Below are 72089 nucleotides of genomic sequence, written 5' to 3' on the forward strand. Positions count from 1 at the left end.
CATTCACAATGTCTGCAATTGCTGGCGCGGGTGGTACACCTAGAGGTGCTTCCATGGCGTAACTCTCCTGTGCAGCAATGAGGATAGTCCTCAAGTTACGGACCCAATCTGTGTAGTTGCTACCATCATCTTTCAACTTAGCTTTCTCTAGGAACGCATTAAATTTCAAGGGAACGGTAGCACGGGCCATTGATCTACAACAACGTAGACATGCAAAATATTATCAGGTACTAAGTTCATGAAAACTTAAAGTTCAATTAATCATATTACTTAAGAACTCCCACTTAGATAGACATCCCTCTAGTCATCTAAATGATCATGTGATCCATATCAGCTAAACCATGTCCGATCATCATGTGAGATGGAGTAGTTTTCAATGGTGAACATCACTATGTTGATCATATCTATTATATGATTCACGTTTGACCTTTCAGTCTCAGTATTCTGAGGCCATATCTTCATATGCTAGGCTCGTCAAGTTTAACCCGAGTATTCTGCATGTGCAAAACTGGCTTGCATCCGTTGTATGTGAACGTAGAGCTTATCACACCCGATCATCACGTGGTGTCTCGGCACGACAAACTGTAGCAACGGTGCATACTCAGGGAGAACACTTATACCTTGAAATTTAGTGAGGGATAATCTTATAATGCTACCGCCGTACTAAGAAAAATAAGATGCATAAAGGATAAACATCACATGCAATCAAAATATGTGACATGATATGGCCATCATCATCTTGTACCTTTGATCTCCATCTCCAAAGCACCGTCATGATGTCCATTCTCACCGGCTTGACACCTTGATCTCCATCGTAGCATGGTTGTCATCTTGCCAACTATTGCTTCTACGACAATCGCTACCGCTTAGTGATAAAGTAAAGCAATTACATGGCGAACACATTTCATACAATAAAGAGACATAGGCTCCTGCTAGTTGCCGATAACTTTTACAAAACATGATCATCTCATACAACAATTTATATCTCATCACGTCTTAACCATATCACATCACAACATGCCCTGCAAAAACAAGTTAGATGTCCTCTACTTTGTTGTTGCAAGTTTTACGTGGCTGCTATGGGCTTCTAGCAAGAACCATTCTTACCTACGCATCAAAACCACAATGATTTTTCATCAAGTGTGTTTTTCTAACCTTCAACAAGGACCGGTCGTAGTCAAACTAGATTCAACTAAAGTTGGAGAAACAGACACCCGCTAGCCACCTGTGTGCGAAGCATGTCGGTAGAACCAGTCTCATGAACGCAGTCATGTAATGTTAGTCTGGGTCGCTTCATCCAACAATATCGCCGAATCAAAGTAAGACGTTGGTGGTAAGGAGTGTGATTATTATCACCCACAACTCTTTGTGTTCTACTCGTGCATATAACATCTACGCATAGACCTGGCTTGGATGCCACTGTTGGGGAATGCGGTATTTAAAAAAATTACCTACGATCATGCAAGATCTATCTAGGAGATGCATAGCAACAAGACAGGAGAGTGTGTCCACGTACCCTCATAGACCGAAGGCGGAAGCGTTTAGTAACATGGATGATATAGTCGAACGTCTTCGCGATCCAACCGATCCAAGTACCGAATGTACGGCACCTCCGTGTTCAGCACACGTTCAGCACGATGACGTCCCTCGAGCTCTTGATCCAGTTGAGGACGAGGGAGAGTTCTGCCAGCACGACGGCGTGGCTTCACCTAAGCACTACGACGATATGACCAAGGTGTGTAACTGTGGAGGGGGCACCGCACACGGCTGAAAGAAGACTTGGTGTACCTTTGTGGTGCCCCCCTCGCACGTATATAAGGAGGGGGGGGGAAGAGGAGGCTGGCCCAAGGGGGGCGCGCCATGGGGGGTCCTACTCGGACTCTCGGTCCAAGTAGGATTCGGCCCCCCTTTCCTATTCCAACTAGGAGAAGGAGGGAAGGAGGAAGAGGGGAGAAGGAAAGAGGGGGGCACCCCCTCTTAGTCCAATTCGGACCAGCCCTTGGGGGGGCACGCGGCCATCCCTTGAGGCCCTTCTGTCCTTTCCACTAAAGCCCATTAAGGCCCATTACTTCCCCGGGGGGTTCCGGTAACCTCCCGGTACTCTGGAAAATACCCGAAACACTTCGGAACCATTCCGATCTCCGAATATAACCTTCCAATATATCGATCTTTAACTCTCGACCACTTCGAGACTCCTCGTCATGTCCGTGATCTCATCCGGGACTCCGAACAAACTTCGGTCATCAAATCACATAACTCATAATACAAATCATCATCGATTGTTAAGCGTGCAGACCCTACAGGTTCGAGAACTATGTAGACATGACCGAGACACATCTCCGGTCAATAGCCAATAGCGGAACCTGGATGCTCATATTGGCTTCTACATATTGTATGAAGATCTTTATCGGTCAAACCGCATAACAACATACGTTGTTCCCTTTGTCATCGTTATGGTACTTGCCCGAGATTCAATCGTCGGTATCATCATACCTAGATCAATCTCATTACCGGCAAGTCTTTCTACTCATTCTGTAATGCATCATCCCGCAACTAACTCATTAGTCACATTGCTTGCAAGGCTTATAGTGATGTGCATTACCGAGAGGGCCCGGAGATACCTCTCCGATGCATGGAGTGACAAATCCTAATCTCAATCTATGCCAACTCAACAAACACGATCGGAGACACCTGTAGAGCATCTTTATTATCACCCAGTTACACGGTGACATTTGATAGTGTCGGATGTGGGGTTCCGGCAAACCCTTAAGGTTCGAACACTGGGGTGTGCGTGAAGTATTTCCCTCCCACCGATCTATGCCCTACCTCAATAAGATCTCGTGGACGAACTCGACGAAATCGCAACACAGAAAGACATGAGGTTTATACTGGTTCGGGCCACCGTTGTGGTGTAATACCCTACTCCAGTGTGGTGGTGGTGGATTGCCTCTGGGGCTGATGATGAACAGTACAAGGGAAGAACAACCTCCTGAGGTTGAGGTGTTCTTGTGAGTAGGTTCTCGATCGGGTTGGATCAAGCTAAGATGAGATGCCTGAGGCTCTGTTTTCCCTCTGTCTCTCTCTCTACCGTGGTGGCTAGCTCTACTTATATAGGCCCTGGTCCTCTTCCAAAATATCGAGCGGGAAGGGAGCCAACAACAGCGGGAAAATTTGAAGGGGGTGGCTAGTACAAGCTATCCTGACAAAAGTGGTCTACGCATGCGAAAGGCTCTGGTGGTGACGCCGTCTTGGGCTCCATGATGACCTCCATCTTGCCGTCCTCCTGGTCTTGGTCTCGTTGCACTAATATAGCAACCTTTGCCTGATGCCTCGGTACTCTTCGCCTGCGCTGGCCTCCTTAGCACCAAAGAGGAAACAAGGACGCTGCGCGCGCTGGCGCCCGCCTGGTGTCGTGCGTCATGGCTCACGTCACGAGGGCCTCGTGAGGTTTGCCCCGCCTTGATATCTCCGCTCCTCGTGAGCCTGCCTGGCTAGGCTACTCCAGAGGAGGTCTTGCGTCGTCCGCCTCGCGAGGGTCTTGGATGCCTTGTTGATGAAGATGGGTCGTACGGCCTGATGGCTTAGCCACGCCATGGGCCGCAGGCAGGCAAGTCTGGGGACCCCCGTTCCCAGAACGCTGATAGATAGCACACAAGGTGTTCCTCCAGTATTCGAGAGTTGCGTAATCTCATAGTCAGAGGAACATGTATAAGTCATGAGAAAGCAATAGCAATAAAACTAAACGATCATTATGCTAAGCTAATGGATGGTTCTTGTCCATCACATCATTCTCTAATGATGTGATCCCGTTCATCAAATGACAACACATCTCTATGGCTAGGAAACTTAACCATCTTTGATTAACGAGCTAGTCAAGTAAACGCATACTAGGGACACTCAGTTTTGTCTATGTATTCACACATGTACTAAGCTTCCGGTTAATACAATTCTAGCATGAATAATAAACAATTATCATGATATAAAGAAATATAAATAACAACTTTATTATTGCCTCTAGGGCATATTTCCTTCAGTGTCCCACTTGCACTAGAGTCAATAATCTATTTCACATTGCCATGTGATTAACACACATAGTTCACATCGCCATGTGACTAAAACCCAAAGAGTTTACTAGAGTCAATAAACTAGTTCACATCGCCATGTGATTAACACCCATAGTTCACATCACCATGTGACAAACTCACAAAGAGTTTACTAGAGTCAATAATCTAGTTCACATCATGTTGGTGTAACAAATCCTGGGTCTATTGCCCAGACTGTGCACAGGCACGGGAACAAGATTGAAGCACCAAACCAAGTCAGAGTACAAGGGACCAAGAGATTAGAAGGGCCAACATGCAGAGCAAGAGGACTAGAGTCAAGCCAGAGAAACAAGATACCACCAGGAGAAGGGCCTCCCTTGCCGGGCAGGCGAGCCCGGCAAGGGGCGAGGCCACCCCCCAGAAGAAGTCACCAAAGACATCACATCAGGGCTTGCCGGGACTCACGAGGGCAAACACACCTCACCAACTACTCTGCCACGACCCACGTCATCAATCCATGTGGTGTCAAGCCGCAAAGTTACTAAGTGGCAACCATTCGCCACATGGCAGCTTTTCTCTACAGTAGATGCCTACATACGATACCCGTCCAGCGACGTGTCAAGCAAGTAGGTGTGAAGCTGGCAAGACAACCCGACAAGGCTTGCCGGGCAACCAATGATGTGACATTACGTGGTGCATTTAATGCACCCTGTCAACCTGCAGAGTTAGGTATGATAGCACTGTTTGCTATCTTATCAGTGCATAATGACTACTTTGCCATTGTAGTAACCCCTTAATCTATAAAAGGAGGCCCATGGCAACCATAGAAAGGACTAGAAGGTTGGACAACTCACACCCACGCGCGCGTAGCCACTACCGCCCTCTGCCGGGCAAGTGTGCTACGCTCCACCACCATTCTTCCACCATCAATCCACCAAAGAAAGAGTAGGGTTTTACGCCTCACGGCGGCCCGAACCTGGGTAAAATTGCATGTGTGATCTCTACCATGCCGCCCCACGCTCGTTTGCTCTTTGTGCAACGTGACGTCCCCCTGCCGAACCAGCAAGGGGCCCTCCGGTCCCATACATGGTCGTGGTTTCCCACGACATCTTTGGCACGCGAGGTAGGGGGATTGCTTGCGCGAACCTGAAGGCATGTGCAGCGCGTCATCTTCATCACCGTCTTCACCTTCAACGTCGCCATCGACCATGGCGCCCAAGAAGAAAGCCGGTGCTTCGGCTCATCCGTCCACCTCGAAGGCTCCACCGCACGCGGCCTCTAATGCTACGGGGGATGCGGATTCACGCGAGGACGTGGACGCCGCTGCAGATGTGATCGGAGCAGGCGGCACCATCACCACTTCCCCTGCGGCCGACACAGGAGCAGGAGGCATCGGAGGAGAACACCACCAGCAGCGCCTCGACGGCCACACTCCACAAGGTATGGGTGAAGGGGTAACTCCATCTACGCCCCTTCCTCCTACCGAAGGGCACAAATGCAGCAACGGTGCTCGGAACGGGGCGAATCTTCGCCCTCCGACCGCCCCCATCGCGTGTGCGACTGCAGCGCGTGCGCCTCCCCCAGGACGGGTCGACCAAGCCGCTACGCCCTCGAGCGCCTTCACCACACCACCCTTCCATCCAGGTGGCCGCTCTGCAACGCCAGGGGCACGGTGCTACCGCCGCTGGCACCGTCAGGAGCCAAGCGATAGTGCGGTCTACTTCATAATCACCCATGCCAAGCACAACAACAACGGCCATGGTGCGGGCTCAGCTGATGTTGAGGTTTCTGCCCGTAGCTGAGCATATGGACGAATGGGGTGCCACCAGCCAAAGTCTGCTCGGTTTCGCCAAGGCTGAGGGGCCACAGCGAGCTAGCTCGCCAAGGCCTCCCCAAGCGACAATGATGGCTCGTGCTGCTTGCCGTATGGAAGGGGCCACCCCCACGGTGCAGTCCCCACCATGGCAGCCAGCGCGAGCACAAGAGAATCATGACCCAGACAACCTCTCGATGGCATCCTCTAACCCTCGAGCACGTCCAGGCTGACGGCGAGCCCCAGAGGATGGGCGAGTGGGAGACGCATGCATCACCATCGAGCGGTGCCGTGACGACCACTGCCGGATCGACGAGCGCGATGGTCCCGACGTCGACGAGCCCGTGCTCGGTTTTGGTGGGTGCCTACCCCTCGAGGTTTGGTGCACTGCCTTCACTCGTGAGCTGCGGCAAGTCCGCTGGCCGTCCGTTCGCATGTTCAAACCAGAGATAGCCGAGAAGTATGATGGGAGACTGAACCCGACTGAGTTTCTGAGAATCTACACCATTGTTGTTCAGGCTGCCGGGGGAAGAGATGAGAAGGTGTTTGCCAACTACTTCCCTTTGGCCCTCAAGTCCAACGTGAGGTCTTGGCTGATGCACCTGCCGGAGAACTTCATCTCATCATGGGCCGACCTGTGCCACGAGTTCATTGGCGCCTTCACCGGCGGTCATCAAGAACCAGGTCGACCTAGCAATTTGCATCTTCTCCAACAGAAGGAAGGAGAAACACTCCATAAGTATTTACAGAGATTTAGCAAAGTCCATAGGAACACCCCAAATATCCATCCAGCAGCTGCGATAGCTACCTTCCAGTCCAATGTGCGTAACCGCCAGATTCATTCCAAGATGAATGTGCGGTTGCCCAAGACTATGAAGGAGCTATACACATTGGTGGATAAGTGTGCTGAGATAGAGGAGGGAAGGAAGTTACCCGGATAGGAAGATTGCACCAATGTTGACTCAGAGGATGATGATGTATCAACCAGTTAGAAGAAGAGCAAGAAGCGCAGTAAGAAGCGGAAGGATAAGGCGGTGATTACTGTTGAAGGATCAGGTACACTTAGTATCGGCAAGAAGGCCAAAGATGAGGCCCCCTGTAAGGAAGCTGCCGTGTGCGCTGACTGTCGGGAGGCTGCGGCTGCCGAGAAAGCCAGGAAAGGTGATGGGCCGTATTGCAAGATTCATCGGACCAAAGGCTACGACCTTCAAGAGTGCTATCAGGTTGAGCAGCTTGTCAAGAGACAGAGAGCAGAGTATGAGAATCGTGACAAGGAAAAGGGTCAGAATGCCACTCATGGTAAGGGACGAGGCGGTGAAGTAAATCGCCCCGGCAAACCCTTCCGAAACCAAGGAAAGCCCGCAAGAGGTCGAGAGAAGGAAACATGTGATGATGAGAGTGATGGAGGGGATGAAGAGGAAACCAGTGAGCAGGAGTTTCAGAAGGCCAGTGACGCCCTGTGCATTGAGGGGGGTGCATCTTTGCACACCTCTTACCGTCAACTCAAGCGATGGCCACGGGAAGTCAATGCCGTGGAACCAGCGCCAGAGGCCCGGAAGCCGCTCAAATGGTCACACGCGCCCATCATCTTTGACGAAGAGAATCATCCTAACCGAACTACTACAGTAGGGTGTTTGCCATTGTTGGTATCTCCAACAATTCGCGACCTCAAGGTCACAAAGATGTTGGTAGATGGCGGGGCCGGGTTGAATCTGGTTTCCCCGGCAGTTATCAGCAAACTTCAGATAGCAAAGGAAGAGCTGAAGGTTACTGATAGTGTCCTGACTAGGGGGTACTCACCACGTCGTCTCCTGATCTATTATATTGGGACGAGGTCCCCCATGGCCGTATACTCATGGACCAGTTCGAACGGCTACCGCATACAAGGAAGATTCCACAAGACTTGGCGATCAAGACAAGGACTTCTCCCCACCGGCGTATTCGGCTAGGACTCTTGTTATCCTAGGCCTCCGGTGCATTATATAAACTGAGGCCAGGCTAGTCGATAGATATACAATATATACATACAATCATATCATAGGCTAGCTTCTAGGTTTTAGCCTCTCTGATCTCATGGTAGATCTACTCTTGTACTACCCATATCATCAATATCAATCAAGCAGGACGTAGGGTTTTACCTCCATCAAGAAGGCCCGAACCTGGGTAAAACATTGTGTCCCTTGCCTCCTGTTACCATCGATCCTAGACGCACAGTTTGGGACCCTGAAAGTGCAACTATCCCTAGGTGGTTTTGGTAATTCATAACAACATATAGCTCATTGAGCTAATACTATTCCAAGATGATTATTTCAGGAAAGCTCAATGATTGGCATGGCATGGATGTGAAAGTGGAACCCTCAAAATGCTAAGGACAAAGGATTGGCTCAAGCTCAAAAGCTCAAGACTCTTCTTTTTATATTTTAGTGATCCAAGATCACATTGAGTCTTTAGGAAAAGCCAATACTATTAAGGAGGGATGAGGTGTTGCTTAATGAGCCTCTTGCTTCATGTGCTTAGTGATATGCTCCAAAACCCTCAACTACTTTCCCATATCCACATATGACCTAAACCCTAAGCCAAACTCGGTCCTACCGATTCTTCCTATCCGGCGCCACCGAGTTTCACTTGTCATTAGCCACTGCCAAACCCTAGCAATTCGGTTCTACCGATAAGGATCTCGGTCTCACCGAGATGGGGTTGCAAACTCTCTGTTTCCCTTTCGTAACTTTTCGGTCCCACCGAAAGAGCGAATCGGTCCCACCGAGATTGCAATGTAAACTCAGTGTTTCCCCTTTGTAACTTTTCGGTCTCACCGAGTTCCACTCGGTCTCACCGAAAGAGCAAATCGGTCCCACCGAGTTTGCCTGACCAACTCTCTGGTTAGCTAATTACCAAATTCGGTCTCACCGAGTTTGTGTAATCGGTCTCACCGAGATTACGTTATGCCCAAACCCTAACCGAATCGGTCCTACAGAGTTGCATGTCAGTCCCACCGAAATTCCTAATGGTCACTAGGTTTACTATTTCGGTCAAACCGAGTTTTCTGATTCGGTCCCACCGAGATTGGTAAATTGTATGTAACGGTTGGATTTTGTGTGGAGGCTATATATACCCCTCCACCTCTTTCTCACTTAGCGAGAGAGCCATCAAAACACACACACCATTCCAACTCATATGTTCTGAGAGAGAACCACCTACTCATGTGTTGAGACCAAGACATTCCATTCCTATCATATGAATCTTGATCTCTAGCCTTCCCAAGTTGCTTTCCACTCAAACCCTCTTTCCACCAAATCCAAATCCTATGAGAGAGAGTTGAGTGTTGGGGAGACTATCATTTGAAGCACAAGAGCAAGGAGTTCATTACCTACACACCATTTGTTACTTCTTGGAGAGTGGTGTCTCCTAGATTGGCTAGGTGTCACTTGGGAGCCTCCGACAAGATTGTGGAGTTGAACCAAGGAGTTTGTAAGGGCAAGGAGGATCGCCTACTTCGTGAAGATCTACCACTAGTGAGGCAAGTCCTGTGTGGGCGATGGCCATGGTGGGATAGACAAGGTTGCTTCTTCGTGGACCCTTTGTGGGTGGTTGCTTCTTCGTGGACCCTTCGTGGGTGGAGCCCTGTGTGGACTCGCGCAACCGTTGCCCTTGGGTGGAGCCCTGTGTGGACTCGCGCAACCGTTACCCTTCGTGGGTTGAAGTCTCCATCAACGTGGATGTAGGATAGCACCACCTATCCGAACCACGGGAAAAACATCCGTGTCTCCAATAGCGTTTGAATTCTCCAAACCCTTCCCTTTACATTCTCGCAAGTTGCATGCTTTACTTTCCGCTGCCTATAAACTCTTTGCATGCTTTCTTGAATTATGTGATGATTGCTTGACTTGTCCTAAATTAGCTAAAATCTGCCAAGAACTAAAATTGGGAAAAGGTTAAGTTTTATTTGGTCAAGTAGTCTAATCACCCCCCTCTAGACATACTTTCGATCCTACAAGTGGTATCAGAGCTTTGGTCTCCATTTGCTTGATCTCCATAGCTTTTGGTGGTCATAGCCTTGGTTTCACAACCTAGGAGAGTATGGCGTCTAGCGAGGGAAATTATCACCGTAGAGGTCCTTACTTTGATGGTACTAATTTTGCTAGTTGGAAGCATAAAATGAAAATGCATATTCTTGGACATAACCCCGCTGTTTGGGCTATTGTGTGTGTTGGTTTGCAAGGTGACTTCTTTGACGGGAGAGAACCAAACCGTGAAGCTACCGCGGATGAGTTGAAGATGTTGCAATACAATGCTCAAGCTTGTGATATTCTCTTCAACGGATTATGCCCCGAAGAATTCAACAAAATCAGCCGCCTTGAGAATGCAAAGGAAATTTGGGACACTTTTATTGATATGCACGAAGGTACCGACTCCGTCAAGGAATCCAACTTGGATGTGCTTCAAAGCCAACTTGACAAGTTCAAGATGAAGGATGGTGAAGGTGTCGCTGAAATGTACTCTAGGCTTGCTCTCGTCACAAATGAGATTGCCGGCTTAGGAAGTGAAGAGATGACCGATAGATTCATCATCAAGAAGATCCTAAGAGCCTTGGATGGAAAATATGATACCATGTGCACATTGATCCAAATGATGCCCAATTACAAAGATCTCAAGCCAACGGAGGTGATTGGAAGAATTGTTGCTCATGAGATGTCACTTAAGGATAAAGAGGAACTTCACAACAAATCAAGTGGTGCCTATAAAGCCTCATGTGAAGCCCCTACATCACCAAGTGAGAAACAAGACTTCAATGAAGAATTGAGCTTAATGGTGAAGAACTTCAACAAGTTCTACAAGAGTAGAAGCAAAGATAGAAGCTCCAAGTCAAGGTCCTACAATGACAAAAGATCTTCTAGTCGAGAGCGAAACTGTTACAATTGTGGAAGACCCAGACACTATTCCAATGAGTGTACGGCTCCCTACAAGAGAAGAGAAGATTCTCCAAAAAGAAGAAGCAAAGGATCACCACCAAGAGAGAGAAGGAGTAGAGATGATCGTTATGAACGAAGATACTCACGGAGAAGCAAGGATTCGGAAAGGAAGGAAAAATCATCAAGGAACTACACAAGACGAAGACATCAAGCTCATGTTGGTGAATGGGTATCCGGCTCCGACTCCGACAGCCACTCCGAGAGAAGTTATCACTCCGACTCCGAAGATACTCAAGATGAAGGTGTTGCCGGTCTAGCACTTGTGTCAACCAACTCCTACGACATATTTGACTCACCAAATGAAGGAATTGGAAGATGCTTCATGGCCAAAGGTCCTAAGGTAACACACCCCGAGTATGTTGATTTCAATAGTGATGAAGATGACTTGTTAGGTGATGATTTGCTTGGTGACAACTCTAGTGATGAATACTATGATGAAAGACCAATTAATCATGCTAAAACGAGTGACAATGATAAGGAGAAGATTGAGGCTCTAACTAAAGAACTAAAAACTCTTAAGTTAGCTCATGACACTATCTTCGAAGATCATCGAGAACTTTTAAGAGCTCATGAGAAACTATGCTTTGAAAAGCTCAATCTTGAGCAAGAGCATGAGTTCTTAAAGGCAATCAATGATGATCTCCGCAAGAAAAGTTCTTCTTACATTGCCAAGCGTTTACTCTTATCCACTTACATGCCTCAAGTCAAGTCTAACAAGAAAGATTCTTCCTCTAGTAGCAACAATGATCATGCTAAATCCAATATTGTTGCTTCTAGTAGTTCTCTTGATTCCACTAATGATTCTCTTAGCCAAGTTACACTTGAGCAAGAAAATATCTTATTGAAGGGAATTATAGAGAAAGGAGTGTACAAAAGCCTTGCCGGGAGTAAGCAATTCAAGGAAATTGTGCGCAAGCAAGGAATGCACCGGAAGAATCAAGGTGTTGCAACAGTTCGGCATCGCAATGAATAAATCATCACCAACATCGCCGCCCCACGGGTTACACGGAGCGGGCACACCGGCATCGCCGCACGGTCACTTCATCAAGCCGGCATTGACCACATCACTACCTGCATCGGCTGGGCCGCACTATTGCTCCTCCGAGCCGGTGTCCATCACGCCGACCTACTTCGACATCTCGGATGGACCGGGGGCTTCATCATCTCTTCATCAACCTACTCTGGTAACGGGTGTGCGGATCGAGTCCCAATTTTGGGAATCACCTTCCTTCGGATTGCTACAACAAATAAACCAGGTGCTATTGATCCTAGTTTTTTTTGCTTGTTTGGGTTCAATTTTCCCAAGGAATTATTACTCCGGTTTGTCCATCATATGTACACAGGTCTATCAAATGGTGGCCGCATTAACGACGGTCGCATGGTGGTCTGGTCAATCTCCGTACATAGTCCGGCGAATGCCGCATCCGGAACTCGGTCCGACCTGTGAATTCAGGCTTTGCCACGCCCTTACCGCATCACGCCAACGCCCTGCATCGACATTGACTTCGGCGCCAGGCCATATTTCTTTTATTACTCACTTTGCATAAATTATTCATTATGCAATGATTTTTTTATTATTATTATTACTATTATCTCCGGTTTGCACTATTTTATGTGGCACAGGAAAATGATCTAGCCGGACTATATCCTTTGGCGTCACCTTGGCTGGACGGGGGGCTTCGTCAACACTTCATTACCCCATGCCGGGGACTTCGGCATCACTCTGCCGGCCTGCATTGACCGTGCTACATCACCACTTCGGAGTGCCGAGCTCTTTGCTCCGCCACCTCGGGACCGGCTGGGGAGATGGCACCTTGTCCCGCATCAAGCTTGGACCACGTCATCAATACCGAACACATTAACCAGCTAAGTTGCCTTCATGCTCAAAATTTTAAATTTTTAACTTGTGTTCGGCTCGACCAAGCATTATACTTTTTTGGAAAAAAGTTGCTTGTAAAAAATTTTCTTGTCCAAACGTTGTTTATGATGCATAAATTCAAATATCCAATTCATTTGGGGGCTTCCTTCATGAAGCTTTTTCACTTGCATATGATTATACTTGTACGGCTTCGTTCCTTGTTCGTGTATTACGCCACAATATGCACCATATTGACTTAAGCGGTTTGCAAGCTGGGTTGCCTCGCTCCTGTGTTTACCCCTACGTTCCCGATTGTTCGGCTAGGGAGTAAAGGGAGCACCTCTGCGATTGTCACGATCGGGTCACCCGAGCCAGACCTTAGACTGGGTGAAGCTGAAAGCTAGCGCTCTTATAGTTTTCAATGATGATTGGCACACAACGGAACTCATGAGTACAAAAAATCTATTGCACAAGTCTCATAATAACAATGAGCACCGAAGAAAGGTATCGGTGGGGGTACTATTTTCTTCGAAGATGCTTCTTACACTTTGCAGTAATATAGCATAAGTTCCCTGAGTGCGCTTTGTCTGTTAAAGCCTTATGTTCTGGTTGCCTGGTTATTGGAAACACCATCAATATTCTCGACAGATGGAGTACATAACACTTTTCGGTCCTTGACCGAAGAGGGAGAAGCCGACGGTCGGTTAAGACGCGTTTAAAGTTCGATTGAACATAGATATGATATAAGTACTTCGGTACATGAAATCATTCTTTTACCCAAGTCACTTGGGGGCTCTTAAATTTATATGAGCCGTTTTATAATAAGTGTTCTTCTTCTTAGTCGTTGCAAAGTTTTATTATTATTATCTATCACTCCTTTTCTTGACACGAGTGTGCGGTCACTAGCCGGGGAGCCTAATTTCTCTCTCAAGGCCGCTAGAGTTTAGTTTGCTAAACTGGCCTGATGAGAAGTACTCCGCCCACGGGATAGGAGGTTGAAGCCGTAGGCTGACCCGCTTGAAGTCTTGAGATAGGATGTATCATGTTAAAGCACGACAAAAGCACTTCTTTTTTCTAAGACCAACTTTCGGATTGGCACCGAACACTTGATATTGTTCGGACGTCATGTTTTTACTGACGTTTCTTGGTTTTCCAAGCCTTTTGGCACTTTTAAACTATTTGTGCTTTTCCAGCATTAGTCTCGCAGTGCAACGCCGGACACCTTTAGGGATTCAGCAAAAACATTCTCAGATATTGCTATATATGCATCGGTTTCGAATTGTGTCTTCGGTCAATAGTTGGGTTGCCCGGCTCCTACGCTTGCCTCCTATGTTCCGATTTCTTCGGCTAGGTGTGCAAAGGGAGAACCACTGCGATTGTGCTTCTAGCTCACATGGTTAAGCACCTCAGTGGAGAAAGCCGAAAACTGACTGTCACAATAAGCGTAAACTGGTCAGCGATCCGATGACGGTGTTACATGATGGGCCATCCATAACAATGGCCGAAGTGTTTACGGCTTGACCTCGGCTGTCGCCAAACACTCCGGGGGCTATTAACTAGCCTCCCAAACTAAATCCCCGATATTTTGTTCTTACATTAGAGCTGAGGTTTAATGATCATGCTTAGCATGACAACCCAAAGAAAGGAACTGATAGCAGGACTATTTTCTTTGGAAGACATTTCTTCTGTTAAATAGTAATATAACATATCTCTCTGCGTACCTTTGTTTATAAAACCGTGTGGCTAGATTGCCTTGTTTGTCGTAAATATTTGCCCTCATAAAGGATTTATAAAGTAGGACAAACACTCCTCGGCTACTGGCCGAGGAGGGGGAAGCCGATGGTCAGTCAACAAAGTTTTCTACAATGCGGATCCGAGCATTAATGACGTAAAGTACTTGGATACATAGAGTCATTACACATAATTTGTGATTTTACTATGGATATCGATCCTTAATTCGGCCACCCGTGCCCACATTAAGGCTCGGGGGATACTGGGCTTCAGGCTTATTATTTACAAATATTGAAGGGGTACATCGATCCCCTGATCTGGTGTTGCCACCCGACCAGTGTCTCGGGGGCTACTGCATTGCCTGTTCAATGCAGAAAATTTTATGTGCAATATAGTTTCCGAGGAGATTTTGATCCTCAAGTTGGTCGGCCGCACCCAACCTGAGTCTCGAGGACTGAGCACGCCGCTTTTAGTGTCCTGAAGTATTCCGCCGAGCTAGGACTTGATCCTCAGGCCGATTTTGCAAATCAACCTGAGTCTCAGTGGCTACTGGGATCAGCGGTCTTATGTCATCCTTCATCGGCCCACATTCGGGGTGGTGCACCACCTCGGAAGCAGTCCGGCATAAAGCTCGGGCGCTAGTGGCTGGCTCCATAGAGGGCATTTCAGGCATTAAGCTCGGCTAAACTCCTTCAAACTTCTTTGAACCAAGGTGATTTACGACACCTCGGATACAGTCCGGCATTGGAGCTCGGATACATAGTCCGGCGTTGGAGCTCGGATACATTCCGGCATTAGAGCTGGGAAGCGGTCCGACGTTGGTGCTCGGCTGCAAAAGATACCTCGAATGCAGTCCGGCGTTGGAGCTCGGACGCAAGAGGACACTGCCTCCCGGGAACAACTTCAAACCCGAGGTGTGGCATAAAAATAAACAAGGCATTGATAAAGGCCAGAAACTTAAAGGGGCTCCTCGGATACCCGATGTGTAAACTCATCGAATGCATTTCGGCGATCCTCAAGATCGAAGATAAAGAAGATTTGTTGAACCAGTTTTCAAGACCGGCAACCGAAGATGAAGAACAGTTCGGAAGAATCGAGGAGCGTCCCTAACTTGAAGACCGGTTCAGGGGGCTACTGACGGTGTCCTGGACTAGGGGGTAATCACCACGTCGTCTCCCGATCTATTAGATTGGGCCGAGAACCCCCGTGGCCGTATACTCATGGGCCAGTTCGGATGGCTACCGCATACAAGGAAGATTCCACAAGACTTGGCGATCAAGACAAGGACTTCTCCCGACCGGCGTATTCGTCTAGGACTCTTGTTATCCTAGGCCTCCGGTGCATTATATAAACCGAGGCCAGGCTAGTCGATAGATATACAATATATACATACAATCATACCATAGGCTAGCTTCTAGGGTTTAGCCTCTCTGATCTCGTGGTAGATCTACTCTTGTACTACCCATATCATCAATATCAATCAAGCAGGACGTAGGGTTTTACCTCCATCAAGAGGGCCCGAACCTGGGTAAAACATTGTGTCCCTTGCCTCCTGTTACCATCGATCCTAGACGCACAGTTCGGGACCCCCTACCCGAGATCCGCCGGTTTTGACACCGACAGTTACCAACACGTTTCAAGGAGTGAATCTCGGCAGGAGTCATCCTAAGGGAAAGATCACGTTGTCGGTAATGTTTGGGGGAGAGCTGAACTACCGGACTGAGAAGATTGTGTTTGATGTGGTTTACCTCCCCCTGTCGTACAATGGGATCCTTGGGCGCCCAGCCCTGGCTAGATTCATGGCGGGATCCCACTATGCCTACAACAACTTGAAGATGACTGGGCCAATGGGAGTCATTACCATCCCATCAACAAGAAGGATGCAATCATTTGTGTAGATAAGATGTATCGGGACGCAGTCGCGGCAGAGGCCGCGGCAGCAATAGTTCCCGCCAAAGAGGACAGAGGAAAGAAGAATGATTGTAGGGACTCTGGCAAAGAGTCCGGGAAGCATGCCCCCACCGAGTGCACGGCACCCGTTGATGATGTGCTGGAGTGTTCCAACAACAAGAGATCCACGGTTGCAGCGCCTCAAGTGAAGAAGGTCCCGACAGTGTTGGCTGGCGTTGATGGTACTTTCACTATCAGCGCCACCTTGATGACGAATAGGAAAGCGTGTTCGTTGCCTTCCCGTGGGCGAATATCGATGTGTTTGCCTGTGTAGGATCAAAAGTATGTCTAGAGGGGGGCGCAATTAGACTACTTGACATAATGAAAAATCTAGCCTTTTCCCAATTTTAAGTCTTGGCAGATTTTAGCAAACTAGAACAAGTCAAGCAATCAACCTACACATGCAAGTCTAAGAGTATAGCAGTGGAATGTAAAACATTGCATATGAAGGTAAAGGGAGGACTTTGGAGGGAGCAAACGCAATGTAGTCACGGAGGTTTTTGGTGTGGTTCCGATAGGTGGTGCTATCGTACATCCAAGTTGATGGAGACTTCAACCCACGAAGGGGAACGGTCGCGTGAGTCCACGGAGGGCTCCACCCACGAAGGGTCCACGAAGAAGCAACCTTGTCAATCCCACCATACCCATCACCCATGAAGGACTTGCCTCACTAGGGTAGATCTTCACGAAGTAGGTGATCTCCTTTCCCTTACAAAAACCTTGGTTCAACTCCACAATCTTGTTGGAGGCTCCCAAATGACACCTAACCAATCTAGGAGGCACCACTCTCCAAAAGGTAATAGATGGTGTGTTGATGATGAACTCCTTGCTCTTGTGCTTCAAATGATAGTCTCCCCGGAACTCAACTCTCTCTCTCACGGATTTGGATTTGGTGGAAAGATGATTTGAGTGGAAATAAACTTGGGGAAGGCTAGAGATCAAGATTCATATGGTTGGAATGGAATATCTTGGTCTCACCACATGAGTAGGTGGTTCTCTCTCAGAAAATGAATGCTGGAAGTGTAGGCATGTTCTGATGGCTCTCCTTACTAATGAAGGAAGGGTGGAGGGGTATATATAGCCTCCACACAAAATCTAACTGTTACACACAAATCAACAAATTCGGTGGGACCAAATCATGAAACTCGGTCAGGCCGATTTAGTTCAAAACGTGAACGTTAGGGTTTTCGGTGGGACCAACATGTCAACTCAGTGGGACCGATTTCATTAGGGTTAGGGAATAACGTAATCTCGGTGAGACCGATTACACAAACTCGGTGGGACCGACTTTGGTAATAAGCTAACGAGAGAGTTGGTCAGGCAAACTTGGTGGGACCGAATCGCTCATTTTGGTGAGACCGAAATGTTACGAAAGGGAAACAGAGAGTTTGCCTTGCGAACTCGGTGGGACCGATCGCTCATATCGGTTGCACCGAAAAGTTAGGAAGGGAAACAGAGAGTTTGCAATCCCATCTCGGCGAGACCGAGATCCCTATCGGTGAGACCGAAGTGACTTGGGTTTCTGACAGTGGCTATGTCAAGTGAACTCGGTGGGACCGGATAGATCAAATCGGTAGGGCCGAGTTTGACTTTTGGTTTGAGACATATGTGGATATGAGAAAGGGGTTGAGGGATTTTGGAGCATATCACTAAGCATTTTGAGCAAGCAAGCCATTAAGCAACACCTCATCCCCTTTTAATAGTATTGGCTTTTCCTAGGGACTCAATGTGTTCTTGGATCACTAAAATGAAAATGAAGAGTCTTGAGCTTGAGCCAATATGTGTCCTTAGAATTTTGAGGGGTCCACATTCCTAATCCATGCCATGCCAATCATTGAACTTTCCGAAATGATTATCTTGAAATAGCATTAGTTCAATGAGCTATATGTTCTTAGTAATTACCAAAACCACCCAGGGATAGTTGCACTTTTAGCGTGGCAACCATCTGATATCCCCGGTGTTCCTAGGGAGGTAATCAAGCACCACCATGTTGTCTTCCCACACGCTCAACCTGTCAAGCAGAAAGTCCGGAAGCCGGCATTGGAGAGGCAACAGTTCATTACATAAGAGATCAAGAAACTGGAAGCAACTGGTTTGGTCAGAGGAGTACTACATCCCACATGGTTGGCAAATCCTGTAGTAGTCCGAAAGGCTAACAGGAAGTGGAGGCTTTGCATAGATTTCATGGATCTCAACAAAGCTTGCCCGAAGGACCCGTTCCCCTTGCCGCATATTGATCAGATTTTGGATTCCACTTCAGGTTGTGATTTGCTCTGCTTTTTGGATGCATATTATAGGTATCACCAAATCTTCATGTCCAAGGAAGACGAAGAGAAGACATCTTTCATCACCCCATGCGGTACGTACTATTTTATTCGCATGCCATTCAGATTAAAGAGTGTCGGGTCCACTTTTGCAAGGGCAGTCCAGATTGGTTTTGAGCCACAGCTGCACAGAAACATTGAAGCTTATATGGATGATATTGTGGTCAAGACCAAGGATAGAGCCACCCTCATTCAGGATTTGGAGGAGACATTTGCTAATCTATGCAAGATCAACTTGAAGCTCAATCCGGAGAAGTGTGTGTTTGGCGTTCCCTCCGGCAAGCTGCTTGGTTTCTTTGTGTCCCATCGGGGGATCGAAGCCAACCCCAACAATATTAAAGCTATCAAGTAGATTCAGGCGCCAATGACAGTCAAGGATGTGAGGAGTCTGACAGGGTGCATTGCTGCGCTAAGCAGATTCATTCCAAAGTCTGCCGAGCACGCCCTACCATTCTTCAAGATCTTGAAGAAGGCGGGGCCCATGAAGTGGACTCCGGAAGCAGATGCAGCTTTGCAAGAGTTGAAGACCTGCTTGTCCTCTGTGCCTACCCTGGTTGCTCCCAAGCCACAAGAGCCATTGCTACTATACGTAGCGGCAACCAACCAAGTGGTTAGTGCAGCCTTGGTGGTGCAGTGGGAAGTGGATGAGGCAGAAAGTGAGAAAGGACCGGCAGAGCCAGAGAAGGATCAAGGCAGTGAGCACGGCAGTTAGAGCAACCCCAAGGACATGGCAAGGAAGAAAGTGGTGCAGCGCCTAGTGTACTTCGTCAGCTCCTTGTTACAGGGGGCTAGATCGGTGTACTTTGGTGTGCAAAAGTTGGTCTTTGGTCTCATCATGGCCTCAAGGAAACTACGCCACTAATTCCAAGCCCACCAGATCACGGTTGTCACTCGTTTCCCGTTGCAAAGGATACTTCGAACCTGAGGCTACCGTCAGGATAGTGGAGTGGGCTTTGGAGTTATCCTGTTTCGGTTTAAAGTTTGAGACCACATAAACGATTCAGAGGAGGGCATTGGCAGAGTTTATTATAGAATGGACGCCAACCCCTGATGATGAAGTGCCAGAGATAGTTATCCCCGGCAAGAAATCTCCCCAAGAATGGATCATGTATTTTGATGGTGCCTTTTCCCTACAAGGTGTTGGAGCTGGCGTGCTTCTTGTTGCCCCCTCCGGGGAGCACTTGAAGTACATCATCCAAATGCATTTTGCCCGGGAAGAGGCAACCAACAATAAAGCAAAGTATGAAGGGCTCTTTACCGGGATCAGGATTGCCGCAGAATTGGGAATTAAGAAGCTGATCATTCGAGGAGATTCACAACTTGTGGTGAGACAAGTCAACATGGATTATCAAAGCCCATTGATGGAGGCATACATTGAGGAAGTGATAAGATTGGGGGAGCACCTTGACGGATTGCAAACATAGCATGTACCCCGTGCGATAAACAACATAGCTGATCATGTGTCAAAGTGTGCTGCGCAGAAGCTTCCTGTGGAACCAGGAACTTTGTTCTCCATCTTACTGAGCCCTCCGTATCCCCAGCAACAATGGCTCGAAAAAGGAGAAAGCTGGACTCCGGTAAGCCTCTCCCGGTAGAGCCGTCCGCTCCTGGCAGAGACCCTGCTGGAAACAACTCCTCCCCACCTGTCGGACTTCAACCTCCAGCCGGGCCCATGGTCCCAACAAACAAGGAATGCGCCCTCATAGAAGAGGAGGTGCCGCTAGTCCTCCTTGCTGAGCCCAGGCTCCAACTTGGGCAAGGCACATAGTCCACTTCCTCCAAACCGGAGAACTTCCCGGCGACCAAGATGAGTCTGAAAGAGTAGCCCGGAGGGCCAGTATGTATCAGTTTGCCGATGACACTCTGTACAGAAGGATGCCCAACGGTGTGAAATTAAAGTGCATTTGCCGGGAAGAAGGAAAGGAATTAATGGCTATGAGAAAGTGGTTGAGGGCTTTTGGAGCATATCACTAAGCATTTTGAGCAAGCAATCCATTAAGCAGCACCTCATCCCCTTTTAATAGTATTGGCTTTTCCTATGGACTCAATGTGATCTTGGATCACTAAAATGAAAATGTAGAGCCTTGAGCTTGAGCCAATATGTGTCCTTAGCATTTTGAGGGGTCCACATTCCTAATCCATGCCATGTCAATCATTGAACTTTCTGAAATGATCATCTTGGAATAGCATTAATTCAATGAGCTATATGTTGTTAGTAATTACCAAAACCACCTAGGGATAGTTGCACTTCCAATTTCCCCCTTTTTGGTAATTGATGACAGCATATAGATCAAAGCTTCGACAAATGATAATAAGATTGAAATACATCCTCGCTTTGAGAAGTATGTGATAAGCAAGAGCTCCCCCTAAATTTGTGCACTATTTAAAATTTGTGTTTGAATGCAAATGCACAATCAATTAGGATCATGGGTTACTCTTCCATGTCACATACATCTTGGTGGAGCGCTCAAAATGATAGGAATTAAAACATGCACTCACCAAGCAAAGTGAATGATCATGTATGAGATAGCAAAGATAATATCATCCAAGCAAGCATTAAAGTTGAATACGATCAAACACATGATCATAAAAGTATCTCACACATAGACATAAAGAGTATCAAATGAGCACAGACAAAAGTATCAACCAAATAGCAAGAGAGACAAAGAAGCAAAACACAACACACTCTCTTGAAGCCTATGATCTATACATTTCTCCCCCTTTGGAAACAAGTTACCAAAAAGTCTGGAAATGCATAGTGCTATGCGTATCTCTAGGCTTGATCTTCGGGAGGTGGTGTAGAGAGGACTCCAAGGATGAAGGCATCAGTAGATGTTGTTGGAGCAGGTGGAGTGGCAACTGGAGGTGGCACTGAAGCTGTTGCTGCTGGTGCTGAAGTAGTTGCTCTGGTGTCAGCCACGGGCACTACAGCAGACCTCTGACCTCTAGGCACTCGCTGAAAAGCATCTATGGTAGCATGCCCTTGCCTCTCTCTGCTTCCTCCTGGAGCTGCTCAACAGCTGACTGCATCTCAGTTACCTTAAGATCAAGATCATAAAATTTGGTCTCTATGATCCTCTCCAAGCTCTCCTGATTCTTGTTTAGGGTGGCCAAGCCCTTCTCAATCCTCAAAGTTGCTTGAATTAGATATGCAAGCTGGTCTTGTTTTGACTTCAGAAAGACTTGAGATGCCTCCTCAACACTTGGCATTTTTGCAGCCTTCTCAACCTTTTCCTTTGCTCTCTTCTCTTGTGCTTGCACTGATGTGGGATCATCGTCATTCATCACAACTGTGTTATCCTCAAATTCTGGTCTCAAGGGTAAGTGCTCCTTATCCAACAAATAAGTGTATGTGCCCATCTTGGAGTTGATGAGCACCTGAATGTGTGGAGCATACCCACAAGATCTCTTTTGATCAGCAGCTGTCCTCTTGATTGTCTCAACAATCAGACTCATGACCTTGAATTTCTGAGGCACATCAACTATCTGCAGCAAGTTGATTCAATGACCTTTGATCATCTTGTGATCTCCATATTTGGGCAACAATGTATGCCTCAAGATTGTGTTGATTGTTTCTAGACCAGACAACAGGTAATCTACAGGTCCAAGCTTGTGTGTCTCCAAAGCTTTGTCTGGGATCTCTTTTAAAATGTTGGCCATAGAGTTGTGGTCTTTCTTCTTCTTGGCATACACATCCAAACCATCCTCATGCTCTTCAGGGGCATTTATCGACTTTGCCCACTCATCAATAGTTGACTGGTACCTTGTACCCTCAAACATCCATACAATCCTACCATCTGGATAGAAATGAGCAGTGGAGTAGAATTGCATGATGAGTTCATAATTCCATTTTGTCAGCTCTTCACCCACAAACTTGTTGAGGGAGTCCTGGATTAGGGGGTATTCGGGTAGCGGGACTATACCTTCAGCCGGACTCCTGGACTATGAAGATACAAGATTGAAGACTTCGTCCCGTGTCCGGATGGGACTTTCCTTGGCGTGGAAGGCAAGCTTGGCGATGCGGATATTCAAGATCTCCTACCTTTGTAACCGACTTTATGTAACCCTAACCCTATCCGGTGTCTATATAAACCGGAGGGTTGTAGTCCGTAGGCAATCAACTCCATACACAACAATCATACCATACGCTAGCTTCTAGGGTTTAGCCTCCTTGATCTCGTGGTAGATCTACTCTTGTACTACCCATATCATCAATATTAATCAAGCAGGAGTAGGGTATTACCTCCATCGAGAGGGCCCGAACCTGGGTAAAACAAAGTGTTCCCTGCCTCCTGTTACCATCCGGCCTAGACGCACAGTTCGGGACCCCCTACCCGAGATCCGCCGGTTTTGACACCGACATTGGTGCTTTCATTGAGAGTTCCTCTGTGTCGTCGCCTTTAGGCCCGATGGCTCCTTTGATCATCAACAACGATACGGTCCAGGGTGAGACTTTTCTCCTCGGACAGATCTTCGTCTTCGGCGGCTTCGCTCTGCGGGCCAATTCGCTCGGCCACCTGGAGCAGATCGAAAGCTACGCCCCTGGCCATCAAGTCAGGTTTGGAAGCTTAAACTACACGGCCGACATCCGCGGAGACTTGATCTTCGACGGGCTCGAGCCATGGCCAAGCGCGTCGCACTGTCTCGATAGGCATGATATAGCTCTGCCGCCGGACAGCGCCTTGGAGGCCGCATACGCATCGGTTCCGACCCCTAACTCGGAGCCTATGGCGCCAACCGAGGATGAACGGTTGGACGTCACCTCAGGGGCTGCGATCCCAAAAGCGATCGAGCCGAACGCTAGCCCCGCACTCTGCACTACCCATGACTCCGAGGATCCGGACTCCGAACCCCACGCGCCCCTGCCAATCGAATCCGATTGGGCGCCGATAATGGAGTTCACCGCCGCAGACATCTTTCAACACTCGCCTTGTGGCGATATCCTGAACTCCCTCAAGACTCTCTCCTTATCAAGAGAGCCCCGGCCGAACTACGGTCAGCGAGGAGGGGATACGGACGATGAAGAAATTCAAAGCCCACCCACCACCCACTTGGTAGCCACTGTCGACAATTTAAACGACGTGCTCAACTTTGACTCCGGAGACATCGATAGCATGGATGACGATGCAGGAGATACCGATGAACCAACGCCCATAGGGCATTGGACAGCCACCTCATCTCACGATGTGCACATGGTGGATACCCCTAAAGGAAGCGACAACGAGGAAAAAGGGGATGGGACGGGAGATCGACCCCCCGAAAAGCAATCAAAGCATCGGCGTAAACGCCGACCCAAGCCCCGCCTCAACAAAAACCCAGCCATAGAGCAGGACGAGCTGGTAGACGACGAGAAGGCCTTAGAGCAACCGTCCGAACAAGGAAATACGGATAGAGAAACCGAACATCCCTCCTCCGGCGAAAACGGCGACCTCACGCCGAATAAACCTATGGAGCAGAAGAATCTCCACGAGAGGCTTGTTGCAACTGCATGCAGCCTAAAGAAGCAGAAGCAGAAGCTAAAAACAGTGGAAGACGCACTCCGGATTAGATGGAGCAAAGTAATCAATACCACAGATAAGTACGGTGACAGTCGTCGCACTAAAAGCTATCCGAAAAGAAAGCTACTGCCTGAATTCGACGAAGAGGCCCTAGAGCCCTCGCATTCAAAAAATGAAAAAACCACACGGTCGGATAGACGACCCCATAAAGCGGCAAGCGGCGCCGCACCTAAATCGGCATGCGACCCAATTAAGGATTCGCATCATGGCCCAGTCAGGTCCATTTATGGGCCAAGAAAGCAAGCTCTCGTAAGCAACGCTATGAAGCCATCATCAGAATCCGGCACACCCAAATACAGGGGCGCCGCACACCCCCTATGTTTCACCGATGAGGTCCTGGACTATGAATTCCCAGAGGGATTCAAACCCGTAAACATAGAGGCATATGATGGAACAACAGACCCTAGAGTCTAGATCGAGGATTATATCCTCCACATACACATGGCTAGAGGAGATGATCTCCACGCCATAAAATATCTACCCCTTAAGCTTGAAGGGCCAGCCCGGCATTGGCTTAAAAGCCTTCCCGAAAACACAATTGGAAGTTGGGAAGAGCTCGAGGATGCTTTCCGAGCAACTTTCAAGGGACCTATGTCCGCCCTCCGGATGCAGACGATCTTAGTCACATAACTCAACAACCCGGAGAATCAGCTCGGCAGTTCTGCAGTAGATTCCTCACTAAAAAGAATCAGATAGTCGACTGTCCGGACGCCGAAGCCTTAGCAGCTTTCAGGCATAACGTCCGAGACGAATGGCTCGCCAGACACCTCGGCCAAGAAAAGCCAAGAACAATGGCCGCACTAACAAGCCTCGTGACCCGCTTTTGTGCAGGGGAGGACAGCTGGTTGGCAAGGTGCAGCCCCAGCGACCCAAGTACATCCAAAACTAGGGATGGAAACGGAAAACCGCGACGCAACAAGGACCGTCGTTGGACTAAGGACAAAAGTCCAAAGAGCATGGCAGTCAATGCCGGATTCAAAGGCTCACGACAAAAACAGGAAAAATCGCCCCCAGGATAATAGGGACGATCCATCCAACCTAAATAAAATCCTGGACAGGATATGTCAGATACACAGTACTCCTGGGAAGCCTGCTAACCATACCCACAGAGACTGTTGGGTTTTCAAACAATCCGGCAGACTAAATGCCGAACACAAGGGGCTCGACACACCAAGCGAAGACGAGGACGAACCCCAAAAGCAGAGCACCAGGAAACAAAAGAGCTTCCCACAAGAAGTAAAAACAGTGAACTTACTTCACATAACAAAACATGCGGCGCCCGTAAAGGTACGCACCACACGGCCCATCCCCAAAGGGTCCCGCCACTGGTTGTCAAAACCGATCATCTTCGATCAGCTGGATTATTCTAGGAATATCAAGAATGTAGGTTGGACTGCCTTGATACTCGATCCAATAATTGGTGGACTCCAGTTTTCAAATGTCCTTATGGATGGCGGCAGTGGACTAAACCTGATATATCAGGATACAATCCAGCACATGAGGATAAACCCAGCAAGAATCCGCCGCACCAAAACCTCCTTTCAAGGGGTAATACCTGGTCCGGAACCCATTGTATGGGTTTTCTCTGGCTCGAAGTCATATTCGGCTCGGCCGATAACCTCCGCAGCGAAAAGCTGACCTTTCATGTCGTCCCGTTCTCAAGTCGCTATCAAGCACTACTGGGACGCGAAGCTTTCGCTCGCTTTAACGCAATACCGCATTACGCATCTCTTACGCTTAAGATGCCCGGTCCATGAGGCATCTTCTCTTTGAAGGGGAAACACTAAAGTGCGCCTCCCCAAGCGGAGGACTGTGCGGCCGCTTTGACAGCCCCACAGCAAAATGGCCTCACCGGCCAGAAAACTTTGAAATAGGTCATTAAAGACCACGAAAGCGGATAGACGAGTTCGGTGCAAAATCATCATTGATGCAGGCCTAGAAGCCATATACCCCCACACTAGGGGCTCCACTCATATACAATAAGAGACAATAAAGCTCAATATATCTTACTTTATACTTTGTTTATTTTAAACTTTTTTCGGCACGACCCATTTTCAACTCAGTTCCTCTCTTTTACAGATGAACGTCGTGCGGCGCTCGTCCAGGATACGGCACAACGGAGACACAGGCGCAGACGTGCAGTAGGGACCCGTCCTAAAGGATTCTTTTTAGATTAAGACCCTGCGTAAACCTTTTTTACTGTCTCTTGTTGCTACACATCCACTGGTTTTTTCTTTCTGATATAACCAAGGAGGAGGCTGGCGTCTTGGCATGTGGCCACGTCAGAATTTTTGCACGTGCCTGGACACTAGGGGCTTTTTTAATAAAGAGTGTCGTTTCGCCCGCACTCATAAAGACCGAACACCTTAGGGAGTGTTCGGCGTCGCGAGTTTTGGCATTATATGCATCAGCTTCGAATCATGTCTTTGGTCAAATGTTGGGTTGCCCGGCTCCTGAGTTCGGCTACCTTACGTTCCGCTCTATTGGCTAAGGTAGCACCAGGAGAACTACTGCGATTGTGCCCCCAGTTCGGCCGGGCGAGCACCTCAGTAGAGAAAGCCAAAAACCGACTGTCATGATGTAGCATGAGATTGGTCAGCCACTCGATGACCTATCGGAATCTATCGGATTCCTCCACTTTAACGAAGGGCCGCTTCCCGGTTAGGCACACACGCGCCCCGAATTTGGACGAGCGCAGTTGCCACCAAGGAGCTACCTAAAGAGTCTCATTCTCAAACACCTATGGCTAAGTGAAAGTGTTAAAGCATTATAGTCCGGTTGCCTGGCCCACTGCGCTATCACCTCCTTTGTAGGACCAAGACATTGGGTTAAGTGTGAAAATGCGTCTTCTGCGAGCACCCCCGCACTATGTGCGTGGGGGCTGAAGCCAACGACTGCCATCTTTCAGATTCTATATATATATATATATATATATATCTTAAAACGGCCGCATAGGAGGTGTTCCCAATACTTGGAGGCACAAGTATAAAAAAGGCCACTACAGTTTATCAAAATATTACTCTATAATTACATATGCTATCATAACATAGCATCTTTCGAGCACTGCGTCTCTATTATACGAGTGCCTTTAAGAACTTCCTGAAAATAGTGCTCGGAGGATACTCGGCTTTTGTCCGAATCTCGGGACGCAACAATGGTGGTCTCCATCTCTGCCCAGTATGTCTTAACACGGGCAAGAGCCATCCTAGCGCCCTCTATGCATGCTAACCTCTTCATTGCATTTATACGCGGCACCGTGTCAAGGAATTGCTGCACCAAGCTGAAGTAACTCTTCGGCTCCGATCTCCCCGGCCACAGGTTAACCGTGACGTACTGCATGGCGAGTCCAGGCAACCTATTCAGTTTGGCCCATTGAGCCAAACGATCATCCACCGCCAGTGGACGCTCTGGATTGTGAAACTGCGACCAGAAAAGCTTTTCCACTTCGCGATCTTTCTGATCTCGAAAGTGTCCGGTCGCATCAGCAGCACTCGCTGCCAAATCCAGATAGGTATCCTCCACACTCCACATCCGGTCCAACGGAGCAAACTTCGGATCACAAAACTTCCTCCGCAGCATAAAGGGCTTTCCAGCCGCAATCTGTTCGGCCTGACGCAGCTCCCCCCTTGCAGCTCCCATCGCAGAGCGAGCATCCTTGGCATCGGCAACGGCCTTCTCTAAGTCTGTCTGTCTCGCCCGGTCTTCTTTCTCAAGAAGTTTGCAACGGTCTGCAGCACTCTTTAACTTCTCGGCCATCTCGGCCATTTCTTCTTTGCTTCGGCAGTGAGCAGCCTGTTCGGCTTTCAGCTCTTCAAGGGCCTTCTCGGCAGCCGCATCGCTTTTTCTGGCTTGCTCCTTAGCTCGGGTAAGTTCTGCCCTAAGATTCTCCACGGCGGCCGTACCATCTGCGTCAAGCATACACATTGTAAGACACTGACATGAAGCTCCTCTTACATGATGCCGCCCGAAGAATTACATACCTTGAGCCTCATCAAGCCGCTTGTTGACAAGCGCGATGTCGGCGTCTAACACGTCCAGTTCCCGCTTTAGTTCGTCCACATCATCAGTTCGGCTTGATTCCGGACACCTCGCCACCTACATTCAAAGGCGACATCTTAGACCTGGGATTATGATCCTCTGCGTGCCATCATTTCTTGACAACATGCAGAGTCTCAGGGGCTACTATCTATACAGGGCACATCTTACTTATGCGCAACTGACAAAAGTGTACATTATCTAACGTACCTCAAAACCAGTCAGTAAGCTTTTGACGGCCTCATGCAATCTGCTTTCTGCGGATGAAATCCTTTCAATCACCGTGCCCGTTAATGCACGGTGCTCCTCTGAGATAGAAGCTCACCCCAGCAAAATCTTCAGCTCCTCCGGCCGAGCACCAGACGGTGCCGGACTTGTCCTATGGACTCTTTTGAAGGCCGGACACGGAGAGCCTTGGGAGGCCACATAGCTATCTTCCGCCCCTGCCGGATTCAGAGAAATCCTCCGCGACGACACCTTAGGGTCGCCCTCCTCGCTAGGCGGTACGGCAGGGGGAGGCGTCCTGCTCTCCATCATCTCCAGAAGAAGATCCCCCGAAGACAAGCTCTGCTGAGAAGGGCTGAGGTCCGAGCTACAAGGTAAAATTTCGGTTAAATCTTCTCAGATATAAATCAAGGATTTCTCCCATCCCTCAAAAGGAAAATCTCTCTCTACTTACGGCTCGCTGGAGGGCTGATCCCCTTGAGGGCGTAGTCCGGCCGAGGAACTCCCCGGCGTCGGGCCCTCTGACGAGGATTTTCTCCCCCGTTTCGAGGCCGTGGTTTCCGGGTCGTCAGACGCGGCTCTCTTCTTCCCCTTAGGAGAGGAATTGTCGGTTCCTCCCTTCGGGGCAGCCTCCTTCGAGGAGGCCATAGCTTCCTTGTCCTCCCCCTCCAAAAGCATTATCTCCAGCATCCTGACCAGCACGGGATCCGGCCTGGTTTCAGGAAGGGGAGCCGGACACCTGATTAGCTTTGCCTTCGCTATCCACTCCTGTTTAAAAAGACGGCTCTTTTAGGGGCAAGTTTATGACAATTATACGGATAGGAGGTCCGGGCACGGGGTTGCTTACTTGAGTATCCGGGCGATTGCAGCTTAGGACTGCGTCCTCGGTTAAATCCGGACACATCTCTTGTGATCCGAAGAACATTCTATACATCTCCGCGGGCGTTGCGCCCATAAAATTCTGGAGAGCTCGTGGTCCCTCTGGATTAAACTCCCACAGGCGAAGGTTGCGACGTTTGCCGGGCAATATTCGGCGAATCAGCATGACCTGCGTCACCTTGACCAAACTGAGGTCTCCTTCCAAGAGATCCTTAATTCGGCCCTGTAACAGGGGCACGTCTTTGGGCAAACCCCAATCTAATCCTTTGTTGACCCATGACGCTAGCCGTGATGGGGGACCCGAGCGAAAGGCAGGAGGCGCCGCCCACTTGGCGCTCCTGGGAGCGGTGATATAGAACCATTCTCATTGCCACAAGCCGAGCTCCTCTTGAAAGGAGCCCTCAGGCCATGGAGCATCAACATTCTTACTTATGACAGCACCTCCGCACTCTGCGTTCCGTCCCTCGATCATCTTCGGCTCCAATCCAAAAGTCTTGGGCCATAATCCGAAGTGAGGAGTAACACGGAGGAACGCTTCACACACAACGATGAATAAGGAAATGTGGAGGATGGACTCCGGGGCTAAGTCATGAAATTCCAGCCCGTAATAAAACAGCAGCCCCCTCACGAAGGGATCCATCGGGAAGCCTAACCCCCGAAGGAAGTGAGACATGGACACTACGCTCTCACCGGGCTGGGGACTGGGAATAGCCTGCCTTTGAGCAGGCAACCTATGCGGAATTTCGGCGGTCAAGAACTTAGCCTCTCTCAACTTTAGCACGTCCTCCTCCATGATGGAGGAGGGCATCCATCGGCCTTGAAGGTCGGAACCGGACATTGTCGAAGGTCCGAAGCGCCTGAAATTTGGAGCCTAGGGTGTTGGAACTCGAGGCGACGGGCGAACTCGTTTGAGATTGGAAAAAGGAGTAAGGCCTTGGTCTCTTTATAAGAGGTTGAATACCAGGAGCCCTCCCCGTAACCGTTTGGGACTCTCCCTTAATCGAGAAAACATGCTGACGGGCACGATTGGGTTACCCACGTCCGTATTGATGAGAATCCCGTAAAAGGGGGGTACACGATCTCTGCTTTGACAAGACGTGCCAAGGAAACTGCCTCGCAAAACATGCTGAGGTGGAAAAGTAAAAACAATTCGAGTAAAGGACTTGGCTGTAGAGTGATGGCGCACTGCAGAATATGTCAGCAGATTTGATTTGTGTTAATATTATTCTCTCTATGGCGATATGTGGAAGCTTATTTTGCAGAGCCGGACACTACTATTGGTGTTTACAATCTTCTATGAAGGACTTGGAGGAGGAACCCACCTTGCAATGTCGAAGACAATTTGCGCGTCGGACTCGTCGTCATTGAAGCCTGGTTCAGGGCCTACTGAGGGAGTCCTGGATTAGGGGGTGTTCGGGTATCCGGACTATACCTTCAGCCGGACTCCTGGACTATGAAGATACAAGATTGAAGACTTCGTCCCGTGTCCGGATGGGACTTTCCTTGGCGTGGAAGGCAAGCTTGGCGATGCGGATATTCAAGATCTCCTACCATTTTAACCGACTTTATGTAACCCTAACCCTATCTGGTGTCTATATAAACCGGAGGGTTGTAGTCCGTAGGCAATCAACTCCATACACAACAATCATACCATAGGCTAGCTTCTAGGGTTTAGCCTCCTTGATCTCGTGGTAGATCTACTCTTGTACTACCCATATCATCAATATTAATCAAGCAGGAGTAGGGTATTACCTCCATCGAGAGGGCTCGAACCTAGGTAAAACAAAGTGTTCCCTGCCTCCTGTTAGCATCCGGCCTAGACGCACAGTTCGGGACCCCCTACCCAAGATCCGCCGGTTTTGACACCGACACTTGTCAACACCACATGATTTGCAGATTTCATGTACACCAGGAAAATAGTCTTCATTTTCATCAATGAATTCCCAATCAACCCATTTCGTATCACAGACTATTGGCTTCTTGTCAAGAAAAATAGTCTCATGGAAATCTTGTTCTTTGGTGTGGAACCTGTAGTCCACTACAGTCTTCCTCCTCACACCATAGGGATCAGAATGTCTCCAAAGTCTCAGACATGCATCCTTCCTGATGTTCATATCCTCTGCCACTGGATGGGTGTCATTGTGATCTGGAATCTTTGGCTTAAGTTTTCTGAGCACTTGGGCTTTAGCATTATCTTCTTCCATCTCAGGCACTGGGGACTTCTTCTTCTCTTCAGCTGGAATGTTCCTGGTGCTTCTCTTGGGCCTAGAAGTCTTTTGAGCTTGAGCAGTAGCCTTGGGGGCAGTCTTGGGCTTTGAAGTGGCAGCCCCTGATTTAATGGCATCCCCCATAAGCTTTTGGGACTTGGGTGCTGGTGCAGCATCCTCTTCCTCTTCATCTTCTTTAGCTGGATCTCTCATTATAGAGGATCTACCAACGACTCTGGTAGTTGTCTTCTTGACCCTCTCTTTCCTTTTCTTACTCTCTCCAGCAGCCTCTTCAGTTGGCTTAGAAATTTCAGCAGTTGAGGCCCTGGCCTTTAAGGTGGGCACCCTCTTGGCAGGGCCCTTCTTATTCAATCCATACTTTGTTGTAGCAGTAGTACCATATTCCTTCTTAAGTACTTTCTTGTTGGAGCTCACTTCTTCCTCAACAGCCACATAATCCTCATCCTCAGAATCTGAGGTTTTCTTCTTCCTTGTTTTGGTGGCTGCCTTGGGCAAATTGCTTGGAGTGCTCCTGCTGCCCTCATCATAGCTACTTGAGGGACTAGTTCCCTCACTCATGTGCACTTGCTCTTATGATTTGTTCTGGCTATCACTCTGGTCAGATATTCTGGCAAGCAAACTGACAGCAGACCCAATGAATAGATATATATGAGGTAGAGTGGATGAGCATCACAAAGTGTAGAGTTTTTGCAAAACAGATGAGTCAAAAATGTAGTTTTAGTTCTCCACGGAAAGCATTTCGGAGCTACCGATTTGGTAAACTTGGTGACACCGAAGCAACTTTTGGATTCTAAACTAGTGAACTCGGTCAGACCGAGTCACAGTTCGGTGGCTCCGAGATTGCTAAGGTTTCACAAAGATTCGAACTCGGTCGCACTGATTTGCAACTTTTGGTTAGACCGAAAAGTGCAAGTGCAATGGCCTAAGCCAAATCGGTGAGACTGATTTATACAACTCGGTCGGTCCTAGATGAGTTCGGTGGAAACCTAACCCTAAATTTTCGAATCAAACCTAATCTAAGGAACGTTTTCTCTGGATAGATTGATTTCATACATGGTAAAGAACATGGCATTGCATTGTGCTAAGAATCGGAGTAAGGAATTAGCACAAAAGATCGAACTCATAGCCTAGTTCGGCAATGAGTTTGCTATGGCGGTAATGGTGGGGTTGAATCCCGTTGAAGGCGACGGAAACCAGCGGCGGGAGGTCGCTGGCGATGAGGAGACGGTCCGGAGACCTAATGCGGCAGCTGAGGAGGTTTGAAGAAATTTCCAAAATCTCACCCGTGGGTATATATATCCTGACCCTGTCGGTGTGACCGAGTGGAACAACACGGTGGCACCGAGATGCAGAATCACAAGCGGTTACTGCAACTCGGTGTGACCGAAAAGTTCAACTTGGTTGCACCGAGATTGAAAACCTAGATCAACTTAGTGAACTCAGTGTGACCGAAGTGGATGGATCAGTCGGACCGAAATGCAGAGAGAGGTTTTAGAAGTTTAAGTCTATGACGAATTGGGGACTCCGAGTGCTCCTCACACAGTGTGGTTCGAATCTGACTTGATCAAACTTTGTGATGTAGCATGAATAGAGTTTGCGACGAGAAAATCACAGATAGCTAGAGGAGGTTCTTAGGAATTCTTGTCCGTCCGCTTGGCAAAAGAGCCAAACGATCAAAGCAACAAGTGGATGTCCTTGAATGAGTAAAATATGCAATCAACATGCTCACACAATAAAATGGCAAATGAAATATGTGACAAAGCATGCACAAACACTCTAGCATCTATCAAGAAATGGGCGATGACTAGGTCATCTATATATGAGTATATTGACTTATGAGTCAAATGAGAACATTTGATCATAGGTCATACTCATCATTTAAGCACAAGTGGGGTTGCCACTTTTACATAAAGCATTGTTGTGTTCACACCATTAGAGTTGGTTTAGCTCAATTGATTAGAGTAGAGATCCCCCTAGATGTGATATCCCCCCTAAGAGGGATGAACTAACCTTGGGTTTTGTCGATGATGACTTCATGTAGATGTTGAAGATGTGGATGCTCAATGGTGATGTAGATCATTTGGAGCAATCCATTGTAGTGAGTTGCACTTTCAATACCTACACGGGTTAGTTCCACAAGGAACAAACAAGGATATCCATATACATAGAGTGACATACACACAATATGAAGTCCCTGAAAGCATTAGGTTACCTTGTCCCTTGTCTTACCAACAAGAGGTTTGTGACTCCTTGAACTAGTGCAAGATGTGGAAGTTGTTTGCACTTGTCCTCGCCAAAATAATATGAGTGAAGTATGTTGGCGGAGTCACCCTCAAGAACTCTCTAGTTCTTCTTCTTCGGGATCCACATCATCTTGATGGGAATCCTTGGAGTTTTAGTCATACTTGATGAAGTAGAACTTGATGTAGTCTTGGGAACCCACTTGACCAAGGCCTTAGGAGCTTCTTCAAATGCATCAATCTCCTCTTGAAGCTTGTCCTTGCCCTTTTGCTTGTGGTCTTGTGGTGGAAGATCATCTTGAGCTTGTGTCCCTTGGAAAGAAGTAGGATCATACTTATCTTGTTGAGGAACAAACTTCATCTTGGGGTATTGATCTTCATCCCACTCAACTCCATTGGCATTGAACTTTTGTTCGAAACCAATGCCTTGATTCTTCCGGTGCCTTCCTTGCCCGCGTACAATTTCCTCAAATTGCTTACTCCCGACAAGGCTCTTGTAAACACCTTTCTCTATAATTCCCTTCAATAGGCTATTTTCTTGCTCAAGTGTAACTTGGCTAAGAGAATCATTAATGGAATCAAGAAAACTACTAGAAGCAACAACATTGGATTTGACATGATTATTATTACTACTAGAAGAAGAATCTTTCTTACTCTTGTTGCTAGATTTTACTTATGGCATATAAGTAGACAAGAGTAAATGCCTGGCAATGTAAGAAGAACTTTTCTTGCGAAGATCATCATTGTTTTCTTTTAAGAACCCATGCTCTTGCTCAAGGTTGAGCTTTTCAAAGCGTAGCTTCTCATGAGTCTTTAAAAGCTCTTGATGATTTTCTAAGGTAGTTTCATGAGCTAACTTAAGAGTGTTTAGTTCTTTAGTGAGACGCTCAATCTCCTTCTTATCATCATCGTTCGTTTTATCTTGATTAGCATGATTAATAGAAACTTCATCATAGTTTTCATCAATAGAGCTATCAACAAGTAAATCATCATCACCTAGCAAATCATCCTCATCACTATTGAAATCAACATACTCGGGGTGTGATACATTTGGGCCTTTAGTCATGAAGCATCTTCCGATTCCTTCATTTGGTGAGTCAAAATATGTCGTAGGCGTTGGTTGACACAAGTGCTAGACCAGCAACACCTTCATCTTGAGTATATTCGGAGTCGGAGTGATAACTTCTCTCGGAGTGGTTGTCGGAGCCGGATACCCATTCACCAATATGATCTTGATGTCTTCGTTTTGTGTAGCTCCTTGATGCCTTGTCCTTCCTTTCCGAATCCTTGCTTCTCCGTGATGTTCTTCATTCATAATGATCATCTCTACTCCTTTCTCTTGGTGGTGATTCTTCTCCTCTACTTATCCTTTTGGCTGAATCTTCTCTTTGTTTGTAGGGAGCCGTACGCTCATTGGAGTAGTGTCCGGGTCTTCCACAATTGTAGCAATTACGTTCACGACTCGAAGATCTTTTGTCATTGTAGGACCTTGACTTGGAACTTCTTTCCTTGCTTCTACTCTTGTAGAACTTGTTGAAGTTCTTCACCATTAGGCTCAATTCCTCATTGAAGGTTTGTTTCTCACTTGATGATGTAGGAGCATCACATGAGGCTTTGTAAGCACCACTAGACTTGTTGTGAAGCTCTTCCTTATCCTTGGGTGACATCTCATGGGCAAAAATTCTTCCAATGACTTCCGTTGGCTTGAGATCTTTGTAATTGGGCATCATTTGGATCAACGTGCACATAGTATCATATTTTCCATCCAAGGCTCTTAGGATCTTCTTGATGATGAATCTATCGATCATTTCCTCACTTCCTAAGCCGACAATATCATTTGTGATGAGAGCAAGTGTCGTCGTCAAAACCGGAGGATCTCGGGTAGGGGGTCCCGAACTGTGCGTCTAGGCCGGATGGTAACAGGAGGCAAGGGAAACAAAGTTTTACCCAGGTTCGGGCCCTCTCGATGGAGGTAAAACCCTACGTCCTGCTTGATTAATATTGATGATATGGGTAGTACAAGAGTAGATCTACCACGAGATCGGAGAGGTTAAACCCTAGAAGCTAGCCTATGGTATGATTGTTGTTGTGTATGTTGTCCTACGGACTAAAACCCTCTGGTTTATATAGACACCGGAGAGGGTTAGGGTTACACAAAGTCGGTTACAATGGTAGGAGATCTGCATATCCATATCGCCAAGCTTGCCTTCCACGCCAAGGAAAGTCCCTTCCGGACACGGGACAAAGTCTTCAATCTTGTATCTTCATAGTCTAGGAGTCCGGCTGAAGGTATAGTCCGGCCATCCGGACACCCCCTAATCCAGGACTCCCTCAGTAGCCCCCGAACCAGGCTTCAATGATGACGAGTCCGGTGTGCAGATTGTCTTCGGCATTGCAAGGCGGGTTCCTCCTCCAAGTACTTCATAGAAGATTTTGAACACAAAGATAGTGTCCGGCTCTGCAAAATAAGTTTCCACATATTGCCATAGAGAGAATAATATTTACACAAATCTAATATGCTGACGTATTCCGTAGTGTGACACACCACGGCCAAGCCTTTATCCGAGTCATTTTATTATCCCACCTCAGCGCGTCATGCGAGGCGGTTTCCTTGGCACGTCTTGTTCAAGCAGAGATCGTGTCCCCTTATTCCGGGATTCTCATCAATACGGGCGTGGGTAACCCAACCGCTTCTAGGACTCCTAGATTATAGGCAAGTCCAAACGGACACGGAGAGGACGCTTGATATTCACCCTCTTTCTAAAGGGACAAGGCTTTTATTTTTCCCTCCCGTGCTCAATCGAATCCTTCCCCCACCTCAAGCTCAAATGCCCAAAGTTCAGGTTAGGTGCCCCGAACCTTCAGTCATGTACGGATCTAGCCTTAAAGGCCGATGGGTGCCTTCCTGAATCACGGAAGAAGACATCAAAAAGTTGAGGGAGGCCAGATATCTGACCACCGAGATATTGCATCGGCTGCCTCCCCGAGGGCAGGCCGTTCCCACCCCCGAACCCAACGAGAACGTCGTGTTCGTCTCCCACTTCCTCCGAGGTCTAGGCCTTGCTCTGGATCCTTTCGTTAGGGGTTTGATGTTTTATTACGGGCTAGACTTCCATGATCTAGCTCCGGACTCCTTTCTTCATATCACGACATTTATTGTCGTGTGCGAGGCCTTCCTCCGGGTTACCCCTCACTTTGGCCTATGGCTCAAGACCTTTGAAGTAAAGCCGAAGATGATCGAGGGGCAACATGCAGCGTGTGGAGGTGCCTCAATACGCAAGATGACGGGAGCTCCGTGGCCCAAAGGTTCCATCCCAGAGGTGTCTGAATTGTGGAAGCAGGAGTGGTTCTACATCACGGCTCCGAGAAGTGCCAAGTGGGCGGCCGCCCCTGTTTTCTGCTCGGGCCCTCCACCACAACTGATGTCATGGATCAGCAGAGGTCTGAGCTAGGGTCCAGCCAAGGACGTGCCTATACTGCAAAGCCGCATTAGAGATCTCTTCAATGGAGATTTCAGTTTGGTTGCGGTAATACAAGTTATGCTGGTTCGTCAAGTCCATCCTTGCAAACGCCAGCCTCTTCGCCTGTGGGAGTTCAATCCCGAGGGACCGCGTGTCATTCAAAATTTTCTCGGCCTGACGCACGAGGAGATGTACAAGTCATTCTTCGGAACTCAGGTGGAGTGTCCGGAAATCACCGAGGACGTGGGCCTGAGTAGTAACCGCGCCGCCGAACAGGTAAGGCATCTTCTGGCCGAACATACTATCTCTCCTTTGTTACAAAGTTATTTCTGAGAGTTCGCTTTTTGACCAGGACTGGCTAACAAAGGCGAAGTTGATTCGGTGTTCGGCCCCCCTCTGTAACACCCCGGATGTAACTTTCCCTATTTGTACTCCAACTCTTGCCATTTCCGGCGTTAAGTTATCTTATTTTTCTCGGGTTCGGGTTTTTGTCTCCGTGTGTTGTTGTCTTTTTCATGCATCTCATATCATGTCATCATGTGCATTGCATTTGCATATGTGTTCGTCTCATGCATTCGAGCATTTTCCCCGTTGTCCGTTTTGCATTCCGACGCTCCGTTCTCCTCCGGTGGTCATTTCTAGCTTTCTTTCGTGTGTGGGGATTAAACATTTCCGGATTGGACCGAGACTTGCCAAGCGGCCTTGGTTTACTACCGGTAGACCGCCTGTCAAGTTTCGTACCATTTGGACTTCGTTTGATACTCCAACGGTTAACCGAGGGACCGAAAAGGCCTCGTGTGTGTCGCAGCCCAACACCCCTCCATTTTGGCCCAAAACCCACCAAACTCTTCTCCTTGTCCTAGAGCGTTCAATCACGATCGCGTGGCCGAAAACCGCACCTCATTTGGACTCTCCTAGCTCCCCCTATGCCTATATATACACCCCCCATTCCAAATTCGCGGTTCCTCTCCCCCCTAACCCTAAAAATTCCCAAATCCGCCGCTCCAGACGTGTCTGGGCGGAGCCGGACAACGTCCTCCGCCACCGCCGCCCAACCGGGACGCGCCACGTGGCGCCCGGCGCCCGCCGCCGCCACGGCCCGCAGGGGCCCGAGGCCGGCCCTCCCGCGCCGCCTCCCGGGGCGCGCCCCGCGCCGCCTCCCTCCTCCAGCCCGGCGCCGCCCATCCGCCGCGCCGCCGCAGCTCGCCCCCGCCGGCCGAGCTCGCCGCGCCGCCATCGGCGGCCGAGCCCGCCGCGCCGCCCCAGGCCGAGCCGGCCGCGCCGCCTGCCGCCGCCTCCCGGCCCCGCCGCCCGCCGCCGCCTCCCGGCCGCGCCGCCCGCCGCCGGCGACCACCCCAGCCGCCTCCTCCACGCCAGCCCGCCGGCGAGCGCCGAATCCGCCGGTGAACAGTGCGCGAGATCCGATCCGGTTCGCAGCTACAGTAGCCCTAGATCTAGGTCATTTTTTTTCCTAAGTCCTGAAATCTGCAGATCCAAGTGCCTCTGTTCGGGGCCCCGTAACTTTGCATCGTAGCTCCGATTTGGGCATATAGCATATCAAAATGTTCATCTCAGAGAGTACATCATTTCATTCCATTGCATCATTTTCATTTGAGCTCATCTTGATGCCCGAAATGCTGTTAGAAGAGGGCTACTTGAGTTAATTGTCAGATCTGTTACTCCGTTTAGCACTTTTGTCATTTTTGCCATGATTAATGTGTGCATGCTATGCCCGTGACTTATTCATATGTTTTGTTAAGGGTTTTGTCATCTATCCAGAGATGCAACCCATGTATTTTTAGGATGTGTGTGGTGACTTTTGCAAGCTCGCAAAGTGGTGCACTTGCTAATTCTGTTCTCAGGGACTTAGTGATTTCACTAAGTCCTGGGATTGTTTAGTTCATGATGCCATATGTTCTTGTTGTTTTCTAGTGATCCGTGCCTCTTTTGAGGATGATCAGTAAGGGAGTTTTGTTAATCTGGTAGTGATCTATCCATCCATGTCTTTGTTTGCAATTATGGAGCAACCTAGCTTGAGTCAGTCGAGCTCTACTTTTGCTTCGTGGTGAATCTGGGCAGATCGTCAACTTGTTTGCGATTTTTCCGATGTTATTATAATTGATCCGTGCATGCTATGCTATTGTTCTTGCCATGTCTAGCTTGTGTTTTGTGCCTTCTTTATGGGTGTATGCTTGTCTTGCCATGACTTGAACCGTGGTGAGTGCATCGAGCTCATAAACATGCCTACTTGAGTTATATTTCAGCATCTGTCAGTTTTTCACCAAGTCTGAAACTATTTATGTTTTTGCTATGTTCGTGTGCTTGTTAGAATATTTTGTGATCCCTTTTGACTCAAGGTCACTAAGGGACTTTTGTTAAGCTTGTTGAGTAGCTCCATGCCATGTCTTTCTTTGTTATGTTCAGGTCCTGTAGCATGTTGTTTTGTTGCTCCGAAGAGGGCTATATGATCTGAAATTCCAGACAAGTGTTAATTTCACAAAGTCTGAGATCTGTTTGTCATTTGCATTTTTTCCATGCTTGTTTGAACCTGTTAATGGATGATTTGACCGTAGCTCAGTGCTAGACTTTTGTTAAGAATCTTGTTTGCATCCCTGCCATGTATTTTGTTGTCATGTTTGGGTGCTGTAGCATGTTCGTTTAGTTGCATTTAGATGCCTACTTGCTGTAAATCGCAGACCGGTGTCATTTTTGAATCGCATGCCATTTCCAAACCGTAACTCCGATTCCGGCGTTCTTTATATCGTTTTCAAGCGATTTCATCTCATATTTCCAGTGGCACACTTGGAATTCCAAGTTGAGGCCAAGTTCCTGCATTTCCTGTCATATCTTGCATTTTGCATCCCGCATCGCATCCCGCATAGCATATCATCATTTCATCATATTGCTTGATCTTGCACGTGGTTGATTGTATCCTTGTTGCTGTTTGTCTTGTTTGGGTAGAGCCGAGAGAAGAGTTTGCTAACGAGGAGCCCGTTGAGTTTGCTCTTGAAGATCCAGTCAACTCTGACAACTGTTGAAAGCACAAGTGCTCCCTAGGTGGTTTTGATAATTGATGACAACATATCTCTTGTTGGACTAACATTTCGATCTAGCATGTTTCAGATAAGTTCAAAAATGGAGTGGCATGGACTAAAGGTTGTGGGAACTCCTTCAAGATGCTAAGGACAAAGGATTGGCTAAAGCTTCAAGCTCAAGACTCTTCATTTTATATTTTAGTGATCCAAGATCACATTGAGTCTTTAGGAAAAGCCAATACTATCAAGGAGGGATGAGGTGTTGCTTAATGAGCCTCTTGCTTCATGTGCTTAATGATATGCTCCAAAATCCTCAACTACTTTCCCATATCCACATATGACCTAAACCCTAAGCCAAACTCGGTCCTACCGATTCTTCCTATCCGGCGCCACCAAGTTTCACTTGTCATTAGCCACTGCCAAACCCTAATCAGTTCGGTCTCACCGATGGGATCTCGGTCTCACCGAGATGGTCTTGCAATCTCTCTGTTACCCATTGCAATATTCTCGGTCCCACCAAGATATGCAATCGGTCCCACCGAGTTTGCTTGACCAAATCTCAGTTTCACTTATTACCCAAATCGGTCCCACCGAGTTTGAGTAATCGGTCAAACCGAGTTTTGGATTTACCCTAACCCTAGCACATCGGTCCCACCGAGTTGATCCAGTCGGTCCCACCGAAATTACTAACGGTCACCAGGTTTACATTTTCGGTCCGACCAAGGTTATTGATTCGGTCCCACCGAGATTGGAAAACTGTGTAACGGTTGGATTTTGTGTGGTGGCTATATATCCCCTCCACCTCCTTCTCATTCGATGAGAGAGCTATCAGAACGCACACACCATTCCAACTCATATGTTCTGAGAGAGAACCACCTACTCATGTGTTGAGACCAAGATATTCCATTCCTACCATATGAATCTTGATCTCTAGCCTTCCCAAGTTGCTTTCCACTCAAACCTTCTTTCCACCAAATCCAAATCCTATGAGAGAGAGTTGAGTGTTGGGGAGACTATCATTTGAAGCACAAGAGCAAGGAGTTCATTACCTACACACCATTTGTTACTTCTTGGAGAGTGGTGTCTCCTAGATTGGCTAGGTGTCACTTGGGAGCCTCCGACAAGATTGTGGAGTTCAACCAAGGAGTTTGTAAGGGCAAGGAGATCGCCTACTTCGTGAAGATCTACCGCTAGTGAGGCAAGTCCTGTGTGGGCGATGGCCATGGTGGGATAGACAAGGTTGCTTCTTCGTGGACCCTTTGTGGGTGGTTGCTTCTTCGTGGACCCTTCATGGGTGGAGCCCTGTGTGGACTCGCGCAACCGTTACCCTTGGGTGGAGCCCTGTGTGGACTTGCGCAACCGTTACCCTTCGTGGGTTGAAGTCTCGATCAATGTGGATGTAGGATAGCACCACCTATCCGAACCACGGGAAAAACATCCGTGTCTTCAATTGCGTTTGAATTCTCCAAACCCTTCTCTTTACATTCTTGCAAGTTGCATGCTTTACATTCTGCTGCTCATATACTCTTTGCATGCTTGCTTGATATGTATTGTGTGTGTTGAAATTGTGCCTAAACTCCACCTAAACCGAAAAAGCTTAAAAATTGCAAATTTAGCACTAAGTGTCTAATCCCCCCCCCTCTAGACACATCTACTTCTAGATCCTACAAGTGGTATCAGAGCTTTGGTCTCCATTGCCTTGGTTTAATCACCATTGGAGGAAGATGGACGTGTCTACATTAGGGACTCTTAGACATAGAGTGCCTATTCTTGAGGGAGAGTATTTTCATGAGTGGAAAAATGAGATGCTTGTAATCTTCAATCAATATCATTTGAACAAGTATATTGCTAGCCCTTGTGCACCCCATATTGATCCCTTGCATTCTACCCTAGATGAAGATATTGACATGATTCGCAATCTTAGAACTATTGAGCTCATCATTAGAGGATTGCCCAAAAATTTGATTGCTAGTTTGCCTACTCACAATTGTGCCTATACCATATGGAAATTTCTTGAGGAACGATTTCCCGATTATTCCTTGAAAACTTTGGATGAAATTCTCCATAAATCTATTACCTTGAGTAAGATGAACTCTAGTGATCCTAGTTTTGGTAAATGTCTTTTTGAACTTGCCAATCTTAAGCATGCTAAAGGAGATGTTGGAATCATTAATGATATCATACTCAAAGCTATAAGAATTCATAAAAGTGACCACTTTGATGATCATTTATCTGATGAATTACCCTCTCTAGGAAATGATGAATCACAAGATCATGATGAACATGAATATTATGATGATGATGATGATAGTGAATTCGATCTTGATGATGCAATGAGACATTTTGGTCTTATGGCAAATCTTCGGGGATATGAATCAGGAGGAAAGGAATGGGTTCTTGATAGTGGATGTACCGATCATATGACCGGAGATGAAGAGATGTTTCGTGAGCTTGCTGAAAATGACGGCCCTCGAAAATATGTCACCTTTGGTGATAATTCAAAGGGTAAAGTGGTTGGCCTTGGTAAGGTGGCCATCTCACATGATAGTTCCATTCAAAATGTCATGTTCGTTGAATCTCTTGGCTACAACTTACTTTCAGTATCTAGACTTGCTGATTTCGGTTTGAATGTCCTATTTACTGAGGTAGATTGCCAAGTATTTCGTCGAGACAATCATAAAATGGTCTTTACGGGTATGCGTAGAGGTGATCTTTGCATTGTCGATTTCTCTAAAAAGGCACAACCTAAAACTTGCTTTGTTGCTAAATCCTCAAAAGGTTGGTTGTGGCATAGACGACTAGGTCACGTTGGCATGAGAAACCTTGACAAGCTTATTAAAGGAAATCATATCCTTGGAGTTAACGATGTCATATTTGATAAGGATAGACTTTGCAGTGCTTGTCAAGCAGGTAAACAGGTTGGAGGAAGACATCCCGTGAAGAACATCATGACCACAAGGAGGCCACTCGAGCTACTTCACATGGATCTTTTTGGTCCCAACGCCTACAAGAGTCTCGGTGGAAATTCTTTTGGTCTAGTTATAGTTGATGACTTTTCAAGATTTACGTGGGTGTTCTTTCTTAATGACAAGTCGCAGGTCCAGAAGATCTTCAGAAACTTTGCTAGGAAGGCCCAAAATCAGTTTGATGTGAAGATCAAGAAGGTTTGGAGTGACAATGGAACGGAGTTCAAGAACGCAAATGTGGACACCTTTCTTGACGAAGAAGGGATTTCACACGAGTTCTCGGCTACGTACACACCTCAACAAAATGGAGTTGTTGAGAGGAAGAACCGGACGCTCATCGAAATGGCAAGAACGATGCTTGATGAATACAAGACGCCAAAGCACTTTTGGGCAGAAGCGGTTGAGACAGCTTGTCACGCAACAAATCCCTTATATCTTCACAAGCTACTCCGCAAGACGGCATACGAGCTCCTCACCGGTAACAAGCCTCAAGTTGGATACTTTCGAGTATTCGGCTCAAAGTGCTACATTCTTGATAAGCATCGTCGTTCAAAGTTTGCTCCTAAATCTCATGAAGGTTTTCTACTCGGTTATGGCTCAAACTCTCACACTTACCGTGTCTACAACAATTTCACCCGGAAGGTTGAAGAGACGGTAGATGTGAAGTTTGATGAATCTAATGGCTCGCAAGTAGAGCAATTGCCAATTGATGTAGGAGACAAAGATCCTTCAGAAGCAATTCAAGACTTGTCCATTGGCAAAATTCGTCCAACGGAGGTGAAGGAGAGTACTTCATCCGCCCAAGTGGAAGCTTCTACTTCACGACAAGGTGAACCAAGAATCGACACGGAAGCATCCACAAGTGGGACACACCAAGATGAAGAAAACGAGGAAGTACGTCAAGATGAACATCAACAACCTCCTTCTCCACCACGACAAGAGAACGACGACGTCAACAATGAAGAAGGCCAAGAAGAAGAACAAGATGAAGAAGATGTTCAACAAAGACCCAAGCAAAAGCTCTCATGAGTTCGAGCAAGAATTGCCAAAGATCATCCCGTCGAGCAAATCCTAAATGATATACAAACCGGGAGAATCACTCGCTCAAAAACTCGTTTAGCTAACTTTTGTGAAAACTATTCATTCATCTCTAGCATTGAACCTATGAAGGTTGAAGAAGCATTGGAAGATCCAGATTGGATAAACGCTATGCATGAAGAGCTACATAATTTTGAGAGAAACCAAGTTTGGACATTGGTCGAGAAGCCTGACAACAACCACAACATCATTGGTACCAAATGGGTGTTTCATAACAAGCAAGATGAAGATGGACAAGTGGTTCGCAACAAAGCACGTCTCGTCGCCCAAGGTTACACACAAGTCGAAGGTATGGACTATGGTGAGACATATGCTCCCGTTGCTAGACTTGAGTCCATTCGCATCTTACTTGCCTATGCTAATGTAACGCCCGGATAATCTTGCTACAGTAATCCCACGCTAATCATGCCATGTCATCCCGATTACTGTTACTAATCTCGGGTTAATTCAAAACCACATCAAATTCAAATTCAAATTAATGTCAAACGGCAAAAGTTTCAAAATATTAAACTAAAATGTTCGGAGTGTGCAGTTAAATGCCAGGGTAATTATACTAAAGCAAACACATTTTTATAAAATGCATAAATGATTTAAAATGATTTAAAACAGAAGAGAAAATAAAAAAAAGAAAACAGGAAACAAAACCAAAAAAAAGGGGAAACCCCCTCCCTCTCCTGGGCCTTGGCCCAGCTAGCCATCGGGCCAACCAGGCCGGCCCACACCCCCACCACTTAACCCCGGTCCACCCGACCGAAACCCTAACCCCTCCCACTCGCCCCCTCCCCCGCTCGGTCCACTCCCTCCCGATCCGATCTGGATCGGGATCCCGTCGACGCCGCCGCCGACCCCGCGGCCACTACGCCGGAGCTGCCACCGTCGCCCTCCGCCTCGACCCTCCCCCCTCGCCGTGAACGCCCTCCCGCCCCTACGCCATCGCGCCTCAATGCCGCCCCATCGCCAGCGCCGCTCGTCGCCCATCGACATCGACGCCCACGATGCAGCGGCCACCGTCGCCTTCCTCTCCCTCGCGGGATCTCCTCGCCGGGCGCCAACAAGCCCCGCCACCCTCCTCGAGTCCAGGCGCCACCCCACCTCGTCTCCGTCGTCGGCGTGAACCAGGTCAAGCCGGAGAGCTCCGGAGTCGTCGCCCTCGATCCATCCCCTCCGACCACGTCGCCTCGTCGTCCTCGCCGGACCTCCTCGTCCTCCTCCCCGAGTCGCTCCCCGCGCCCCGTTGCCCAGACCCTGCTCCCCATGTGAGCACGCCTCCCCCCTCTCTGTCCCCGTGCTCATCGCGCCGCACAAGCGCTCACGGCACTGCTCTTGCGGTCCCCTGTACCCCCGCGCAACCTCCCTGGCCGCGGCTCCTCGCAGCCGCCCGCACCTTCGCACCCCCCAAGCACCTCGCCCACTCGCGGCCTCGCCGCTGCCGTCGCGTGCCCACCATTCCCGCTGCCCGCGTCGCACGTTGCGGCCTCGCGGCCCCGCCCGGGTTCTCCCCTCTCCGGCCCCTTGCCCCGCCAGCCGCGCTGGCCTCACCGCGCTGGCCGCCCGCACCCGCCCCCCCTCGTTCGGGCGGTTACGCCCGCCCAGATGCGCCCCGCGCCCGATCCGCTAAGGCCCCCATGACCAATGACAAGTGGGCCCCTGCCCAGAACGTTTTATAAAAAAAAGGAATTAAAATAAAAATAAAATAAATATAATTAATAAAAATAAAAATGATTTAATAAAATTAATTATTAATTAATTAATTAATTAAGAAATTAATTAAGTTAATTAGTCCGGTTTAATTAATTTAATTAACTAGTTAAGTTTAATTAAACTGTAATTAGATTAACCTAAACCCTAATTAACCTAATTAGAGGATGACAGGTGGGTCCCCCCTGGACCCACATGTCAGGTTGACTAAGTCAACTCTGTTGACTGCTGATGTCAGCATGACATCATGCTGATGTCATTAAATCATTTTCGAATTAATTAAATAATTAATTAAATTTCAGAAATTAATAAAATCTTTAGAAAATCATATCTTTTAATCCGTAACTCGGATTAAAATATTTTCAACATGAAAGTTGCTCAGAACGACGAGACGAATTTGAATACGCAGCCCGTTTATCCGCCACGCATCCCTAGCATAGCGAACACGCAGCTTTCCCCCTCTGTTTCATCTGTCCGAAAACGCGAAACACCGGGGATACTTTCCCGGATGTTTTCCCCCCTTCACCGGTATCACCTCATACCGCGATAGGGCACCCCTAGCACCGATACTTGTCATGTCATGCATCGCTATGCATCCGTTTGCTTAAATATTTATTGTTTCTCCCCCCTCTTCTCTCGCTAGACACCGGGACCGACACCGCTGCTACCCAGTACGACTACGGAGTTGACGATCCCTCTCTCTTGCCAGAGCAACCAGGCAAGCCCCCCCCTTTGATCACCAGATATCGCCTACTCTTCTCTATACTGCTTGCATTAGAGTAGTGTAGCATGTTACTGCTTTCGTTAATCCTATACTGATGCATAGCCTGTCCTTGCTACTACTGTTGTTACCTTTACCTGCAATCCTAATGCTTAGTATAGGATGCTAGTTTATCATCAGTGGCCCTACATCCTTGTCCGTCTGCCATGCTATACTATCGGGCCGTGATCACTCGGGAGTTGATCACGGGTATATACTATATACTTTATACATGATACATGTGGTGACTAAAGACGGGTCGGCTTGAGGAGCACCCGCGAGTGGAGTTTTGAGGCGGAGCGGCAGGGCAGGTTCCGACCACCTAGGAGAGAGGTGGGCCTGGCCCTGGTCGACGTTCGCGGATACTTAACACGCTTAACGAGATCTGGGTATTTGATCTGAGTCTGGCCATTTGGTCTATACGCACTAACCATCTACGCGGGAGTAGTTATGGGTATCCCGGCGTCGTGGTATCAGCCGAAGCCTTCGTGACGTCAGCGACTGAGTGGCGCGCGCCGGATTGGAACGTAAGCCTGCTCTTGTATTAAGGGGGCTAGTTCTGCTTCCGGCCGCGTACGCAACGTGCAGGTGTGCTAAGGGCGATGGGCCCAGACCCCTGTGCGCTTAGGTTTAGACCGGCGTGCTGACCTCTCTGTTGGTCTAGGTGGGGCTGCGACGTGTTGATCTTCCGAGGCCGGGCATAACCCAGGAAAGTGTGTCCGGCCAAATGGGATCGAGCGTGTTGGGGTATGTGGTGCACCCCTGCAGGGAAGTTAATCTATTCGAGTAGCCGTGATCTTCGGTAACAGGACGATTTGGAGTTGTACCTTGACCTTATGACAACTAGAACCGGATACTTAATAAAACACACCCTTCCAAGTGCCAGATACAACCGGTGATCGCTCTCTCACAGGGCGACGAGGGGAGGATCATCGGTTAGGGTTATGCTATGCGATGATACTTGGAGGTCTTCAGTCTACTCTCTTCTACATGCTGCAAGACGGAGGCTGCCAGAAGCGTATTCTTCGAAAGGACTAGCTATCCCCCTCTTATTCCGGCTTTCTGCAGTTCAGTCCACATATGATAGCCTCATTCCATTTGATACCAATGCATACATATGTAGTGTAGCTCCTTGCTTGCGAGTACTTTGGATGAGTACTCACGGTTGCTTTCTCCTTCTTTCCCTCTATCCCTTCTACCTGGTTGTCGCAACCAGATGTTGGAGCCCAGGAGCCAGACGCCACCGTCAACGACGACTCCTACTACACCGGAGGTGCCTACTACTACGTGATGCCCGCTGACGACGACCAGGAGTAGTTAGGAGGATCCCAGGCAGGAGGCCTGCGCCTCTTTCGATCTGTATCCCAGTTTGTGCTAGCCTTCTTAAGGCAAACTTTTTTAACTTATGTCTGTACTCAGATATTGTTGCTTCCGCTGACTCGTCTATGATCGAGCTCTTGTATTCGAGCCCTCGAGGCCCCTGGCTTGTAATATGATGCTTGTATGACTTATTTTATTTGTAGAGTTGTGTTGTGATATCTTCCCGTGAGTCCCTGATCTTGATCGTACACGTTTGCGTGTATGATTAGTGTATGGTCAAATCGGGGGCGTCACAAGTTGGTATCAGAGCCGACTGCCTGTAGGAACTCCCCTTCCACACTCCTTGGCCGAAGTCGAGTCTAGACATTGCAAAAACTTTTACTAACTTGGCTGTGTGCCTTACGGGCCCACGTCGCCATCGGGTGGTACTAGGATCTTTTACTCCTCGACCTTTACTCTAGGACTCTGAACTCTCTTCTACTCGGGTTAAACGAATTTACTAACTCTGACACTAGGATCCCGTTACGACATTCACCCCAAAGTTGGATAAGCCCTAGTTATTCTTTGGAGTAGTATTTGAACATTATCCACATTGTCATTTGACTCCTGTGAAAACATCTTTGTTTTCAGATGGAACCCACGAGGCAGGTCGTGCGCCACACGACGGCCATTGGTACCTCGGGATCACCTGCCGTGCTAGCTGAGATGATGACCTATCTGGGTTATCGCTGGCACCCTGAGTACACCGTCTATGAGGAGTATCAGGACTTCAACCAGGAGCAGTACCATGCCATCGTCCACCTCTACTCTCGGGAGTATGACTCCACTACCGTGCTGCACACTGCTCATGGTGTTGGAGTGACCATCGACATGGCGGTCCACGATGCTGCTTATGCTGCTCTGACACGTCTTCGAGGAGAGTATCAGGAGTTGGACACCTCCCCCTTCAGGCACATTGCTATCGCGTCCGGTGTTGGCGCGGAGGGATACTACACCGCTGCCTACTCCACCGTCACCCGAGAGCCCTTCTACCATCAGAACCTGGTTCTGCATGCTGATGGGCTGGATAGAGCTAACCGAGCTCTTCGCCACGAGTTGTACACCACCCGTCAGCACCTGTATCGTGCTCTGACGCTGTTGCACCCCTCTGTCCGATCGGGTGATCTGTCGCATTCTGCGGTCTACCCTGCCAGGACCGTGATGCCTCAGGGCATCGGTTGGCCAGATGTGGGAGGCTACTCTCCCGCACTTGGTCCTCTTCTGCCACTTGAGCGTCAGGTTCTGCACCAGAGTACCCGCGGACCCTAGGTTGCCGACGTGGTGTACCCGATGCCACACTACCAGCTTTCAGGCTACACCTACCTCCGCAGTACCGCGTGGGACTGATGTAGACTTGCTTGTTAGTGTTAGATGCATTCGCTGCGAGCCTGCGTGCCGCCTGTGATGTCTTAGTCTATGTACCAGACTCTGTGTAACGAACTCCATGGATGATCACTTTTGTAAGATGTGCCGACTACTATGTAGTATCTATCGTGCTGCTTTCGTTGTGCATGTTTCATCATGAATGATTCTCGTCTTTGCACATTTCTCAATACTGATCTACCCCTGTTATATATTGGCAGGATGGTTAGACCAGGTGGTCGTGGTCGTGGTCATGGTGGCAACGCCCCACCACCGCCTGAGTACATGGCTGGGATGATGCAACAGTTTGAGCTGAACCGTCAGTTCATGGAGAATATTATGGCTCAGTTTCCTCGCCCCAATATGAACCAGCAGCCAACCCAAGTGACTCTGCAGGATTTCATGCGCCTCAACCCAACCGTGTACCGCAGCTCAACTCAGCCTCTGGATGCTGATGACTGGCTCCGTGACATCACCTATGAGATGGAGTCTGCTGATGTAGCCCCTGCCAGCTATGTCACCTTTGCTTCCTTCTTCCTGAAAGGACCCGCAACTCAATGGTGGGATAGCCACAGGCGTACTCTGCCAGCTGGAACAATCATCACCTGGCCAAACTTCCAAGCTGCCTTCCGTGCTCGCTTCATTCCTCAGGGAGTTATGGACCGGAAGAAGCGTGAGTTCCGCAACCTCACCCAAGGCAATAAAACTGTGGAAGCTTACCAGCGGGAGTTTCTTGACTTGTCCCGCTATGCTGAAGAAGACATCGCAACTGATGCATGCAGACAGGAGAAGTTCCGTGATGGCCTTCAAGCTGACATCAAGCTCGCACTTCTAGTGCACGACTTTGCTGATTTCGCCACTCTGGTGAACAAAGCCATCAACGTCGAAACTGGTCTGCAGGAATACCAGAGCTCTCACAAGCCCAGCCGTGACACGGGCTCATCTTCGGGCCCATCCTCGCAGAAGCGCAAGATATGGATCCCCAACAGCATGTACCAGCCGGATGCACCTGCCCCAAGGCAGTCCTATGCTGCACCTCGTCTGCCTGCTCCTCCAACTAGGCAGACAAGACTTCCAGCTCCACCACCACAAGCTCCTGTTCCCACTCCCAATAATGGCCTCTGCTACAAGTGTGGTCAGCCAGGTCACCGTGCTAGGGATTGCAATCAAAACCAGAATCAACTGGCCCTCCCAGCAACTGGCCGTGGAAGCAACCAGCCTCGCAACAACAGTGCCAAGTCTTATGGTCGTGTTCATGCCAACCATGTTGATCTCAATGAAGTTCTAGACCAGCCTGCTACCGTGATGGGTACACTCCTCGTAAACTCAGTACCTGCATCTGTTTTATTCGATTCAGGGGCATCGCATTCATTCATGTCAGAAGATTTTGCATACAAGCATGACGTTAAATGTGAGGAGATGAACACTTCGGTATTGGTAAAAAACCCCGTGGGACAATATCAAACCTCACTGGTTGGCATCGATGTCCCCGTGGAAATCGAAGGGCTGGAATTCTATGCCTCTCCCATTATCCTAAAGTCGTCTAACATCGACCTCATTCTGGGAATGGGTTGGTTGAAAGCGCATACTGCTTCTATAGTTTGCGCCACTAAGGTCGTCCATCTGCTACACCCTTCTGACGAAATAATAGCTTACCAAGCTCATCTAGTTCAGAACGCCGAGGCACGACTTTATGCCTTGAATGCGTTGAACGTTGCACCACTCGAGGGCATTGAAAACATTCCCGTCGTTCGTGAATTCCAAGACGTCTTCCCAGAAGAACTTCCAGGGATTCCCCCTGCTAGAGTTGTCGAGTTCATCATCGACTTGAAACCCGGCACCACCCCTATAGCTAAACGACCCTATAAGATGCCGCCGCATGAACTCATCGAGCTTAAGGAGGAAATCGACAAATCTCTTGTCAAAGGTTTCACTCTCCCAAGTTTCTCTCCTTGGGGAGCACCTTCTCTCTTTGTTAAGAAGAAGGATGGGACAAACCGATTAGTCCAAGACTACCGTCCTATAAACCAAGCTACCATTCAGAATAAATACCCACTTCCTCGGATCAATGATCTTTATGATCAGCTGGCTGGCTCGTCAGTGTTCTCCAAACTCGACTTGAGGTTGGGTTATCACCAGATCCGTGTTCGTGAAGAGGACATCCCAAAAACCGCCTTCGTGACTCGGTATGGATCATACGAGTACACCGTCATGTCATTCGGCTTAACGAATGCTCCCGCCACCTTCTCTCGTCTGATGAATTATATATTCATGGATTACCTCGACAAGTTCGTCGTGGTTTATCTGGACGATATCCTTGTATTTTCCAAGAACGAGGAAGAACATGCTGGACATCTTCGTCTTGTGCTAGAAAAGCTTCGAGAGCACCAACTGTATGCTAAGTATTCCAAGTGTGAATTCTGGCTCCCCGAAGTAACCTATCTTGGGCATGTCATCTCCAAGGATGGTATTGCCGTCAACCCTGAACGAGTTCAGGCTATTCTCGATTGGACTCCTCCGAAGAACGTCAAGCAAGTCCGAAGTTTCCTCGGTCTCGCCAGCTACTACCGTCGATTCGTCGAGAACTTCTCCAAGATTGCCAGGCCCCTGACTAATCTGTTGCATAGGGGTGTCAAGTTTGACTGGACAGACAAGTGTCAGGAAAGTCTCCAGGCGCTCAAAGACAAGTTGACTTCTGCCCCCGTACTTGCTCCACCTGATACTAAGGACTTCGTCATTTACTGCGACGCTTCCCATCAAGGATTAGGCTGTGTCCTAATGCAAGAGCGCAGAGTGATTGCTTATGCTTCTCGTCAACTGTGCCCTCACGAAGAAAACTACCCGGTTCACGACCTCGAGCTTGCTGCTGTCATTCATGCACTGAAGCAGTGGCGACATTACCTTCTCGGTAATCATTGCGAGATCTTCACCGACCATCAAAGTCTGAAGTATCTGTTTACTCAGCCAGATTTGAACCTACGCCAGCAAAGATGGATGGAGACTGTTGCAGACTTTGACGTGGGTATATCCTATACCCCCGGCAAGGCTAATGTAATGGCTGATGCCTTGAGCCGCAAGTCTTACTGCAACCACCTCCAGGTCCACAAAGTTCAGCCCTCGCTTGCCGAAGAATTTAGAAGGCTGAACCTCCATATTGTTCCTCCGGGATCACTCGCTCCCCCTCCCGAAGGTTTTCCCAAACAGAACCTCCATGTTGTTTCCAAGGGTTCTCTCAATACCCTGGTTGCGAAACCAGATCTTGTGGACACCATCAAATGGATACAGAAATGTGACGATGAAGTCCTCAAGATTAAGCGCGACCTCAAAAAGGGAAAGCCCTCATTCTTCATGATCGCCGACGATGGCGCCTTGTATTTCAAAGGCCGCCTAGTGGTACCATGTTCGAAGAAAAACCTGGATAAGACTAAGAGGGTTATGCAAGAAGCTCATGATACGCCTCTGTCCATCCATCCTGGTAGTACAAAGATGTACCAGGATATTCGTCAAAGATTCTGGTGGTCTAATATGAAGCAGGACATTGCTCGTTATGTTGCTGAGTGTGACGTTTGTCGCCGAATCAAAACAGAGCATCAAAGGCCTGCCGGAACTCTGCAACCTATCTCTATTCCTGAATGGAAATGGGACCATGTTGAAATGGACTTCGTCACTGGATTTCCCAAATCGCAGAAAGGTAATGATGCTATTCTTGTCGTCATTGACCGGCTTTCCAAAGTTGCCCATTTTCTGGCGGTCAAAGAGACAATCACTGCTAGTCAGCTTGCTAGTCTCTACATGGCCAGAATCGTTTCACTTCACGGTATCCCACTGGTTATCAGTTCAGACCGTGGCAGTTTATTCACTTCAAGGTTTTGGGCGAGTTTCCAAGAAGCTATGGGGACTCATCTGTCGTTCAGTACTGCGTTCCATCCTCAGTCGCAAGGGCAAGTTGAACGTGTCAACCAAGTTCTCGAAGACATGCTTCGAGCTTGTGTAATCTCATTCGGCAAGAAATGGGAGGAATCTCTTCCATATGCCGAGTTCTCTTATAATAATAGCTATCAAGCTAGTCTGAAGATGTCCCCCTTCGAAGTGCTATATGGACGAAAGTGTCGAACCCCTCTGAACTGGTCAGAAACTGGGGAGCGTCCACTCTTTGGTCCGGATATTATCCAACAGGCCGAAGAACAAGTTTGCATTATTCGCAAGAATCTCAAGACTGCTCAGTCACGTCAGAAAAGTCAGTATGACCGTCATCACCAAGACATGGTCTATCAACCTGGCGAAAAGGCTTATCTTCGAGTTACACCAATGAAGGGTGCTCACCGCTTCGGGATCAAGGGAAAGCTAGCTCCCCGCTATATTGGTCCTTTCACTATTCTCGAAAGGCGTGGTAAAGTGGCATATCAACTGGAGCTTCCGCCGAACCTTTCTCAGGTTCACGATGTGTTCCATGTGTCACAACTCCGCCGTTGCTTCAAGGATCCAATCCGAGCGGTGGATCATGAAGTGCTCGAATTGCAACAGGACCTCTCTTATAAAAAGCATCTGATCCGCATTCTTGACCAAGCTGAACGCCGCACACATCAGAAGGCGATCAAATTCCTCAAAGTCCAGTGGTCGAATCACTCTGAAGACGAAGCCACTTGGGAACGCGAGGACCGCCTGCGTGATGAATACCCCGCACTGTTTCCTTCTACCTCCTAAATCTCGGGACGAGATTTCTTGTAGTGGAGGAGATTTGTAACGCCCGGATAATCTTGCTACAGTAATCCCACGCTAATCATGCCATGTCATCCCGATTACTGTTACTAATCTCGGGTTAATTCAAAACCGCGTCAAATTCAAATTCAAATTAATGTCAAACGGCAAAAGTTTCAAAATATTAAACTAAAATGTTCGGAGTGTGCAGTTAAATGCCAGGGTAATTATACTAAAGCAAACACATTTTTATAAAATGCATAAATGATTTAAAATGATTTAAAATAGAAGAGAAAATAAAAAAGGAAAACAGGAAACAAAACCAAAAAAAAGGGGGGGAAACCCCTCCCTCGCTGGGCCTTGGCCCAGCTAGCCATCGGGCCAACCAGGCCGGCCCACACCCCCCACCACTTAACCCCGGTCCACCCGACCGAAACCCTAACCCCTCACCCCCCACTCCCTCGCCCCCCCCGCTCGTCCACTCCCTCCCGATCTGATCTGGATCGGGATCCCGTCGACGCCGCCGCCTGACCCCACGGCCACTACGCCGGAGCTGCCACCGTCGTCCCTCCGCCTCGACCCTCCCCCCCCCCTCGCCGTGACCCTCCCGCCCCTACGCCATCGCGCCTCAATGCCGCCCCATCGCCAGCGCCGCTCGTCGCCCATCGACATCGACGCCCACGATGCAGCGGCCACCGTCGCCTTCCTCTCCCTCGCGGGATCTCCTCGCCGGGCGCCAACAAGCCCCGCCACCCTCCTCGAGGCCAGGCGCCACCCCACCTCGTCCCCGTCGTCGGCGTGAACCAGGTCAAGCCGGAGAGCTCCGGAGTCGTCGCCCTCGATCCATCCCCTCCGACCACATCGCCTCGTCGTCCTCGCCGGACCTCCTCGTCCTCCTCCCCGAGTCGCTCCCCGCGCCCCGTTGCCAGACCCTGCTCCCCATGTGAGCACGCCTCCCCCCTCTCTGTCCCCGTGCTCATCGCGCTGCACAAGTGCTCACGGCACTGCTCTTGCGGTCCCCTGTACCCCCGCGCAACCTCCCTGGCCGCGGCTCCTCGCAGCCGCCCGCACCTTCGCACCCCCCAGCGCCTCGCCCACTCGCGGCCTCGCCGCTGCCGTCGCGTGCCCACCATTCCCGCTGCCCGCGTCGCACGTTGCGGCCTCGCGGCCCCGCCCGGGTTCGCCCCTCTCCGGCCCCTTGCCCCGCCAGCCGCGGTGGCCTCACCGCGCTGGCCGCCCGCACCCGCGTCCCCTCGTTCGGGCGGTTACGCCCGCCCAGATGCGCCCGCGCCCGATCCGCTAAGGCCCCCGTGGCCAATGACAAGTGGGCCCCTGCCCAGAACGTTTTAAAAAAAGGAAAAGGAATTAAATAAAATAAAATAAAATAAATATAATTAATAAAAATAAAAATGATTTAATAAAATTAATTAATTAATTAATTGAGAAATTAATTAAGTTAATTAATCCGGTTTAATTAATTTAATTAACTAGTTAAGTTTAATTAAACTGTAATTAGATTAACCTAAACCCTAATTAACTAATTAGAGGATGACAGGTGGGTCCCCCCTGGACCCACATGTCAGGTTGACCAAGTCAACTCTGTTGACTGCTGATGTCATGACATCATGCTGATGTCATTAAATCATTTCATTATTAAATAATTAATTAAATTCAGAAATTAATAAAATCTTTAGAAAATCATATCTTTTAATCCGTAACTCGGATTAAATATTTTCAACATGAAAGTTGCTCAGAACGACGAGACGATCCGGAATACGCAACCCGTTCGTCCACCACGCACCCTAACATATCAAAAACACAACTTTCCCCCTCCGGTTCATCTGTCCGAAAACGCGAAACACCGGGAATACTTTCCCGGAGGCTTTCCCCCTTCGTCGGTATCACCTACTACCGCGTTAAAACACGTCTAGCTCTGCTTGTTGTCCTGTTATGCACTTGCTTGCTATGTATTTACTGTTTCTCCCCCCCTCTTCTCTCCGGTAGACCCCGTGACGATGCTAATGCCCCTGTGGTCGACGACATCACCGACGACCCCTCTCTCTTGCCAGAGCAACCAGGCAAGCCCCCCCTTTGATCACCAGATATCGCCTACTCTTCTCTATACTGCTTGTATTAGAGTAGGGTAGCATGTTACTGCTTCCCGTTAATCCTATACTGATGCATAGCCTGTCCTTGCTACTACTGTTGTTACCTTTACCTGCAATCCTAATGCTTAGTATAGGATGCTAGTTTATCATCAGTGGCCCTACATCCTTGTCCGTCTGCCATGCTATACTATCGGGCCGTGATCACTCGGGAGTTGATCACGGGTATATACTATATACTTTATACATGATACATGTGGTGACTAAAGACGGGTCGGCTTGAGGAGCACCCGCGAGTGGATCTTTGAGGCGGAGCGACAGGGCAGGTTCCGACCACCTAGGAGAGAGGTGGGCCTGGCCCTGGTCGACGTTCGCGGATACTTAACACGCTTAACGAGATCTAGGTATTTGATCTGAGTTTGGCCATTTGGTCTATATGCACTAACCATCTACGCGGGAGTAGTTATGGGTATCTCGGCGTCGTGGTATCAGCCGAAGCCTTCGTGATGTCAGCGACTGAGTGGCGCGCGCCGGATTGTAATGTAAGCCTGCTCTTGTATTAAGGGGGCTAGTTCTGCTTCCGGCCGCGTACGCAACGTGCAGGTGTGCTAAGGGCGATGGGCCCAGACCCCTGTGCGCTTAGGTTTAGACTGGCGTGTTGACCTCTCTGTTGTGCCTAGGTGGGGCTGCGACGTGTTGATCTTCCGAGGCCGGGCATGACCCAGGAAAGTGTGTCCGGCCAAATGGGATCAAGCGTGTTGGGGTATGTGGTGCACCCCTGCAGGGAAGTTAATCTATTCGAATAGCCGTGATCTTCGGTAACAGGACGACTTGGAGTTGTACCTTGACCTTATGACAACTAGAACTGGATACTTAATAAAACACACCTTTCCAAGTGCCAGATACAACCGGTGATTGCTCTCTCACAGGGCGATGAGGGGAGGATCATCGGTTAGGTTATGCTATGCGATGATACTTGGAGGTCTTCAGTCTACTCTCTTCTACATGCTGCAAGACGGAGGCTGCCAGAAGCGTATTCTTCGAAAGGACTAGCTATCCCCCTCTTATTCCGGCTTTCTGCAGTTCAGTCCACATATGATAGCCTCATTCCATTTGATACCAATGCATACATATGTAGTGTAGCTCCTTGCTTGCGAGTACTTTGGATGAGTACTCACGGTTGCTTTCTCCTTCTTTCCCTCTATCCCTTCTACCTGGTTGTCGCAACCAGATGTTGGAGCCCAGGAGCCAGACGCCACCGTCAACGACGACTCCTACTACACCGGAGGTGCCTACTACTACGTGATGCCCGCTGACGACGACCAGGAGTAGTTAGGAGGATCCCAGGCAGGAGGCCTGCGCCTCTTTCGATCTGTATCCCAGTTTGTGCTAGCCTTCTTAAGGCAAACTTGTTTAACTTATGTCTGTACTCAGATATTGTTGCTTCCGCTGACTCGTCTATGATCGAGCTCTTGTATTCGAGCCCTCGAGGCCCCTGGCTTGTAATATGATGCTTGTATGACTTATTTTATTTGTAGAGTTGTGTTGTGATATCTTCCCGTGAGTCCCTGATCTTGATCGTACATGTTTGCGTGTATGATTAGTGTATGGTCAAATCGGGGGCGTCACAGCTAATCACCATAATATCACCTTGTACCAAATGGACATTAAGAGTGCTTTTCTAAATGGTGAAATAGAGGAGGAATTTTATGTCAAACAACCTCCCGGCTTTATCAATCCTAAGAAACCAAATCATGTTTACAAACTTCACAAAGCTCTTTATGGTCTTAAACAACCTCCTAGAGCATGGTATAAATGCTTGACCAAGTTCCTTACTACAAGTGGTTTTGAAATTGGTAAAATTGATTCTACTCTTTTTACTAAAAGGGTTAATGGAGAACTATTTGTATGCCAAATTTACGTTGATGATATCATATTTGGTTCAACTAACCCTCTCTTTAGTGAAAAGTTTGGAAAGCTAATGTCAGAGAAGTTTGAGATGTCTATGATGAGTGAACTCAAATTCTTTCTCGGGTTGCAAATCAAGCAAACTAATGAAGGTACATTTGTCTCTCAAACAAAGTACACCAAGGACTTATTCAAGAAGTTCAATATGCAAGAATGCAAAGGTATGTCTACACCCATGCCTACTAGTGGACATAATGATTTGACCAAAGATGGTGAACCGGTTGATCAAAAGGTTTATCGCTCTATGATTGGTTCATTGTTATACCTATGTGCTTCACGTCCCGATATTATGCTAAGTGTGTGCATGTGTGCACGATATCAAGCTGCTCCTAAAGATTGTCATCTTAAGGCTGTGAAAAGGATAGTGAGATATTTAATCCATACACCAAATTTTGGCACTTGGTATCCTAAGAGGTCTTCTTTTGATCTTGTTGGCTATTCTGACTCGGATTATGCCGGAGACAAGGTTGATAGAAAGTCCACTTCAGGTACTTGTCAATTTCTTGGTAGATCTCTTGTGTCTTGGTCTTCCAAGAAACAAAACTTAGTATCCTTATCCACCGCCGAAGCGGAATACATTGCCGCTGGTTCATGTTGTGCTCAATTACTTTGGATGACCCAAACTCTTAAAGATTACGGGATTTATGTGAAACATGTTCCACTGCTTTGTGACAATGAAAGTGCTATCAAAATTGGTCATAATCCTGTACAACATTCTCGAACTAAGCATACTAAAGTTCGTCATCATTTCATTCGAGATCATGTTGCTAAGGGTGACATCAATCTTAAGCATGTTCGCACTAATAAGCAATTAGCGGATATATTCACTAAACCACTTGATGAGAAAGCGTTTTGCAGGTTGAGAGGAGAATTGAACATCATTGATGCTTCGAACTTGGAGTAGAAACTCCACTGGATACATGCAAGACATGAGCTTATGACTAATCCATGATATATCTCTTATGATAACCATCTTATGTCTTGGATATATTTGCACCTTGCATGTTGTCTAACCCATGTAGGTGCTTGGTTGAATCTAATTCCATGAGATTGCGACTCACTCATATCTTGAGCAATCTCTACATCACCAAGACTCTATACAATAGTGGTTGAAGACAAGGAAGCACAAAACCATTCAAACATATCCTTTGACAAATTCTATATTAAGCTTCATGATTGTCATTTTTGGATACACAAGTGCTCTTCCTTGCAATTACTAACCCATGTAGGTAGATGAACTCAAACTCCAAGTGGTGCTCCCAACTCTTGATGAACTACATCAACCTTGAGCACCCACACAAGTTCAACTACATGAGCAAGAACCACATCACCACCCAAGGTATGTTATTCCATCTTAGAGAAGCTTTACTCCAAGACATGAGTCAAAGCAACTCAACAAGATGTGAATACATCAAGATGCTTAAACGAAAAATGGTAACCCCATCTTGAGCTTAAACGATGAGTATGACCTATGGTCAAGTGTCCTCACTTGACACCTAAGTCAATATACTCTAACATAGGTGACTATGTCACCGCCCAATTCTAGATGAAGTTCTCTTGTGTTCTTTTCTGCGTTATTGCACTTGTCCCTTGAATATTTGTTTCTTTCTTTTTCAATCAAAAAAAACTTCATCTAGAACCTTTCACTCTTTTCTCTTTGATTTTTTTTTCTGCATATTTCTGCATCAAATTCCTTGCAAATATTTCAGCTAATTCATTGCAAATCTTTGTGAGATCTTACTTGACTAGTGAGCTGAGGTGGCAAGTGTTTTTCTCTGTGTAAACTCGGTTTCACCGACTTGCAATTTTCGGTCCAACCGAATATTTTCGGTACCACCAAAATATGCCACTCGGTGCCACCGACTTTGCAATCAGAAAAACAGTTTGCCACTTGTTCTACATTTCTTCTGATCCAGCTCCACTCAATGAATCTTGTCCTCCACAAGCATCACAATCTATCCTCTGCTTGTGCTGAATCTCAAGGACCAAACCTATTCGACGGATTCCAGGAAAAACCTTCTTGGAAATTGATGTCAAAGGGGGAGAGAGAGATCACGTCAAAGCTTGTAGGAGAGAGAGATCACATCAAGGGAGAGAAACAGTCTCAAGGACCAAACCTACAAGAGAGAAAGTATTAAGGGGGAGAGAGAGACCTCAAGGGGGAGAGAAAGTCTCAAGGATCCCAGATGTTGTTAAGGGGGAGAGAGAGATTTCCGGGAAATACTCAAGGATCCCCTCAAGGATCCCAGATGTTGTTAAGGGGGAGAGAGAGATTTCCAGGGAGAAAATACTCAAGGATCCCAGATGCTTGATGTTCAAGAGGAGAGATGCCACATGTCTTTTTGGGGGAAAGACATGTTTATATGAACTCATTTGAATTAAGTTCTATTCATATCTCTCAGCTCTGATTTTCTGTTTCCTATCTTCTCCCAATATCCCATGTAAGATTTCAGGGGGAGCAAGACACCTAAGGGAAAGAAATCAGTCAAATTCATTGCATATCTTTATTCTTGGGGACATATTGATTCAATGTGGTACCTTGTACTCACTCTCTACATGTCATCCCAGTCTTGGTATTCTTGTGGTTTCTTTTGTTTGCTCTGGCTAGTGGACGTACCTGTGTTATCTAACCTTGTTTGTGAAGGTTCATTTCATCCTAAGCCAACTCAAGACCACAAGGTAAGTATATGCATCAAAATCATGAGTATGAGGAGTTCTTGCTTATGTACATACTGTTTGCAAGAAGGACTCATGAGCATGAAGGTATTTTCCTTGATAATCTTTTGCTCTGATGCATATGGCCAAGATGCATGTAACACTTTGCCTACTCTGTCATGGTTATGCTCTCACATGCCTCTCTATTTCATAATTACATGAGTGCATGCATGAAGGGGGAGCCTATGCTTGTTACATGTCCTTCCAAAGCTTTACTTGCTGTTCTTTATATCTTTATCCAAAGCTTTGATGTATGTTGCCATCAATTACCAAAAAGGGGGAGATTGAAAGCACAAGTGCTCCCTAGGTGGTTTTGATAATTGATGACAACATATCTCTTATTGGACTAACATTTCGATCTAGCATGTTTCAGATAAGTTCAACAATGGAGTGGCATGGACTAAAGGTTGTGGGAACTCCTTCAAGATGCTAAGGACAAAGGATTGGCTAAAGCTTCAAGCTCAAGACTCTTCATTTTATATTTTAGTGATCCAAGATCACATTGAGTCTTTAGGAAAAGCCAATACTATCAAGGAGGGATGAGGTGTTGCTTAATGAGCCTCTTGCTTCATGTGCTTAATGATATGCTCCAAAATCCTCAACTACTTTCCCATATCCACATATGACCTAAACCCTAAGCCAAACTCGGTCCTACCGATTCTTCCTATCTGGCGCCACCGAGTTTCACTTGTCATAAGCCACTGCCAAACCCTAATCAGTTCGGTCTCACCGATGGGATCTCGGTCTCACCGAGATGGGCTTGCAAACTCTCTGTTACCCATTGCAATATTCTCGGTCCCACCGAGATATGCAATCGGTCCACCGAGTTTTGCTGACCAAATCTCAGTTTCACTTATTACCCAAATCGGTCCCAGAGTTTGAGTAATCGGTCAAACCGAGTTTTGGATTTACCCTAACCCTAGCACAGTCGGTCCACCGAGTTGATCCAGATCGGTCCCACCGAAATCATAACGGTCACTAGGTTTACATTTTCGGTCCGACCGAGTTTATTGATTCGGTCCCACCGAGATTGGAAAACTGTTGTAACGGTTGGATTTTGTGTGGAGGCTATATATACCCCTCCACCTTCTTCTCGTTCAATGAGAGAGCCATCAGAACATACACACCATTCCAACTCATATGTTCTGAGAGAGAACCACCTACTCATGTGTTGAGACCAAGATATTCCATTCCTACCATATGAATCTTGATCTCTAGCCTTCCCAAGTTGCTTTCCACTCAAATCTTCTTTCCACCAAATCCAAATCCTATGAGAGAGAGTTGAGTGTTGGGGAGACTATCATTTGAAGCACAAGAGCAAGGAGTTCATTACCTACACACCATTTGTTACTTCTTGGAGAGTGGTGTCTCCTAGATTGGCTAGGTGTCACTTGGGAGCCTCCGACAAGATTGTGGAGTTGAACCAAGGAGTTTGTAAGGGCAAGGAGATCGCCTACCTCGTGAAGATCTACCTCTAGTGAGGCAAGTCCTGTGTGGGCGATGGCCATGGTGGGATAGACAAGGTTGCTTCTTCGTGGACCCTTTGTGGGTGGTTGCTTCTTCGTGGACCCTTCGTGGGTGGAGCCCTGTGTCGACTCGCGCAACCGTTACCTTTGTGGGTGGAGCCCTGTGTGGACTATCGCAACCGTTACCCTTTGTGGGTTGAAGTCTCCAGCAACGTGGATGTAGGATAGCACCACCTATCCGAACCATGGGAAAAACATCCGTGTCTCCAATTGCGTTTGATTTCTCCAAACCCTTCCCTTTACATTCTTGCAAATTGCATGCTTTACATTCCGCTGCTCATATACTCTTTGCATGCTTGCTTGATATGTATTGTGTGTGTTGAAATTGTGCCTAAACTCCACTTAAACCGAAAAAGCTTAAAAATTGCAACTTTAGCATTAAGTGTCTAATCCCCCCCCCTCTAGACACATATACTTCTAGATCCTAACAACTGTGCAGGCAAGATGATCATACCCTCGAAATCACTACTATCTTTGCTATGCTAGTTTGCTCGCTCTTTTGCTATGCCATTGCTACGATGCCTACCACTTGCTTGAAAGCCTCCTAAATTGCCATGTCAAACCTCTAACCCACCATTGGTCCTAGCAAACCGTTGATTGTTGGGTTTCGTAGTAATTTCAAATTTCCTACGCTCACGCAAGATCATGTGATGCATAGCAACGAGGGGGAGAGTGTTGTCTACGTACCCAACGTAGACCGACTGCGGAAGCGATGACACGACGTAGAGGAAGTAGTCGTACGTCTTCACGATCCAACCGATCAAGCACCGAAACTACGGCACCTCCGAGTTTGAGCACACGTTCAGCTCGATGACGATCCCCGGACTCCGATCCAGCAAAGTGTCGGGGAAGAGTTCCATCAGCACGACGGCGTGGTGACGATCTTGATGTACTACAGCAGCAGGGCTTCGCCTAAACTCCGCTACAGTATTATCGAGGTATATGGTGGCAGGGGGCACCGCACACGGCTAAGGAATAGATCACATGGATCAACTTGTGTGTCTAGAGGTGCCCCCTGCCTCCGTATATAAAGGAGTAGAGGGGGGGAGGCTGGCCGGCCCAGGAGGGAGGCGCAGGAGGAGTCCTACTCCCTCTGGGAGTAGGATTCCCCCTCAATCCTAGTTCCAAGAATCTAAAGGGAATTCCCGGAGGGGGGTGAAAGAGGGAGAGGGGGCCGGCCACCTCTCCGAGTCCTAATATGGACTAGGGGAGGGGAGGCGCGCAGCCCTATGGGCTGCCTTTCTCTTTCCACTAAGGCCCATATGGCCCATATAGCTCCCGGGGGGTTCCGGTAACCCTCCCGGTAACCCGGTAAAATCCCGATTTCACCCGGAACATTTCCGATGTCCAAACATAGGCTTCCAATATATCAATCTTTACGTCTCGACCATTTCGAGACTCCTCGTCATGTCCGTGATCACATCCGGGACTCCGAACAACCTTCGGTACATCAAAATGCATAAACTCATAATGAAACTGTCATCGTAACCTTAAGCGTGCGGACCCTACGGGTTCGAGAACAATGTAGACATGACCGAGACATGTCTCCGGTTAATAACCAATAGCGGGACCTGGATGCCCATATTGGCTCCTACATATTCTACGAAGATCTTTATCGGTCAGACCGCATAACAACATACGTTGTTCCCTTTGTCATCGGTATGTTACTTGCCCGAGATTCGATCGTCGGTATCCAATACCTAGTTCAATCTCGTTATCGGCAAGTCTCTTTACTCGTTCCGTAATACATCATCTTCACAACTAACATATTAGTTGCAATGCTTGCAAGGCTTATGTGATGTGTATTACCGAGAGGGCCCAGAGACACCTCTCCGACAATCGGAGTGACAAATCCTAATCTCGAAATACGCCAACCCAACATCTACCATTGGAGACACCTGTAATGCTCCTTTATAATCACCCAGTTACGTTGTGACGTTTGGTAGCACCCAAAGTATTCCTCCGGTAAACGGGAGTTGCATAATCTCATAGTCATAGGAACATGTATAAGTCATGAAGAAAGCAATAGCAACATACTAAACGATCGTGTGCTAAGCTAATGGAATGGGTCTTGTCAATCAGATCATTCAACTAATGATGTGACCTCGTTAATCAAATAACAACTCATTGTTCATGGTTAGGAAACATAACCATCTTTGATTAACGAGCTAGTCAAGTAGAGGCATACTAGTGACACTTTGTTTGTCTATGCATTCACACATGTATTATGTTTCTAGTTAATACAATTCTAGCATGAATAATAAACATTTATCATGATTATAAGGAAATAAATAATAACTTTATTATTGCCTCTAGGGCATATTTCCTTCAGTCTCCCACTTGCACTAGAGTCAATAATCTAGATTACACTGTAATGATTCTAACACCCATGGAGCTTTGGTGCTGATCATGTTTTGCTCGTGGAAGAGGCTTAGTCAACGGGTCTGCAACATTCAAATCCGTATGTATCTTGCAAATCTCTATGTCTCCCACCTGGACTAGATCCCGGATGGAGTTGAAGCGTCTCTTGATGTGTTTGGTCCTTTTGTGAAATCTGGATTCCTTTGCCAGGGCAATTGCACCAGTATTGTCACAAAAGATTTTCATTGGACCCGATGCATTAGGTATGACACCTAGATCGGATATGAACTCCTTCATCCAGACTCCTTCGTTCGCTGCTTCCGAAGCAGCTATGTACTCCGCTTCACATGTAGATCCCGCTATGACGCTTTGTTTAGAACTGCACCAACTGACAGCTCCACCGTTTATGTAAACACGTATCCGGTTTGCGATTTAGAATCGTCCGGATCAGTGTCAAAGCTTGCATCAACGTAACCTTTTATGATGAGCTCTTTGTCACCTCCATATACGAGAAACATATCCTTAGTACTTTTCAGGTATTTCAGGATGTTCTTGACCGCTGTCCAGTGATCCATTCCTGGATTACTTTGGTACCTCCCTGCTAAACTTATAGCAAGGCACACATCAGGTCTGGTACACAGCATTGCATACATGATAGATCCTATGGCTGATGCATAGGGAACATCTTTCATATTCTCTCTACCTTTTGCAGTGGTCGGGCATTGAGTCTTACTCAATTTCACACCTTGTAACACAGGCAAGAACCCTTTCTTTGCTTGATCCATTTTGAACTTCTTCAAAATTTTGTCAAGGTATGTGCTTTGTGAAAGTCCAATTAAGCGTCTTGATCTATCTCTATAGATCTTAATGCCTAATATGTAAGCAGCTTCACCGAGGTCTTTCATTGAAAAACTTTTATTCAAGTATCCCTTTATGCTATCCAGAAATTCTATATCATTTCCAATTAGCAATATGTCATCCACATATAATATCAGAAATGCTACAGAGCTCCCACTCACTTTCTTGTAAATACAGGCTTCTCCGAAAGTCTGTATAAAACCAAATGTTTTGATCACACTATCAAAACGTTTATTCCAACTCCGAGAGGCTTGCACCAGTCCATAAATGGATCGCTGGAGCTTGCACACTTTGTTAGCTCCCTTTGGATCGACAAAACCTTCCGGTTGCATCATATACAACTCTTCTTCCAGAAATCCATTCAGGAATGCAGTTTTGACATCCATCTGCCAAATTTCATAATCATAAAATGCGGGAATCGCTAACATGATTCGGACGGACTTAAGCATCGCTACGGGTGAGAAGGTCTCATCGTAGTCAATCCCTTGAACTTTTCGAAAACCTTTCGCGACAAGTCGAGCTTTGTAGACAGTAACATTACCATCAGCGTCAGTCTTCTTCTTGAAGATCCATTTATTCTCAATTGCTTGCCGATCATCGGGCAAGTCAACCAAAGTCCATACTTTGTTCTCATACATGGATCCCATCTCAGATTTCATGGCTTCAAGCCACTTTGCGGAATCTGGGCTCACCATCGCTTCTTCATAGTTCGTAGGTTCATCATGATCTAGTAGCATGACTTCCAGAACTGGATTACCGTACCACTCTGGTGCGGATCTTACTCTGGTTGATCTACGAGGTTCAGTAGTATCTTGTTCTGAAGTTTCATGATCATTATCATTAACTTCCTCACTTATTGGTGTAGGTGCCGCAGAAACAATTTTCTGTGATGTACTACTTTCCAACAAGGGAGCAGGTACAGTTACCTCGTCAAGTTCTACTTTCCTCCCACTCACTTCTTTTGAGAGAAACTCCTTCTCAAGAAAGTTTCCGAATTTAGCAACAAAAATCTTGCCTTCGGATCTGTGATAGAAGGTGTATCCAATAGTTTCCTTTGGATATCCTACATTTCTCCGATTTGGGTTTGAGCTTATCAGGTTGAAGCTTTTTCACATAAGCATCGCAGCCCCAAACTTTAAGAAACGACAACTTTGGTTTCTTGCCAAACCACAGTTCATAAGGCGTCGTCTCAACGGATTTTGATGGTGCCCTATTTAACGTGAATGCGGCCGTCTCTAGAGCGTATCCCCAAAACGATAGCGGTAAATCAGTAAGAGACATCATAGATCGCACCATATCTAGTAAAGTACGATTACGACATTCGGACACACCATTACGTTGTGGTGTTCCGGGTGGCGTGAGTTGCGAAACTATTCCACAGTTTTTCAAATGTACACCAAACTCGTAACTCAAATATTCTCCTCCACGATCAGATCGCAGAAACTTTATTTTCTTGTTACGATGATTTTCAACTTCACTCTGAAATTCTTTGAACTTTTCAAATGTTTCAGACTTATGTTTCATTAAGTAGATATATCCATATCTGCTCAAATCATCTGTGAAGGTGAGAAAATAACGATATCCGCCACGAGCCTCAATATTCATCGGACCACATACATCGGTATGTATGATTTCCAACAAATCTGTTGCTCTCTCCATAGTACCGGAGAACGGTGTTTTAGTCATCTTGCCCATGAGGCACGGTTCGCAAGTACCAAGTGATTCATAATCAAGTGGTTCCAAAAGTCCATCAGTATGGAGTTTCTTCATGCGTTTTATACCGATATGACCTAAACGACAGTGCCACAAATAAGTTGCACTTTCATTATCAACTCTGCATCTTTTGGCTTCAACATTATGAATATGTGTATTACTACTATCGAGATTCAATAAGAATAGACCACTCTTCAAGGGTGCATGACCATAAAAGATATTACTCATATAAATAGAACAACCATTATTCTCTGATTTAAATGAATAACCGTCTCGCATTAAACAAGATCCAGATATAATGTTCATGCTCAACGCTGCCACCAAATAACAATTATTTAGGTCTAATATTAATCCCGAAGGTAGATGTAGAGGTAGCGTGCCGACCGCGATCACATCGACTTTGGAACCGTTTCCCACGCGCATCGTCACCTCGTCCTTAGCCAATCTTCGCTTAATCCGTAGCCCCTGTTTTGAGTTGCAAATATTAGCAACAGAACCAGTATCAAATACCCAGGTGCTACTGTGAGCATTAGTAAGGTACACATCAATAACGTGTATATCACATATACCTTTGTTCACTTTGCCATCCTTCTTATCCGCCAAATACTTGGGGCAGTTCCGCTTCCAGTGTCCAGTCTGCTTGCAGTAGAAGCACTCAGTTTCAGTCTTAGGTCCAGACTTGGGTTTCTTCTCTTGAGCAGCAACTGGCTTGCTGTTCTTCTTGAAGTTCCCCTTCTTCTTTCCTTTGACCTTTTTCTTGAAACTAGTGGTCTTGTTGACCATCAACACTTGATGCTCTTTCTTGATTTCTACCTCCGCAGCTTTCAGCATCGCGAAGAGCTCGGGAATTGTCTTGTTCATCCCTTGCATATTATAGTTCATCACGAAGCTCTTGTAGCTTGGTGGCAGTGATTGGAGAATTCTGTCAATGACGCAATCATCTGGAAGATTAACTCCCAATTGAATCAAGTGATTATTATACCCAGACATTTTGAGTATATGCTCACTGACAGAACTGTTCTCCTCCATCTTGCAGCTATAGAATTTATTGGAGACTTCATATCTCTCAATCCGGGCATTTGCTTGAAATATTAACTTCAACTCCTGGAACATCTCATATGCTCCATGACGTTCAAAACGTCGTTGAAGTCCCGATTCTAAGCCGTAAAGCATGGAACACTGAACTATCGAGTAGTCATCAGCTTTGCTCTGCCAGACGTTCATAACATCTGGTGTTGCTCCAGCAGCAGGCCTGGCACCCAGCGGTGCTTCCAGGACGTAATTCTTCTGTGCAGCAATGAGGATAATCCTCAAGTTACGGACCCAGTCCGTGTAATTGCTACCATCATCTTTCAACTTTGCTTTCTCAAGGAACGCATTAAAATTCAACGGAACAACAGCACGAGCCATCTATCTACAATCAACATAAACAAGCAAGATACTATCAGGTACTAAGTTCATGATAAATTTAAGTTCAATTAATCATATTACTTAAGAACTCCCACTTAGATAGACATCCCTCTAATCCTCTAAGTGATCACGTGATCCAAATCAACTAAACCATGTCCGATCATCACGTGAGATGGAGTAGTTTCATCGGTGAACATCATTATGTTGATCATATCTACTATATGATTCACGCTCGACCTTTCGGTCTCCGTGTTCCGAGGCCATATCTGTATATGCTTGGCTCGTCAAGTATAACCTGAGTATTCCGCGTGTGCAAATGTTTTGCACCCGTTGTATTTGAACGTAGAGCCTATCACACCCGATCATCACGTGGTGTCTCAGCACGAAGAACTTTCGCAACGGTGCATACTCAGGGAGAACACTTCTTGATAATTTAGTGAGAGATCATCTTATAATGCTACCGTCAATCAAAGCAAGATAAGATGCATAAAAGATAAACATCACATGCAATCAATATAAGTGATATGATATGGCCATCATCATCTTGTGCCTGTGATCTCCATCTCCGAAGCACCGTCATGATCACCATCGTCACCGGCGCGACACCTTGATCTCCATCGTAGCATCGTTGTCGTCTCGCCAATCTTATGCTTCCACGACTATCACTACCGTTTAGTAATAAGATAAAGCATTACATCGCGATTGCATTGCATACAATAAAGCGACAACCATATGGCTCCTGCCAGTTGCTGATAACTCGGTTACAAAACATGATCATCTCATACAATAAAATTCAGCATCATGCCTTGACCATATCACATCACAACATGCCCTGCAAAAACAAGTTAGACGTCCTCTACTTTGTTGTTGCATGTTTTTACGTGGCTGCTACGGGCTTAAGTAAGAACCAATCTCACCTACGCATCAAAACCACAACGATAGTTTGTCAAATAGACTCCGTTTTAACCTTCGCAAGGACCGGGCGTAGCCACACTCGGTTCAACTAAAGTTGGAGAGACAGTCGCCCACAAGCCATCTATGTGCAAAGCACGTCGAGGGAACCGGTCTCGCGTAAGCGTACGCGTAAGGTTGGTCCGGGTCGTCTCGTCCAACAATACCGCCGAACCAAAGTATGGCATGCTGGTAGGCAGTATGACTTGTATCGTCCACAACTCACTTGTGTTCTACTCGTGCATATAACATCAACATAAATAACCTAGGCTCGGATGCCATGTTGGGTTTCGTAGTAATTTCAAAAAATTTCCTACGCACACGCAAGATCATGTGATGCATAGCAACGAGGGGGAGAGTGTTGTCTACGTACCCAACGCAGACCGACTGCGGAAGCGATGACACGACGTAGAGGAAGTAGTCGTACGTCTTCACGATCCAACCGATCAAGCACCGAAACTACGGCACCTCCGAGTTCGAGCACACGTTCAGCTCGATGACGATCCCCGGACTCCGATCCAGCAAAGTGTCGGGGAAGAGTTCCGTCAGCACGACGGCGTGGTGACGATCTTGATGTACTACAGCAGCAGGGCTTCGCCTAAACTCCGCTACAGTATTATCGAGGTATATGGTGGCAGGGGGCACCGCACACGGCTAAGGAATAGATCACGTGGATCAACTTGTGTGTCTAGAGGTGTCCCCTGCCTCCGTATATAAAGGAGTAGAGGGGGGAGGCTGGCCGGCCAAGGAGGGAGGCGCAGGAGGAGTCCTGCTCCTTCCGGGAGTAGGACTCCGCTCCAATCCTATTCCAATTAGGATTCCCCGAGGGGGAAAGAGGGAGAAGGGTGGCCGGCCACCTCTCCTAGTCCTAATAGGACTAGGGGAGGGGGGAGGTGCGCAGCCCCCTTGGGCTGCCCTTTTCTCCTTTCCACTAAGGCCCATGTAGGCCCATATGGCTCCCGGGGGGTTCCGGTAACCCTCCCGGTACTCCGGTAAAATCCCGATTTCACCCAGAACACTTCCGATGTCCAAACATAGGCTTCCAATATATCAATCTTTACGTCTCGACCATTTCGAGACTCCTCGTCATGTCCGTGATCATATCCGGGACTCCGAACAACCTTCGGTACATCAAAATGCATAAACTCATAATGTAACTGTCATCGTAACCTTAAGCGTGCGGACCCTACGGGTTCGAGAACAATGTAGACATGACCGAGACACGTCTCCGGTCAATAACCAATAGCGGGACCTGGATGCCCATATTGGCTCCTACATATTCTACGAAGATCTTTATCGGTCAGACCGCATAACAACATACGTTGTTCCCTTTGTCATCGGTATGTTACTTGCCCGAGATTCGATCGTCGGTATCCAATACCTAGTTCAATCTCATTACCGGCAAGTCTCTTTACTCGTTCCGTAATACATCATCTCACAACTAACATATTAGTTGCAATGCTTGCAAGGCTTATGTGATGTGTATTACCGAGAGGGCCCAGAGATACCTCTCCGACAATCGGAGTGACAAATCCTAATCTCGAAATACGCCAACCCAACATCTACCATTGGAGACACCTGTAATGCTCCTTTATAATCACCCAGTTACGTTGTGACGTTTGGTAGCACCCAAAGTATTCCTCCGGTAAACGGGAGTTGCATAATCTCATAGTCATAGGAACATGTATAAGTCATGAAGAAAGCAATAGCAACATACTAAACGATCGTGTGCTAAGCTAATGGAATGGGTCTTGTCAATCAGATCATTCAACTAATGATGTGACCTCGTTATCAAATAACAACTCATTGTTCATGGGTCAGGAAACATAACCATCTTTGATTAACGAGCTAGTCAAGTAGAGGCATACTAGTGACACTTTGTTTGTCTATGTATTCACACATGTATTATGTTTCCGGTTAATACAATTCTAGCATGAATAATAAACATTTATCATGATTATAAGGAAATAAATAATAACTTTATTATTGCCTCTAGGGCATATTTCCTTCATGATTGGCTATGTTACCACTTTGCTCAGCCCCTCTTATAGCGTTGCTAGTTGCAGGTGAAGATTGGAGGCCGTTCCTTATTGGAACATTTATTGACTTGTTGGGATATCATTATATTGCTATGTTATCTTAATGCATCTATATACTTGGTAAAGGGTGGAAGGCTCGGCCTCTCGCCTAG

The sequence above is a fragment of the Triticum urartu genome, chromosome 1 (genome assembly GCF_003073215.2).
Source record: "Triticum urartu cultivar G1812 chromosome 1, Tu2.1, whole genome shotgun sequence".
NCBI lineage: Eukaryota > Viridiplantae > Streptophyta > Magnoliopsida > Poales > Poaceae > Triticum > Triticum urartu.